The sequence below is a fragment of the Myotis myotis genome, unplaced genomic scaffold (assembly GCF_014108235.1).
Source record: "Myotis myotis isolate mMyoMyo1 unplaced genomic scaffold, mMyoMyo1.p scaffold_m19_p_18, whole genome shotgun sequence".
Lineage (NCBI taxonomy): Eukaryota > Metazoa > Chordata > Mammalia > Chiroptera > Vespertilionidae > Myotis > Myotis myotis.
In genome coordinates, this window is record NW_023416322.1 from 1632466 (window position 1) to 1703831 (window position 71366).

A 71366-nucleotide genomic window follows, 5' to 3' on the forward strand; every position below is an offset into this window, starting at 1 on the left:
CCGCCCCCCCCCACCCCCCCCCCGTCTCCTCTCCTGGTTCCCAAAGCCCATAGAGCAGTGGTTCTCAACCTTCTGGCCCTTTAAATACAGTTCCTCATGTTGTGACCCAACCATAAAATTATTTTCGTTGCTACTACATAACTGTAATGTTGCTACTGTTATGAATTGTCATGTAAATATCTGATATGCAGAATGGTCTTAGATGACCCCTGTGAAAGGGTCGTTTGACCCCCAAAGGGGTCGTGACCCACAGGTTGAGAACCACTGCCATAGAACCTCACAACCACACAGACCGAACTGTAGAGGAGACACTGGTCATGGTTGGCACAAACTAAACTGTGTGTGAGTGGAACCTTCTTTCTCCCAGGGACCTGCCAGGCTCTGCCCCAGGTGGCCTGTGCCATTCCCGGCAACGCCGCCCTCAGCCTCTCACCGGCCTCTCTCCTTGTTCTCACTCGCAATCCCTAGGACGCTGCCGTGGAGGACACGTGAGCCCTGGGTTGCACAGCTTGTGGGCACATCATTGATGCTAAGCCTCCACGGAGCTCTGCTCATTCGGGAGGCATTTAACAGACAGCTCTCCCCAGCCCCAGCCCCGCGGCCCAGCCGCCCTGGGAGAACCCCGCCTCCGTGCTGCAGACGTTCTCTGTGAGCACAGGGACACCAAGTGATCCTGTCCCCGAAGCTCTGTCCTGGCTTCGCTGGTGGGAGTTGGGTCCTGTAGACGTGCCAGCTCTTCAAAATGCCACGTCAGGGCAGAGGCCACTTCCATGACCTGCTCGGCCAGCTGCACGAAGCGAGGCTGGTCCTGTGACTTCTGCATTAACGCCACTCCTGACTTCAGGGTACAACAGAAGGGGCGTTGTGGGAACGCAAAACCCTTCCTACAGTCCCTATCTACCTCTGCAGCCTTATTAGGTTGCCCCCAGCTTCCTACACACATGCACGCACATATGTGCACATGTGTGCACAAACACATGCACATGCACACACAGATACACATGCACACAGAGATACACATGCACACAGACATGTGCACACATGCACACAGACGTGTACACACACAAGACTGTGCCTTCTGCCTGGAATGGTCTCTCTCTCCACTGCTGACCTCTCACATCCTCTGTGACTCAGCTCCATTGTCACAACTCCAGGAACCTCCCTTGATGCCCCCACTGTCCCTGAGGCTGCGGTGGTCCCCCGCCCCCCGTGCTCCTCAGCACCCTGACAGACCTGAAGTTCCAGGGGGCCCCACTCCAAACAAGTTCCACTTCTATGTATTCTTCAATCTCTAAAGGTTCCCCTGAGAACTGACATGCAGACAGTTTCTATAAATCACCTATTATTTTACACACACATAAGCAGGGTCAATGTGAAGAAATGATGAATCTAGTTATTAAGAAAAACTTTCAAATGGATTTATATCAATTATTTTACATGCATATTATTATATGTCATGCAATGCTAATTATATATAGCTGTAAAGATATAAAATATATAAGTCATATGTAAGATCTACAATGATAAATGTTATTATGCATGCATATTATTACACATGCATTTTAACCCTAAACTTTAAATGTTTAGATTACAGCACAACAGAGACCCCTGAGAGCTCTGATTGGAGCCGCTGGACGGTGGTTTGTTTTGGACCATCTGTGAGCAGCTCATGGGCCAAAGCACACCTGGCCCTCAGGCCCTAACCTACCTCCGTGTTCTCAGCCCCTGTAACTCCCCACGTGGCCCCAGCAACGCTGCCAACAGTGAGCACGTGGATCCTTTCATAATTCTGTCCTAAGCGTGTCTCATGTCTGAGGCAGTGTGGCTGGGCCCTGGAGCGGACGTGGACCCAGTGAGAAAGGCCTCGGTCGGGCTGAGGCTGGGAAGGTGCCTGAGACTCGCCACGTGCCCTGGACGGTGGAGCTCTTCTCCATAACACAGAGGCCGACTCCGCGGGGAGAGAAGGCATCTGTCAGAGCACCCAGCCAGGGAGGCTCAGTCGGAGCTACAGAGCCAATTGGGAAAGAAGAGAAGAGTTCAGCCTGCACGGGCAGTGCCTATGGGAGGACCCTCACCAGGAGTCCCAGCACTCCCACCCTCACGGCCGCGCCATGGTCCCCGCCACCCGCATGCACAGGCCTCCCTGTTGGGCCGTGGTCTGAGCAGTGCTACTGTCATGTTTGCTTTGTTTGTGTGGCCCGGAGCTTTCAGTGACTCCCCAGGGATGAGCACTTCCTACGCAGACACATGCACTCAGACCAGCCGCCTGGTCTGCAGCTGGATGGAGCCACCCGGCTCCTCACACGTGGGACCGATTCCAGCCGGGGCAGCGTGGCTCAGGCGCACGCTCTAATGCCAGCCTGCCCAGGTGGAGGGAGTGGCTTCGGGTGGTGAACGGCCAGAGTGCCCCTTCTCCATTTCTTCCCAGCACCTCGGTTTCCAATCCTCTGACCTGCTGACCATGAGCTCGGCTACCTTTTCAGGGTGAAGGCGCGGAGTGGAGGGTTCCCGACGGTGGCCCGGATGCTTCTCGCTCCATCCTTGTCTGCTCTCCTGGGACAGCTGCTAACCGGGCCTTTTATTTTCCGAAGGCGCTAGAGATCTATGTCCTTGGTGATTTAAAAGAAAAATGACATTTAAAAAGTATTTCTTGAGATTAAAAAAATACACCCTTTTGCAGGGTCTCCGGAGGGTGTGGCATTGTGCAGGGCGCTGCAGGGTCATGTGTGAGCACCTCTGGGCAGGTGTCTGAATCCCGGGGGAGGGGTGCTCTGGCCGAACCCCCAGGTGTGATAACAGAGCCTTCATCTAGTAAACGTGCCGCACATTTGTACAGCTCACACACACGCCCTACTTGTCCCACTCGGGTGAAACAATAACCGTGTAAATTAAGCAAGGAATATATGATCTCCATCTTATCACTGAGGCAACAGAGGCTGAGATGCTCATTCATGCTCCAAAGTTAGCGAGAGGCAGAGCAGCCCTGGAGTCCATGGCCTGCCCCTCAGGTCATCCCGGGTTCTCACTGGCTCCCGGGCCTGCCCCTCAGATCATCCCAGGTTCTCACTGGCTCCAGTCTGGAAGGACCTGCCGGACAGGCAGACATTCCCCAGAGGGTCTCTGCCCTCTGGCACCTACTGCTCCCTATCCATGAACTTCCAGGCTCTCTATTTGCCTGGTTTGTGGGACTCAGTGGGACCCATCCCCTCAACTCTCCGTTGCATCAGATGGGGGCAGGTACATGTGTGCACAGAGCACCCCCACTCTCTGCCTCCCTCGTAAATCACAGAGCCTTTGAGAAGGCGGCACCTCTGGGCAAGCTTGCAAACGTTGAGCCGTGAGTAATAATTTACACCGCAGAGTAATTTCAGACTGAAAGGGAAAAGATTTCTCAGCCCTCCCTACGCGGAAGGGAATGTCAGTCATATAATTTTATGCCAGCAGCACCGGGGTCACATGAAGGGGGAGACATTCTCTCGGTGACCTGAACTTCTGTGTTGTCATTAAAACATGTCTAGCCAAGGTCTGGTTCCGTTTGAAGCCCATTCGAGGGGACATGTCATGCTTGGTCTTGGCAGGACCTGCTGCCAGGGTAGAGAGTGTGTGTTCAGAGAAGTCTTCACGGCGGAGGTGTGAAATTTACAGTCAACAGAAGGCAATTTTCTGATTGCAACTTGGCCGGGACTCTGCGGTGGATGCAGTGGGAACACCACGGGACCTGTAAAATCCATCATGACAGAGTCGGGCTTTAGTTCTCTCTCCAAGCAGAGCAGGGCAGCAAGAAGCAGAACTAGACCAAAACCACGAGGGAGCTGTGCAAATTAATTCCGTGCCTCTGACCCCTCCTGCAAGCCCGTCCCCAGGACTCGCCCGCAGCCTTCCTTCATCAAGTCTTGACAAGCAGCTTTGCCAGTAGGATCCTTCCTCCTGTCCTCCTGCAGGCTCCGTATGCCCCGGCCCCGAGGACTCTGAGACTTTGTCATGTGAGCTCTCGTGGGACCACGCATCCACTGAAGTCGAGCATTTGCAGGAAACCCATGTTTGTGGTAGGAAGAGTTGAAAGAATTTCTCAGCGTCTTCTCACCATGCCCATTTTTCATGCCTTGAATCCAGCCGTATAGAACCCTCAGCTATGCCTGTAGCCAGCACCACCGCCCGGGCAGACCCGCCCTGCCTCCGTGCCGGCGCCAGCTCGCCTGTCTGGTGAGCAGCTTCAGTGGAGTGACCTGGCGTCGACATTGTCATCAAACCCGGGCGATTTGAATGTGCAAAGTGAGGACCTGGCCACACCGTGGCCCCACGTCAGTGCACAGAGGACGCTCCAAAGCCCCTGAGGCTCTTCAGATGCAGGATCAGGCTCAGCTCAGGTGGGGCCGGAGGGCCGACACCTCTAGCAGCTCCTCAGTGATACTGGTCCCGGGTCACATTGTATGCATCAGACTTCTAACCTATCCCTTCAAAACGCTCAAAGGAGGCCTCTTCTGGGGAGACTCCCCTGGTGTCCCGGGCGGAGACAAGCCCCGGGCGCCTGTGTTCTCAGACAGGAGTCACTGCCCCGCCCACGCGCTCCAATTGCTCTGAGCAGGACGCCTCAAAGCCCTTTGATTATTGAAATAGAAACGCTACTGGGGAGAGTAAATGCACTGGTGGCTTACCCGGGGTTTGTCAACATGGACGGTGTGGATGAGGCCTCGAAGGAGAGGGACTCACAGCAGGCACCTTCGGATGCCAATGGCAGGTGCTCGCTGCCACCCCTGAGAAGGGCAGCGGACCCCTCAGAGTTGGGGTTCAGGGTCTCGAGGAGGGGGGCTCGGGGTGAGGCAGCAGCTGCTCAGGGGCCGAGGGGGGCTGAGCGGTGCCGACAGAGCGCAGGAGGAGGAGATGCTGGTCCGAGGCGGCCTCTGCAGGTGACCCCGGCGCCCTGCTGCCAGCCAGGCTCCCTCAGCCTAGCCGCGGTCAGGGACGCCCTGTTCACTGGCAGGCTATTAATTTTGCAATTATCACAGCAAGATGATAGTGTGGCTCGGAAACCTGGAATTTGCATGGGTCATACAGGCAGGTTTCTCTCCCTTCTCCTCCGCCACCTCCCCTTTCCATTTTATTACCGTTTCTCTCTCTTACCTCTTCCTTTCCTGTCTGCGGCTCTCTCACCCTCCATCAGGCTCTTGTTGCAAGGAAGCAAGGTGGTCCCTGGGGCAGAGAACCGGGTCGGAAGAAGTGAGGCACCAGCCGCTCCCTCGGGAAGGCCCAGCACCCTGAGGTAGAGCGTCGTGTTCTGTCCCTGGAGCCACAGTCCCACCTCTTTTCCTGCGGAAACATGAGATGCTGCTTCTGAGGTGCGACTGCTAATCCAGAGTGTGGCTGACACGTCTTCCCCATCGGCTCCTCTCCCCGCACTGCGTGGGGAACGTGGCAGGCGTGGGCCTGGCCCCGGCAGTGAGGCGGCCATGGGACCAGGCGGGTGCAGGCAGAACTGGGCGTGTGCATTGGCCTCCACCTTCAGACCCTCTGCCGGGCGCAGCCGCACAGGCCTGACTGCGATGGAGCCCGAAGGCAGAGGGCAGGACGTGTGGACACGGTTTGCTCTCCGCCTGATGGGACACTGTCCAGGCTGTAATCCATTAGTGTCTCTCTTTCTTTCCTTCCCTCTCATTGCTCACGAGGGACCAGAAATTGCTGATCAGTAGACACAGAAACCTACTAAGATGCAGCAGTAAAAGAGAGGTGTTTTCCATCCTCCGATGGAGCATGGAGGTCAGTGCCTCTGCAGCCTCAGTCTGCTACTTCCTGTACCCTTGGCTGAGGATGAAAGGTGGCTGAGAGAGAGCTGGCCTCGGCCTTCCCTCCGTGCCGTGGCCAGGGAAGACGGGGCCTCCCCAACTTGGCTACAGGAGAATAACCCACACTGACCCAACACCCCACGGCAGGGCCCTGAGGCAGGGCCCCGAGGCTGATCAAGTCCTCAACGCAGGGATCCCACATTCAGTGTGCTGGTCACACAGCGGTCCGTTTGGTAACAGATGTCTCCTTCAAGGACAGAGCATCCAGTCTTCTTTGTGTTGTATTTTTATCTCATGATTACATGCATGAAAGTGGGGACGGTGAGAGGAGGAAGGGCTTAGGATAGGAGAAGCAATAGGGGGCCTTGCAGACAGAGTCAGGGGTGAGCCTGGGACAAGCTGCAGCTGCCCGTTGCTCCCCTGGTTGCAAGCCCTGAGGGGTCGCTTAGAGCTTAGGAGGCCCACACCTGAGAGGGCGGAGAGTGAAGGAAAGGCAGCCACAGTTCATTTCAATCCGCCGTGGACAAGGGGTGTGAGTTTGGACATCACTGACCCCTCCCTGCCTTGTTTCCATGTCCTTCAGTGGCCATAACCTTCTCCGGGTGTTATGAATACTAAACAGATGGAGACTACAAGTGTCAGGTCACAATCTTCACCAAAGCGACTGACCTTTGTTCTGTCCTAATTGTCATTGTCCTGCAGGGCGGGCCCGGGGTCCCGGCGCAGGCATCGCTGTCCACAGAGGGAAACGGCATAGTGTGGCCTTTACAAGCTTGTCAAAGAGAACGGGCTTTCCACACACCAACCCCAGCCCTGTGTGGCATCATCATTAGATATTTTAGTGCCAGGAAACGCCTTTCAGAGGAACAGGACACTCTCTCTTTCCAGAGCTGGGAATTCACAGAAACTTCTTGCTCCACCCAGAGCAGTGGCATTGCATGGAGGGTGCAATTTCTGCCTGAAACAGACACCCGGTCTCTAGGACAAGGTATACGCTGTACCTATGAGGCCAGCGACCTGGGAACAGAAGGAAAGAGGCGTCCCCAGGATAACAAAAAATGAAAATGCATCATTAACACCAATGGCCCAAATCTGAATGCTGTATCACAACATAGGTTCCCGCCTTCCTCATCAAGGCTTCGTGGGGCCCAGCAGTCGTGTACCGCCTTTTAGCAATGCCGTCGAGAACAGGATGCCCAGGGCGGCAAGAGCAGGAAGGAGGAGGCATCTCGGCCTGTCCCTGCCATGGCCTGGATTGCTGGGCCAGGACCGTTGGCCCCTAAGAGGCGTGGGTTCGGGAGCACGCGGAAGTAAGGCAGGACTGCATACAGCAATTAGGCCTCGCATTACACTCTCACATATTTATTCCCATTTACACAGAGATTCCCCTAAACAGACTCCCACCCAGCTGAGGGCATTGAGGAGCACCAGTCACCAGCGAGCATCCCTCTGGCTGTCGGACAGCACTTCCCTTCCATGGGAAGCATGACCAGCGTGGCCCCGGCCAGCTTTCGGGAGCTGCCCTGGAAATGCACCGGTTACCGACCAGGTAAGTTTTGGAAAACTGATGTCATTTCCCAGCATCTCTCCAAAGTCTCCTTGCGTAGAGAACACCCTTTCAGAGGAGGAACCCGCAGGAGCCCCAGCCAGGCTTTAGTACTGATGGGAGGCGGATGGAGTACCACCCGAAGCTCAACTCTGTGGACATACCTGCGTCCCGGAGAAATCTTACTGTAGACCTGCCACAGTCACAGACGTGTGTCTCCCGCCCCTTCTGAAACATGTCCAGAGGCCAGGGGATTAAAAGGATTAATTTTGGATTAAACACAACCTACAGCCTGGAATTGGCCAGCAATGATTACAAAGCAAGGCCGTTGCTGTATGTCCCCCGGCAGCAGGCGCAGGTACAGGCGCAGGCCCACACCCACTGGCCCCGAAATGTACCTGGGAAGTGCATTACAGAGAATCTACATAAATCCAATTGCATTTGCATCCCGGAGAGCACTCACTACCCTCCCAAGTCTGGCTCAGAAATGTCCTCCAACAAGTAAGTGTGCCCGCACTGCCTCACTCGAGGCGCTCTCGCTGCGCCCCGTCTGCTGGGAGACAAAGGAGGCGAGTCCCGCTCGGCGTTTCTCTCTCTTACTCCTTTTCACACCTGTTTTCTCGCTGTCGCTCTCATTTTACTTTTCCCCTTTTAATCGTTCTCTGCCTCGAGTTACAGCGCGGGCTTCTGCGGGTTTCACAGCCTATAGCGTCCGTGAGGTGCTTCTTCGGCAGTAAGCCCGCCCTGCCGCTACCACCGCTTAGTAACGTGCCCATCAAAGCCACCACCTACCTGCCCAGCAGTTTCCCGAAACCTCAGCTCAAACCTCAGCCCCGAGCCTATACCAATGTCTTCTAGAGAGTGAAAAAGTACGTCCTCACCGGGTGCTTGAAGGAGGCATCGAGTAAGGACACCATTTCTGTGGCTGCCCCACCCGCCAGAGCAGGGCCTCCCACTCGGTTCAGCTCCAGCAGCCCTGGGGCAGCGAGCAAGCCTGCCTCCCGCCCCCCACCAGAGAGAGGAGGGACCTGCAGGTCAGGCGGGCGGGCGAAGGTCCTGGTGTCACACGGCCCGTTGACTGGAAAGGTCGTGGGAGCACCGAGTTTAGCGGCTGCATCTCCAACTGAGCCACCCGGCCAGGGCTCATGCCTGCCATCTTACCGCAGGTGAGGACCCTCCATCCAGGAGGCTACATCCTTTCCTCCTGTGTCCAGTGGGGCCTCGTGACCCAGCCGTCGCCAGTAGAGCGTGACGGGGAGTGATGTGTGCGGCTCCAGGCCTGGAGTGGGAAACAGCAGGTGTGGCTCTGCACCTCGCTGTCCATTCTTTCTGTTGCACGTGGCAGACCCCAAGGCCTGCGGATATGGTGGAGCCACAAGGTGGAAAGAGCCTGGGCCTCCGAGTCACCTGGCAGTTTCTCCTCCAAACATAAGCATTGAACGACTGTAGTCATGCACAGTCACAAGTAACCTGTTATTATTTCAGAATGTATCTGCTACTTAAATAACACCTTAAATAATTCACTGCGCACTATACATGACACACTAAGACTACCTAGTGACTTACAAGAGAACATAGTGGTAATCGTACTGACATCCAACTTTTCAAATTACTTTCTAAGCTTTACATCATTTTAAGAACAGCTCCCCATGAAGTTGCATACTTTCTATTACTATCAGTATAAATAGTTGTCAACCAGCTGGCATAAAACCTAACGGCAGGAAGTGTGGAGTCTCCGGTGGGCATTATTGAAAACAGTAAGTGGAAACGGTGACGTTGAAGGGCCCCTGTGTCAAGCTGTCAACACCAGAACAAGAGTTGACTGTGTCCTCCCGGCTTCACGGCTGAGGTTGCTGGGACTCGTTGCCATGGCGGCTTCCAGAGGCTGCCTGATGCTTCCATGGGGCTGCTGTCTTTTCAGCTGACCTCGGGGCAGGACAGGAGGCTGGGACCCCCTGGAGAACTACCCTACAGTGCTCCCCACGGGATGGTGTCCCTCACTGCCGACTCGCCAAAGAGACAGAAAAGGCAGGAAAGAGCTGGTATTTTCAACCCATGACAAAGACAAGAACAATGTAATAGGAAGACAGAAAATAATTCATATGGGCACCCCCAAATTCAACTTCACATGACCTCACTGGTGTCCAGGCACAGAAGAAAACAAAGGAATGATGGGATTAGACAGTGCCAACCCAAAGTATCAGACCCCCCCTCCCCCGTTATCTGGGTAATTTTCATGAGAGTTTGATTTGGGCCTGACTCACTGATATTCGTCTTCTCTCCCCACCTTCTTTGGCTCCATAGACACGACCACAACCGCGAAGGCACTTTTGAACGGTGAGGTGGGGAGCAGGGGTATTGCACCTCCTGGGTCAGGCCCTGGTGGGAGACTCTTCCTGCCAATTTAAATCAGACTCAGGGAGCTGGTCACCTCGCAGCAGGAGCTGACCTCGACCTCCTTCAGAATATATGTCTCAGCTGATATTTATCTCAAGCTTGAACACGGTGAGTTACTAGTTTATTTTGGGGTCTTCGGTGGCCTGTGTGACTCTCGGTAAAGAGCACAGAAGGTGTCCTGTCGGTCTTCAACCACATTGATCTTCTCCCAAATGTGAAGGCTGAACCTTCCAGACCCTAGCATGTTCCTCATGCAGCGTGATTGTGAGGTCACAGACGCTCTGCGGGTTAATTTCACTTAAACTAAGTCACTCGAGAAAAGTGTGCAAGTCTCAGGCCCCCTGAAATAAAGGGAAGAGCTGTGTGTGCGGATCCAGCGTGGAGGGCCAGAGAAAAACCTATGCCTCCGAGTCCGTAAGTAGCTCTTTCCCGTAAAAGATAAGTCCTCGCTGGTGGGCTTTGGGAATGAGGCTGAGTTAGAATTTCAGACAGGCCCACAGCCGAGCCCCGCTCTTCCGCTGATGGGGGTTATCTGCCCTCCCGGGAACTCATCCTTCCCCACAGTGTTAGTCACTACTCCCTACTCCCTACGGTTTCAGGAGAACAAAATTAAATAACGCATCTAAAATGCGGTGTTTGCTGAACAGGTTCCCAGCACTCACCACGGCATCCTGAAACACCAGGTACCATTGTGCTCGGATGCAGGTAACCCTGTGGCCTCTACAACTTCCCACAAGCCTTGACTGTGACTGCGTCTTAAGAACGAAAGTCCCGCTGACTCCCCACCTGTAGACCCCATCACCTCTCCATCCCGCTTATCCCATTGGCTGTGAGCTCACCCAGGCGACTTCAGCTTGCAAGTAAGAAGTCCAGCTCTTAAACTGATTTTAAGATAATTCCTCACCGGGAAAATTCAAGTCGGGACGATGCTCGGGCACTATGCCAAGATCGCAGGAAGCCTGTGATTCGGCTGCAACAGAAAAGAAGGCCTTATAGCCTTATAGCCTTATAGCCCACAAGAGTGCTTGGCTCGGGCCCAAGGCGTTCCCAGCATTCCGAGGGAGTTGGCGATTGCTTCTCAGTCTGCGGAAGGGGTGCCGTGTGCAGGGGTGCGGCTCTGCCAGACACGGAAATGCTTGGCCGCCAGGTGACTTCACTGTGGAATAAGTCACTTTCTGGTCTGCTTTTGACAAACCAACATGCCCCTATGCTGTGCGACCACCCGGAAAGCCCAGGCCCATGCAAGGTGCCCTCAGGCCCAGTTGTCACCCCGCCTCCTGCAGGCTGCGTGTCCCGGCCGTCAGGGGCTGTTGTATTTAAGGGGCGTTGTCGGGACAGCTGGAGACCAGCTCTGTAAGGGTCACTGCAGCCACTGCCCCTCCCACGTCCCTCTTGCACATCCCGGACTGCGTGCGACACTGATCTCCGAGGCCGGTCTCCGCCCACGACCCCGCGGTGCTTCCTGCGCGGTCAGCCACTGCGACTCTCGGCGGTAAAATTCAAGCTCCAACTGGTTCTTGGCTGGAATGCTTGTCCCACGTGGGTTTTGTGACTCTTGACTTTTTCCTGTTGCCCCCCTGGAGGTTGGGAGATGGGCGACAGGTCAGGCCCGCCGGCTGATGGGGCAGTGAGAGGACGAGCATGGCCATCGGGCAATTCCTGCCTCTTCTTTGGGGGGGTGGGCGAGTCCTCTGCTCTGAGTGATTGATGAGCCAGTGCTGGCTCCTCGGCCTGGGGCGTCGTCATCCATGGTCGAGCCTGACATTTTACACTTTAAGGAAGCCCCCCTCCCCCCCTCCCCCCCCCCCCCGCCCCAGGCCAGGAGCGACCAGACAGCTCTCCTTATGAAAAGGCGATGTCACCAAAAGAGCAAGTCAACAAATATGCACTCCAGGAACAACCAGCATCAGAGGGGAGGAGGCAGCCAGGCTGCGGGCCGAGCGGGGAGAAGACTGAGGGCGCAGAGGGGCTCTATGCGCCTGGCACGGGCTCAGTGGGAGGTAGCCTGCGCGCTCTCAGAGATCAGCCACACCCGAGATCTGCACTCGCCCTCGGCAAACATGGAGGCCGGGCTTGGTGTTCGTGTCTGTATGGTGAGCGTTGCTGGGCCCAATCAGTGGGGCTGTCACGACCAGAGAAAACAGTTCTGGGCTGTGCGGACTTAATTTGCCACTTTTTGGTGGCTGAGGAACAACCACAGCATGAGATCAGCTGGAGCCCAAGGTGCTGGCACAATCCACAAGGCAGAGCCACAGGGGGCACGGGGGGCGCAGGGGGCCAGGGGGCCAGGGCAGCAGGAGGCTGTCTCTGCTCCCTGAGTGGCCCCTGAGCACAGCGGGGTCTTTCACCTGCATCCCCAGGCACTGATGGTGCTGTCGAGGTCACACCATGCCCGCTGCTGGGTCAGTAGCCCCGAGGGTCCCGAGGAGCAGTCAGCATGGCAGTGCCCATGAAGGACGCCTGTCGTCTGCTCTCTCCACTGCTTCTTTGTTGGAACGAAACGTAGAGCCGCCCCAGAGGTGCCGATCCCACAGTTTCCCTCCTCGGTCTGCCTGCAGTGGAGGCCTGGCTCCTCCAACACGCCATGGAAGAGGCTAGAAAGGCGATCGCCTTCCGTGCTTAAGAGAGTGGACGTGCAGAGCAGGCCCCCTGAGCGCAGGCTTGGCGAAGGAGGATGTGGCCGGAGCACCCCGCGGTGGGCAGACCCCTGGTGCCGGAGGACGCCTCTGTGGCTCTCGGGCCGCTGCTGACACAGGGGTTCTGCTCCACTTTATGGAGTGTGAGGGCCGCACACTTCATCGCGGGCAGCGGGTCAGTGCCCCTGGCTCAGTAAGTCTCTGGTGGGAGATAACTTTGTTAATGAGCAGCATGCAGCTGAGAGAGGTCGTCTTTTTAACGTAGCATCCAGCCTGCGTCCCGGTGATGGATCTGGGAGGAGGCGATCCCATTAACCTCTGTGCTGTGCTGATGAAGTCATGTGCCCTGATGGTCGGATCCGGGAGCCGCGGCCGCCGCGACCTCGCTGATGACGCTCTCCCGTGGCGTCCGGCTGGCCCAGCCGCCGGGATCGGCCTCAGGCAGCACGGAGTGGCGCCCAGTCTGGTCACTTAGCTGGGCAGGTGACCTTGGGCAGCCTTCGCCTCCACATCCTTTCCTCCTTACCGAATGCAGTGCGTGGGGCTGGCGTGGGGTTTACCCATCCTTACAATTACCCAGGATGACTTTTAGATAAAGAAAGAAGAATCTCTGTGAGAGAGCATCCCTTTTCTTATTTCATATGAAGGAAAAGAGCGTGTCTGTGTGGGAGCGGGAACTTGTAATCTCTCCCTTCCTTCCTGCCTCCTGGAGTTGGTACCTGAAGTGGATAAGAGAGAGAACATGGGAGCGCAGACAAAGATGAGTTGATCTGATTTCACTTTGCACACGACACGGAAGGGCTGCTCCTTGAACTGGTCAAGCCATTAGGCGTGGGTGTGACCGAACAAAACCAGAGGTGACATGCTGGGTGGGGGGTCGCTCTCCTCTGCGTCTGCAGCCTAATCCAGGGGACACGGAGTGGTGGCGAAGGGGTCCAGGTGAGTGAGGAGACAAAACGGAAGCGCAGTGGGGTCCCCTGGGAGGCACGCTGCAGACGGGGTGACGCCCACGGCGGACTGGGCAGCAGAGGTGGAGCCAGGAGGACAGACCAGGGCTGGGGTCGGGTGCTATCCTGGACCACAGATACGGAGAGGGGCTCCGTCTGCCTGAGCCCGCCCCGCGGAGTCCCGGGGAATGCTCAAAGGACGGAGGATAGGACGAAGCCACGTTCAAAGACGTTAAAGGTCACGCTGCCCACAGAACAAAGGGGGTGGCAAGGAGAAGTGAGGGCAATTAGCAGAGCGCCGCTCCTTCGTGACACGCCCGTAAATTGTCTCAAAGCCGCTGTGCATGGGAACGCTGCGGGCGCCGGTCGGGCCTTTCTGTAATTACGGAGGGTGGTGCCGCTGCCGCCGTCCCGGTCCAGAACTGATTAACCCTCCCAGTTTGCTCATGTGGGGTCGTGTGAACTACATTTAACCCGTCTTCCAAGGTTCGTCCCCACCCGTCACCTCATCGCAGGTTCTCTGGCTCGTCTAGGTCTCCTGACAACCCGCTTCCTCCTTGGAGTTCGTGCGATCTGAAACACACAATTTAGCATTTTTTCTGAACGGCCTCTTGTTATTTCTTCTCCCAGTTAGAGCGGGTGGGAGCCTGTTACACTTCGTTGATTACCCCATTGGAGCCCGAGCACAATTCTGAAAACAGAATTAATAAATGCTCAGGGCCAGTGAGTCCTGCAAGCTGCCTGCAGCCCTCTCACCGCCCCTCTGCTGAGGAAACATGCTAAGATCCAACTCTACCTTTTCGTTTTTCCTCTTTGTTTGATCCGTGAGCAAATCTTGCTGAGAAGGGGGTCTGATCATGTGACAACATTCAGGAACAACTGTGTCCTTGCACCAGGGAAATGCTTCCCCCTGGGCTCTGAGGCGAGCAGGGGAGCAGGGGAGCCTGCAGAACAGCCTGGGGAGCCTGCGTGCCTCCCTTCACGCGCAGAGCAGGGGTCTGAGAGGAGGCCCAGAGCATCGACATGCCGGGGAAGAGTCGCTTGCTCAGGGTGCTCCTGGGAGTTCCCACCACAGCCTGGCTTGTCCCAGAAACCTCCTGGCCCTCCCCCTTCTGGCCCTCCCCCTCCTGGTCCTCCTTCCCCTCCTGGTCCTCCTCCCCCTCCTGGTCCTCCTCCCCCTCCTGGCCTTCCCCCTCCTGGTCCTCCTCCCCCTCCTGGCCCTCCTCCCCCTCCTGGTCCTCCTCCCCCTCCTGGTCCTCCTCCCCCTCCTGGTCCTCCCCCTCCTGGTCCTCCTCCTCTTGGTCCTCTCCCTCTTAGTTCTTCTCCTCCTCCTGGTCTTCTCCCTCCTAGTTCTTCTCCTCCTCTTGGTCCTCTCCCTCCTAGTTCTCCCCCTCCTCCTCCTCCCCTTCCTCCTCCTCCTGGTCCTCTTCCTCCTGATTCTACTCCTCCACCTCCTGCTCCTCCACTGCTGGCTCTGTAACATGCGCTGGAGGGAAAGGAAATAGAGAACGCCTGGTACCCGGGGGCTGGCTCCATGTGCTCTGGGCAGCAGCTGGCAAGTCCCCCGAAGTGATACCTTCCCGCTTCTGCCCATCGATCACTGGCTGTGTTCAGGTCCTATCTAAGGTCAGGAACTAAGATGTCCACAGTGAAGGTCAGGAAGCGGGGAGCACAGACACTGGCCCACAGGGAAGCCCAGGAAAGAGTTGGTCAGGAGAGACAGGGCGGAGCGCCTCGCTTCTAGGTCATAGCTGCTCCTGCACAGAGACCCCACAGAGCAGAGGGTCAACCGACACTGGCCGGCAGCTCTGACACGAAAACCCTTGGAACGGGGGGCTTAGAAACTGACGGGCCAGGCGTCCGACAAGCACCGGTCACAGGCTAACAGGCATGAAGAGACGAAGGGAAGGCACTTCCGGTGCTGCTGTAAGGGAGGAGCAGGAGCCCTGCAGAGCATGGCTGTGAGATGCAGCCGAGGGCTGCACTGTGCCAGCCGAGAGTCTACGTGGGGCTTCCGGCCCACTTCCTGCGGGGTGCTTGTGGAGGACGGAAACTAAACGCAGCCACTCCTTGTTTCTTGAACATTGCCCATCTGAACAGCTCGGTCTCCACAAAGTTTCTCACAGAAAGAAATGTCTGGTTGTCGACCCAGACTTTGGTTTTTGACCTAAGAACCCTTTCGTGCTGACACCTCAGCAGGACAAAAAGCGGGGGCCACAAAGAGGAGAGGATGCTTTGTTGCTAGAAAGTCAATGATAAAGATGCCGCATGCTGACCTGAAAGACACCCTGGACCGCGTGCTGGGAGTGGTTCCTTTAAGGCTAGAAAGGGTGGTTCAATAAATTTAAGAAAAAAAGTGTTTGTTTATAGATTGAACCTTCCATTAGACATGTACTGTATATAAGGAAGGTGGCCCTAGCAGGTTTGCCTCAGTGGATAGAGTGTCAGCCTGCGGATTAAAGGGTCCCAGGTTCAATTCCTGTCAAGGGCACATGCTCAGGTTGCAGGCTTGATCCCCAGTAGGGGCCATGCAGGAGGCAGCCAATCAATGATTCCCTCTCATCATTGCTGTTTCTATCTCTTTCTCCCTTCCTATCTGAAATCAATAAAACTATATATATTTTTTTTAAAAAAAGAAAGGTTAACAGAGAATCATTTGGGGGTTTGGAACAGATTAATTCATTTTACATTATTTCTAATGGAGAAAAATGATTTGGTTTTTGAACAAATTATTTCTCAAACAGCCTTCCAGGAAAATTGCATTCGAGAACCGGGGTTCCAGTGTAAAGACGGCATCCTCTCTAAGGACTTTGGGAAGGACAGGGGTGGGAGTCAGAGGCCCGAGGCAGCTCCCCTGCATCCCGTTTCCTTCTCCATCAGCGCTCCCGGGGTCACACTGCCAGCTGGGTCGGCATCTGGGGCAGCCTCAGGAGCACTTCCTCTAAATAGTTTAGCTGCAGGCGCCCAGAAGGTGGGAGACCGGAGTCACACCTGGGGAGGTCTACAAATCAAGTGTGCCACCTCAGACACGGAAGCTGGGGAGAAGCTCAGGTTCCCACGCTTGGATGGAAACATGGCACCACGCACACCTGCAGCACACACACCTGCAGCACACGCACCTGCAGCACACGCACCTGCAGCACACACACCTGCAGCACACGCACCTGCACAGCACACGCACCTGCAGCACACACACCTACAGCACATACACCTACCTGCACAGCACACACACCTGCAGCACATGCACCTGCAGCACACAAACCTGCACAGCACACACACCTGCAGCACACACACCTGCACAGCACACACCTGAAGCACACACACCTGCACAGCACGCACCTGCACAGCACACACACCTGCACAGCACACACTTGCAGCACACATAAGAGAGGCCACAGTTTTACCGAAGACTTCTTTGGTGCTGGGATCCACTGGACTCTAAGGCAGACGCCTACATGCAGTCTCTCTAGTGGCCAGAGCTAGTCCCCAAAGTGGCCCGGGGTTCCCGTGTGGCAGCACAGGGCGTGAGTGTGGCTCGCCGGGCTCTGTCCAGAACACCCAAAGCAGAGAGGTCACGGCGGTCGGGATGCCACTGAACAAAAGGGCGTGGGGGCTGTGGGTGTCACTGCAGAGTGGCCTGGCCACACTCAGGCTCACAGGGTCCCAGGGGCTGCCATCAGCAGGAGGCACGCGGGGCCATCCCAGAGGAAGGCGACGAGGAGCTGAGGGAGGTGGGTGATTGCGTGGCGTTGATTGATGACATGGCCGAGTACAGCAGACATGGGGAGGCGCCATGGACCATGTAAAAGCAGGACCCGGGTGGCTGTTACAACAAGCCTGATAGCGGGGCCGAGGCACGTCAGCCAGCCCAGCACATGAGGTGACACGCGTGGGACACAGACGAGGCAGCAAGCAGCCACACTGTGGACGGTGGCCTGCTCTGCTTTTCAAGGGTCAGGGTGAGGAGTTGTTAGACAAAGATCACTGGACAGTACTAATTGCTGGATGTTTCTGATCACTCGGCTCAAATGCCGTTCACTAACCCAGGCGACGGCCCCGAGGTGGCAGGGCAGAGAATAAGGCTGCGCTCCTTAACCTGCGGGGGCTCCATGGAGTTGAGGCTGAAAAGTGCGTTGCGACTCCCTTCTCCTGCCTGCAGGGAGCGGCCTCCCCTCTCCCACGGGAGGCTACCTGCTGCCCATGCATGCTCTCCAGCAGGGTGTGTCCACGGGGAGCTCCAGCAGGGTGTGCCCACGGAGGCTCCAGCAGGGTGTGTCCACGGGGGGCTCCAGCAGGGTGTGCCCACGGGGGGCTCCAGCAGGGTGTGCCCACGGGGGGCTCCAGCAGGGTGTGCCCACGGGGAGCTCCAGCAGGGTGTGCCCACGGGGGCTCCAGCAGGGTGTGTCCACGGGGGGCTCCAGCAGGGTGTGCCCACGGGGGCGTCTCCAGCAGGGTGTGCCCACATGGGGTGTCCAGCAGGGTGTGCCCACGGGGGCTCCAGCAGGGTGTGCCCACGGGGGTGTCTCCAGCAGGGTATGCCCACAGGGGGTCTCCAGCAGGGTGTGCCCACGGGGGGTCTCCAGCAGGGTGTGCCCACGGGGGGGCTCCAGCAATGTGTGCCCACGGGGGAGCTCCAGCAGGGTGTGTCCACGGGGGGCTCCAGCAGGGTGTGTTCACGGGGGTCTCCAGCAGGGTGTGCCCACGGAGGGTGTCCAGCAGGGTGTTCCCACGAGGGGCTCCAGGAGGGTGTGCCCAGGTGTGGTGTTCAGCAGGTGTGTCCGGCAGCATAGGCCACCAGCTCTGACAGTGTCCTTTCCAGGCAGGTGCCCCGCACAGGTGCTCGCCGCTGCCTGCTGACAGGCTGTTTCCTAACAAGTCCAACTTTAGAGCCAGAATGGGGTCCACAGCCCAGCAGCCGAGAACTCATCTCCGCTTCAGCTGCACCAGCCGGTGCCAGGCAGCATGTGGCCGTGGTCTGCGGTGCGAGCCTCGGCTCTCCTGGGGAGAGGGTGTTCTCAGATTCCCATTCTCCTCTCCCGCCCTCAGGTGCCTCTCGCCCTCGGGCACCACCCGCGCCCTCGTGAGCGCACCTGGGTCCGTGCATCCCTGCCGGCTGCCCTCCAGGCTCCTGTGCCTGCTCAGTGAGCATTCGCGTCCTGCGTACGGTTGGCAGCCACCCGGGCTTGTTTGCCGATTGAGCCTCCAGCACCCGTGTCCAGTTCCCCTGCAGAGCATGTGTCCTTATTCACGGTCCATCTTCCACCCAAGACAGGACACATACAACGTGGGTCGCACAGTATTAGTCCACGTCGCCGTGGCTGCCAGCGTCACTGGGTCATGTGAAAGCAGGACAGTGTCCTGGTTAACTAACTCCTGGGCTTAGGGAACTCATCAGATGCAACCACATTTAAACTTCAGTCTGCCTCTTCCTAGCTGGGCGGTCTCCTCTCCGAACCTCAGTCTACTTATCTGAAACTGGACAGAAGTCACCTCTGGGGACAGTAATGAGCATGATGACATCACAGTGGGACAGGTCTGACACTCAACAAACAGCCACTAGCATCGCGTGGCTCCGTGCTCCTCACTTTCCCCACCGCCTCTGCTCAGACATTCAGGCTCCCGGCTCGCTGCTTCCGCATTTCGTCGCTGGCTGTTCTGGCCGCCACGGTGATGCCGTGGTTTCCAGGGCCTGGTCTCGCTTTGGGCAATGGCAAGGAGGTCAGTTACAAAGGCTTGTGAGAGCGACCAGGGCCAGGTGGCAAGTCCTCTGAAGGGAATTTTTAGGCTTTGCGCTCAATGTGAAAATTTACTACAGGTGACAAGTCAATCAAAACCCAGCATCTCCAAGAAGACAAGCGCATGGCCACAGCAGAAACACACGCGGGAGCGAGGCGCGCTCCGGGCTCCTCCGTGGCTAGTCTCGGCCGGGAGCTTAGGCGGTGCTCTCAGTGCACGGCTGTTATTTCTACCCAAATGACTCTCCGCTTCATAACCATGAATATCTATAACTTACAGAGTAAAGGCATTTCTATTTAGTGAGAAGGTTAGGCGGACATCTAGGTCTTAAGGTCGATACACACCATTTTCTAAGACTTAAAAAGTTTTAAAGACTCAAATTAGGACAGAGTGTGTTTTTATTCCCTACTTTCTAACAGTCTCCGGTTACTGGGAACCAAAGAAACATGTACTTAATTATCGAACGAATTCCCAGGCCCCCGTTCGTGCCCAGTCCGCCGGGCGCCTGGGCCGCCTGCCCTACAGAGAGGCTCCTCGGGGAGAGGAGTGGGCATGATGAGGAGGAACGAGGCTGGGAGGACGCGGAGCGCTGGAGCGGCCCTGGGTGTCAGTCCTCTGGAACGTCCAGGCCCCCAGCCTCCCCTCTCTCCAAACGAGGAGACAGGACGACATGCTCTCCACGGTCCCACGAGCTCTGACATTCTCTGGCCCAACTCCAGGCTTCATGTCACATCCAATAACCTTGCAAAAGTCCTTTCCCTCCTTCATTCTCAGCCTTCATCTCCCACAGCCCTCCTGCCAGTGACCTTCACACACAGGTCACCTTGACCTTCACACACAACAGACACAATGACCTTAACACAGGTCACTGTGACCTTCACACAGCAGACACAATGACCTTCACACAGGTCACAAATGACTTTCACAAAAAAGGTCACAGTGCCCTTCACGCACAGCAGACATGGTGACCTTCACACAGCAGACATGGTGACCTTCACACAGCAGACATGGTGACCTTCACACAGCAGATATGGTGACCTTCACACAGCAGACATGGTGACCTTCACACATAGCAGATATGGTGACCTTCATGCACAGGTCACAGTGACCTTCACACGCAGGTCACGGGAAAGGACACGCCTTCTGTGCTCGCTCCCTGAATCCGTTCCTGCCACCTGGTGGGGAGATGTCGTGTGAAATGCAGAGCTGTGCCTGGCAGGCCCCACAATCCTGGGACCAGACCTCAGCGTGTTTTGCCCGGTTATAGCTCTTGGTGAAACCAAAACCGCCACAGTTCTTGTGTCTCAAACAGCATTTTCTGGGGATCATGGTCAGGTTCTAGTTTCAGAAAAGAAGAATCCATTCCCCTGCCTCCAGAAATGATTGGTTTGGGCCTTTTTATGCAAAGATACAGAGGCCTCGTAGAAATGACTACCTGTGCCACCCAACCTCACGGGGTTGGGGGGGGGGGCAGGGGCTGGCACCCAGGGCGACTCCCTCTCCAGGGCCTGACGCTTCCCTCCGCTCCTGCGCCTCAGGATGCACAGAGTGCTGGCTGTCTCACACGCTTGACTTCCATTTGCTTTCCTCCCAACTCCCTCTCACATCTCGCAGCACCGGCCTTCACCTGCTGGCCCCGCATAATGGCCTTCCCGTCGGCTCCCTCATGGCAACGCCTGCGGGACACTCTCATGGGACTGCTCCTGTCTCTAAAGCCAGGTGCACGGCTGGCCACAGCGCACTGAGCAGCCCAGAACCGAGCTTCCTCTCCTGGACCCTCGATTGGACCTGGTTTGAAGAGAGGTGCTGCCTTTCAGAGCGGCTGTGGGTGACGCCAGCCCCTGGGAGTGGGGTCCTGACAGTGGGCGTGGGAGCCTCACCACTCAGTCCGAGTTTGCACCTGGACTCCCAGGGTCAGAGCCAAGCATGTGTGCTCGCGTCCTTATATCTTCTCCTCCTGAAAAAAGAAAAAAGACTAGACGGAGGTTCCACCTCACAGCCACGGTGTGGGTGCCACCTGTGTGGTCCGGCAGACACATATGCAGCACGTGTTACCTCCACCTGTGCATTCATTCCGTTTGCTGCACCTCGTTTACCATTGAGCTGTTTAATAAACGTTGCTACCTGTTACATAGCATCACGTTCTTATTATCGTTACAGATAATAATGCTCTTAGAGCTCTCACACCTCCTGTTTTACTGTCCAGGAGACTCGGCTGAGACTCGGACGCCTGCTTCCTGAGAAGTGTGGTCTCCCCCCCCCCCCCCCCCCACGGCAAGGGCTTCCCCCCACGGCACGGGCTTCCCCACGGCACGGGCTTCCCCCCCCCCATGGCATGGGCTTCCCCCCACACAGCACGGGCTTCCCCCCCCCCACGGCACGGGCTTCCCCCCCCCCACGGCCCGGGCTCCCCCCCCCCCCCACGGCACAGGCTTCCCCCCCCCCCACGGCACGGGCTTCCCCCCCCCCCACGGCACGGGCTTCAGCCTCTCCTGGGCTGAAGGAGCACCAGGTGGATGGGTGTCCGCACCCGGGGTCCCGGAAGGCTGCCCGGTGCAGCATCCAGGCCCTGGGGGGGGAGTGGGGCGGTCAGGCAGCGTCCGGAGGTGCTCCGAGGACCCTCCCTCGAGCATGAGACTCGGCCCAAGTTTTACTGCAGCTTTTCTGGTTTTGTTTTTTTCTTTAATGTTGTTTTGTTTTAATCTGAAAATTTACAGACAGTCTTGATGAATTAAAATAAAATATAAAATATTTATTATCTCTTTTGAGAAGAAAAAACTATCCAGACAACATCAGCTATTTCGCCTGTTAAAAATGCGGAACTCACACGCGGTTCTGGGAGCCTCCACGCTCCACCCAGCGCGAAACCTCTTCTGCCCTGACTTCATGATGCAATTCATGCTTCCAATGGCCTCACCGGGGAATCCCCGTCCTCAGGAGCCCAAGGACGATGGAATCAGGCTTGTTCTCGTCACATGAGAGCAAAGACACCTTCTATGACTGCTCTGAGTGTGAGTTTTATAAGCTCATAAGAGACGTGAATTCTCCCTGTTTGACCAGCCGCTGCCCATGGCATAGGCAGTGTGTCCAGTGGAGTCGCCAGCTTTCCACTCCACCTCCCAGTGTTCCTAATGAGAAGCAGTTACATCTCCATATAATTTAAAGATTTAACACTTTACCAGGAAGGCAGAAGACTTGTACACTGAAAGCTTCAAACAGGACTGAGGGACGTTGAAGAAAGACCTAAATGAAGTGGGAAGACCTGTGTTCCCGGAGAGGAAGACGTACTATTGCCAAGTGGTTAACCCACCAAAATGACTTACAGATCCAGCGCCGGCCCCACAGTGCCACAGCCGCCTTCGCAGGAAGGAAAAGCCACTCTTCGGACAATCCCTGCGGAGCCGCGAGGGCCTCAGCAGCTTACGCAGCACTGAGAGCGAACGGTAAAGCTGGAGGCGCACACTTCCCGGTTCGGAATCCGCAAGACCAGGTGCTGGCCTGTGAGAATGCAGACACCCAGCCAGTGGGGCTGAGTCCAGGTTCAAACACGTGCGTCCATGTACAGTCGCCGGGACCACAGGCTTTCCACGCCCCGAAGGATGCAGTTGCCGCCCTGCTGCCTGCCCCGCCAAAAATTAGCACAACATGGACCAGGGCCGAATAAAACCACCCGACTCTGGAGTAAACAAAGGGGTAATCTTGTGGCCTTGGACTTGGCCATGAACCCCGAGGAATGACCCCTAAAGGGTAAGCAACAACGAAATAGACGAACTGGACTTCATCAAATCTAAAAGCCTTGGCGCCTCGCCTGGCTGGTGTGGCTCAGTTGGCTGAGTGCCGCCGGTGCACTGAGGCGTCGTGGCGTGATCCTGCTCAGTCCGGGCACACGCCTGGGCTGCAGGCTTGATCCCCTGTAGGAGGCGTGCAGGAGGCAGCCGATCCAGGTTTCTCCCTCTATCCCTCTCCCTTCCTCTCTCTCTAAAATCAATAAAAACATTTAAAAAATAAATAGAAGTTATTTTTAAAAAGTTACTATTACCACAAAGCTAGTTAACCAAGAAGCCCACTGCCGCTGTGTAACTGGGTTCCTTCTGAACTGGTCCCCGGACGTTATCGGTCTGTTTAATCTAAGCTTGCTTTACACAGAACGGTGAAATGGTCCCTCTACACTCACCTAGAGTTTTTATATTATGCCAGAATTCCTCCTAACACTCTTCTAGGGTTCCCGTCCCGGCTGAGGGTCAGCGACCTCCTAGTGGCGTGACCTTGACCGCCAGGCGCTCTGGTTCCTCAGTTACTTGTAGCTGCTCTGAGGGATGCCAGCCAGCTCTCCCTGCTCACTGCAGAGGTCATGGAAGCGTGGCCCCGGCGCTCCTCCCACGCTCCTGCTCCGGTCGCCCCTATTCTTCCAGCAGAAGCAGCAGAGAGAGCGACATGCGTGCGGAGTCCGTTCCCTTGCTCCCGGGACCCTCGGTGATTACCGTGCGGCACTCAGGTTGCTCTCCTGGTTTGCATCAGGCCTAATGTCTTCACAAACTGCACGCAGCCGGATGGCGCTTCACTCTGCTGGGGATTGAAATACATCGACACTCACTACTTTCACGCAGCCTGCTTCCTGGCACAGGCGGGCGAGGACAAAACCTCACTCTAAGCCAGGCAACATCCAAACACAGTGTAGCCAGGGCACTAAAACAACCTTTCTTTGTCTTATTAGAAAATAGAGTTCTTAAATATACAAAGTAGAAAATATCAGAAAATACGAAGAAGTAAATGAAAACCATCAAAAGCCCAGTCCCAGAGGGCAGCCAGGCGGAGGAGGTAAAAGGATGTTTATATACAGTTCTCCTTACACACAGATACACAAGCAGCTGGATCGTAAAGGGCTTATCTCATCATAAATATATGTTAATTATACAAAATTTAAAAAATATGATACAACTAGAGGATGCAAAGATTATTTTTATTGTCGTCACTGTGACATAATAATTGCGATGTGTTTCCTACGTATGCTTCCCAATTTTTTCTGCCAATTAATGACTTTTTCTGATTATAGAAGACACAGACGTTAATTATCTAAAGTTGGAAAACATGGAAACTTATCAAGAAACCCTCCCACTGGTGTGTGCCCTCCCGGAGGTGCAGGCAGAGCCACAGCAACGGCGAAGGCTAATCAGAGCGTTTCTCCGCAGTTCGCTCCGCCATAGCACATGACTCTGTGCTCACACCACCAACCACCCAGCTAAGGCATGGATTTCAAGCCCGGTGCACGAAAATAGATCAAAACTACATAACTTAATAAAAGAAGAGTATATAAACATGAGAAATAATGGGCAAAAATAAATATAAGAAAATATTAATAAATTTGCAGTCATAGTTAGAGATTATAATAAACTCCTTTTAGTAACGGATTTAGAAAGCAGACCAAAAATCACTAAAGGAAAAAATTATTTGAAAATACAATTAACAAACAACCTAAGGGACATTAATAGAATCCCATACTCAACACCTGCATGGGACACATTGTTTTCAAGTGTAAACTAAACTTTTACCAAAATTGGCCGTATGCTGAGCTAGGAAGCAAGTCTCAAAAAATCCCAAAGTGTTGAAGTCACACACAGCATGCTGTCTGACCACAGTGGAATTAAACTAGAAATAAAAAAAAAAGAAAAGAAAACCTGAACCCCCCCACCCCCCACATTTGTAAACTAGGCAATATATTCCTACTTAACCCAGAGGTCAAAATAGAAATTCTCAAGGAAATTAAAGAGTACTAGTATTTTGAGCTGATTGAAAATAAAAACATAAATCAAATTTTATGAGATGAAGTTTGAGCTAAGCTTAGAAGGAAGTTTAATCAGCCCCTACTGAGTGCATGTGTAAAGGGGCAATGCCTGCTGTAAGGATCAGTCTCAAGGAGTGAGGAGAAAAAAGAGCAAATTAAACAAAAGCTTAAAGAAGAGAACACAAGTCAATGAAATAGAAACAAAAAGAGCACGTGGGAGGAAAATCAAAAGGATCAAAGTAAATTTTTTACAATAGACGAATAAAATTGATAAAATAGTTTATTAAAAAATCAAACTTTTGAAAAAAATCAAAATAAGCCCACACATTATCAAAATAAAGGAGAAAAAGCATATGATTGCCTCAGCAGTTGGAGCAATGCATGTAGTAAAACAATACCTATATATAATTTATAAACTCTGCCACCCAGGAAAGGGCAGGAGACTTCATCATACAAGATACATGTGCAAAGACTCTGACAGCAAAGATCTGCCTCCTGCTGGGATATGAAGAGCATCTCAGACAAGGCTGGCCACAGAGGAGCTGGCGCAAGGTGCTCTCCATCCTGGATCATCAGAGAAACCACAGTGAGGTTCCACTACTCACCCTGGGATAGCACAGGAGGGCAGCACCCATGTCGGCTGCAGGTAGAGTGTCTGGAGGTCTCACACACGTTTGGTGATGACACAGCGGCACACAGCTTCTTCAGAGCACGTGCAGCAACCCCCGCTGAAGTTGAGTAGATCCCTACCCAGAGGCATGGAAAGGCTGCAAGAGCCATGCGTGTGGCAGGTTCCTGACCCCCAGCAGAGGCAGCCGACCGCTCATGAGTGACAGGCAGTCAGACATTGTGGGATTCTCATGAAACGGATAGGATACAATAATGGAAACAAGCAGTGTGAGCAGTCTCCCAAGTATGTTGAGCCAAAGCCACCAGACACAGAAGAAGGCGTGCTGTGAGATCTCATCACATACATCTCCGCACAGGCAGAGCTAGTCCACAGTGTCAGAGGGAACACCGCACCCCCAGCCGGTTGGAGCATCATCCCACGCACCAAAAGGTTGTGGTTCAATTCCCCATCAGGGCACATACCTAGGTTACGGGTTCACTCCCTGTTTGGGGCAAGAAAGGGAGGCAACCCATTGATGCTCCTCTCTCACATTTCTCTCCTCTCCCTTTTCTTCTCTCTGAAATTAAATATATATAAAACATCAATGTCACTGGGAGAGGGTGTATGACTGAAGGGACACGGGCTGGGCTTCTGAGGTGCTAACCTGTACGTCCTGACCTGAGTACAATCACTTTGTGAAAAATCACTGAGTTCTGTACTTAGAATTTGTGTAAAAACATAAGTGCATGTATTTACACATTCCCAATATCTATACTTATGTGCATGTACATGTATGTTAGTGGATAGATAAGCATGTACCCATGTGCATATGTGTATATATGTATGTTCAGACCCAAATAAAAGGGATCCCATAGAGCAAATGACAGGTAGACCCCTCATTTGGGAGGCTTTAATGCTTTACATAGTGAAGTCAATATCCTACCAGCTTGTGGATGGAACCCAGCCCTGGCCCATGACCAACATGGTTAAACAATCTTATTACTCGTTTCCGATGATCTTGTTCGTAGTCAGACTATTTAAAGGCACAGTCCCAGCAGCCATGGCCAGGTTGGACAGTGAGACAAGCCTTGTCGCCGTCCCAGCTGCAGCGTAAAAGGAAATCATAGCCTGGGATTTTAACTCTGTGCTAATCTCAGGTTGACCAGAGAGCGCTCGGGGCTGAAGGCTGTAGATGCCTCTGACGTCTCGGTGGGCAGGCACCTATTTCTGCCCCAGAACAGGCCGGCTGTGCCCTGGAGCCACAGCAACCTGCCAGGCCGGACATGCCTGAGCTTCAAGCGTGGCTCAGGCCCACCTGTTTGTAAAAGGTGTGTTAGGACGACCGGAGGGAACTAGTAACCACGAGAGTCAGTGTTGGTCAGTGTATCCGGGAATAAAATGTTCTCTGATAGAAATGAGGGCAACGGAGCTCTCGCAGGGGCGGGCGGACCTGTGGGCATTTGGGATGGAGACCCTCGAGGAAGACCGTTATCACCCCTATCTTCCCGGATCTATCCAGACTCTCTTTTTGAATTTGTGTAGCAAACATCTCATCTCAGAAGCAAATGTTTCATGAAAATTCTTGTTTTATTTGTTTTAATCTTCATGGTGTTTTAGAGAGAAAGGGGGAGGAGAGAGAGAGAGAGAGAGAGAGAGAGAGAGAGAGAGAGAGAGACATTGATGTGAAAGAGAAACATCAATCCTTCTGCATGTGCCCCGACCAGGACGGAATCTGCAACCTTTTTGCTGTATGGGATGATGCTCCAACCAACTGAGCACCTGGCAGGGCTTCCTGAAAAGTCTTGTTTGCCTTACTACACTATCTTCATGCTATAACCTAAAACTGTGACCATAATTGGAGATTCACCTTTTCTTAACAATAAATTGTTTCCTAGACAGAAAAAAAAAATCATCAGCAAGTGTTTATATACTGTGCTTAATAATTACCCACCTTATCCTATATAATAAAAGCCTCATATGCAAATTGTGCAACCGGAAGTTCGACCACTTGCTATGATGTGCGTTGACCACCAAGGGGCGGTGTGGAACATAGGGAGCGCTGGCAATGGTGTTGGCAGTGGGCAGCAGTGGAGGTGCTGCCAGCCCCAATGGCCCTGATGAGAGCAGGACTGCGGCAGGATGGCAGAGCAGGTGAGCAGGCGGCGCCAGGCCAAGGCAGGTGTGAGCGGGGGCCTGATTGCCCCACAGGTGGCAACCAGCATGCCCCATCTCCCTCCCTGGCCAGCAGGCCCCAATCGGCCTGCCGCCTGCCTGCTGTGGTGGTGGCATGGCGATGAGGGAAGGAGGAGGGGGAGAGGCAGGGAACCAGGCAATGGCGGGGCACTGATGATGGCAGTGTCACATCTGGCATCTGTTCCTTCCAAGCCAGGCCAGGCAATCATTGCCTCCTCTCCCTGATCACCGGCCAGGCCTAGGGAACCCACCTGTGCATGAATTTCGTGCACTGGGCCTCTAGTATTCATATGAACTACATTTCTAATATTTCAAACAATGTCTACTTTCCCTACACTTTTGTTTTCACATTTATGACGCATTTACATGCTTGACCACATCCTCAGCCTTCTCCCTCTGTGATACCATGTGAGGTTGGAAGGGCTCATTTACGCAGCAATTGGAGAAACAGCTGCAGCAGTTCCCACAGTCGTAGGTTCCTGTGTTTTTGAAATTGGGGGAGGGGCACACTTTGACTCCTAAGAGTCCCACGTGTATTCTTTCCGTGGAAACCTGATTTTTTATGAAAGATCCATGGCTGTGCGGTCTGTCTTCTCTGAGTGCTGATCGAAGGCTCGTGACCTGGAACATGGTGAGCACCTGGACCCGGGCTAAGCCCCAGGAACTTGTCCCAGTACTTTGAAATGAGAGAGTTCTTCTAAAATCATCGCTCAGCGACTTTTCGGAAGCGCCTCCCTAGCCCTGAGCGTGGTGGCAGCCACGGAAGTTGTTTTCCGTATTCTGCAGACACGAGCAGACCGTGGAGTCTGAGATGAGGCCCTTCTCTTTTCAACCCTCACAGGTTAATTTCTTGCAAAGACCTTGAGCGTGACTCCAAGTGAAACTCGCCTGCAAGGTTCCTGTGCTGTTTGTAGTGTGTCTTCTACCACCTGAACTCGCTAAACACAGATTGGAACCCTCTGTATACAACTGTGCTAATCGCTCGAGTCGCCATCGAAGTGCTTGCAAAAAAAGGTCAGAGGGACCTTGAGCGTGGGCACCTGCAAGTCAGCAAAGGGCCTCCGGGATGGTGAGGGGAAATGGAAGGAAACGGAGAGGTCTCAGTCGGAGAGGCAGAGGTTCCGCCTGCATCTGCGGGAATCAGTTCTTTTATCTCGACGCCTCACGAGCGCCTCCCTTCTCTGCATACCAGCCTCGGGGCCTGGGCCCAGCTGTCAGGGTGAGAGTTCAGCCAATTCAGAGCCATCGACTTATTGGAAAGTTTACCTCTGTTTAAATTCTCATGGAGGGTGTCGTCAGGCCCACAGGATGAGGACAACTGGGAGCTCAGCGCTATTTGGAAAGGATCGGGGTGACCTGGGCCCGCGCCTGCCCCACGCTCGCACGGGCGCCAGGAGAACAGAAGGGACTGGAGTTGCTCACTTCCTGCTGGAGCAGCCGCAGCTAATATCCCGCGGGTCTCCTTAAATCAGCCCAGCTGCGTCCATTGTCAGGCCGCTCGCAGGGAGCCTTTGGGCAAGATGGGCTCGGCTCCGCATACCAGGGAGGTTCATATTTTAAGTGTGAAACCCCGGCCAGGAGTCCAGCAGCTCCAACCTCACCGGCGTCCCCTGCAGCTGAGCCGAAAGCCCCGCACGTCGCACAGGCTCAGCCGCCAGCAGCTCGGGCTGACCTGGAAGGACGGAAGCTAAACACAGACGCAGAACCCAGGGCTCGGAGAGGGAATCGCTCAGGCTCCTCTCCTCGGCCCGGCCCAACCACCCAAGGGTCCTGCTGCCCAGGGCTCCCAGCCTCCGTCCTGCACGTCTCCTCGTGTCCAGCTTCACAGCTGCTCACTGACCTCCTGGCCCAACTGCTTCCCGGCAGGGCTGACAGAGCAACCGGCCAGCGCGGTCTGTGAGTCTGTGTGCACACAGCGATGTCCTTTAGGGCACAAGGTCCTGTGCCAGGGCAGGCGGCATCCGAGACAGCGCTGCCAACATGGCCTCCTGCAGGCAGGAGCAGGACGCTGTCCGGAGGCCTGCAGCATGCTCCGGGGGCAGAGGGTAGACGGGGCCTGGACTTGGGGTGGGGTGGTGAGCACACAGCACAACATACAGATGATGCATTATAGAATTGTACCCCCAAATATAATTTTGTTAACCAATGTCACCCCCCAAAAATGAATTCCACATGGCCCCCAACACTGGCTCGTCGGCGTCCGCCTGCCTGGCGCTGAGGCCTCTGGGAGCCGTGACGCCCACAGGCCTGGGAACTGCTGATATTTCCACACAATGACCATTGTGATCCCGCTGTCACTTCTCTCTAAATACTAGAGGTCCCGTCCCGAGGACCACGACTCATAGCCTTTCTAATGCACCCTTTCGCTATATAGAGCACTGTCTACTGATGGATTTCCATCAGCATGGGTGTCAGGGCCCTGCACACGCATGCACCAGGAGCTCTGTCCTCTGACGGCCGAGGACAGGCGCTGGGCACCGGCACCCACAGGAACCTCGACCGTGTGAATGAGGAAGAGTTCAGACTCCTGGTCCTCACGGGGCCTCGTCCAGATGCAGCAACAAGGACGAAGGGTGGTTTTGAGCGATACAACAGCCAGAAACAGGAGACCAGGCCTGGGCCTAGTGAGGGCAGCTGGTGGGGAAGGGGGGTGGGGCTAACAACTTCCTACTGGGAAGCAGCCGTGTTCAGGAAGAGAGCTTCATTCTGACCAGGAAGGTGAGGCAGGTCTGCTGGGAGATTAGGGGGGGTGCAGTACCCCTGCGGCACTCCCCAAGGCAGCAGCTCCAGACAGAGGCCGGGCATTTAGCAGCAGGTCACAGCCAGAGGAGACACCCAGACCGTCAGGGGAGCGAACAGCTGGTGCGGATGCGCTAAGCAGCCCTGTTTCAGGGGCAGATGCAGACGCAGAGCAGAGGCAGCCGTCCAGCTGAGCAAAGGCCCCGCTCCCGGGGCTCCGCCCGGTGGAGGCACGGCTCTCTCGGAGAGGGCACCTGGGCAGGTGGCAGCAATGAGGCAGGGACCGTTCAGGAGAATGAGGTCAGGCAGTGCCAAGAGACACCAACACCTAAGGCACAGATAACAAGCAGCAGGACACAGCGAAGGTCAGACCAAGCCTGAGTCCTCGCTCTGAGCTCCTGCCATGTGACCTGGCATCTCTCTTCGAGGGTTACAGCAAAGCTTGCATTAGACCAGTGGTTCTCAACCTGCTGGCCCTTTAAATACAGTTCCTCATGTTGTGACCCAACCATAAAATTATTTTCGTTGCTACTTCATAACTGTCATGTTGCTACTGTTATGAACCGTCATGTAAATATCTGATATGCAGGATGGTCTTAGGTGACCCCTGTGAAAGGGTCGTTCCACCGCCAAAGGGGTCGCGACCCACAGGTTGAGAACCACTGCTTTAGACGATGCAGAGAAAAGGCTCAATGTGGTCCTGACAGCAAGCGGTAGACAAATGTCAGCCCATTGCTGTGGCTCCCCGATGCAGAAGCGGGGCGGGGGGGGGGTCATTGCATTAATCTTGGAGACTGACTCAGTGAGACCATGAGGGCAATAGGCACCAGCACCAGGAACCGCTTGGGGAAAGAGACCCACGGTTAAGAAAAGCTGATGGCAGGAGAGTTCAGACTGCAGTAAAGTTCACACATGCGCACACACACACATGCGCACACATGCATTATGCACACATGCACACACATACACACGCGCACACGTGCGCACAGCGGAGTTTCCTGAGGCCCTTGCTGGGTGGGATGAGGAAGGGGTGGGTGTTTTCAGACCTGATGCCTTCCTCCCTGCTGAGTGCGCAGGAGCAGCATGAACCAGGACAACCCACCTAGACATTCAGACCAGCGCTGAGCGTCGGGAGTGCAGGCGTCATTACAGATGGAGGTGGGGGAGACTCAGATTTGATCCCATTCCCCCGTCTTCCCAATGCTCCCATTTCTACCTCAGACCCAGGTCCACAGATCGTCCGTCACTTACGCCCTCCAGGGTATATTGGGCCAGAGACCAGTTCCCTTCTTGTCAAGGCACCCAAATGCCATCTTCCTCATGTCAGGCTTCAAGAATTCCTTCCACCTGACTCAGGATCACCCCTGCGACCTGTGCCAGGCAACCCCGGGGCCATCTTTACAAAAACAGCAGTTTCCAACAAGAAAAAGAAACACCCAAAGTCATTTAACTTTTACTTTCTGTTTAGATGGACCTATATAAAACCTCCTTCCTCAGGACAACGTGGTCCCGCTGACCACCTGCCCCTGCGTGTGCCCGCGCCTCCCTGAAGGGCGTGCACTCTGAGCCACTGTGGGGGCCTGCCACCCTGGCCTGCCTCACACCAGCTACCCTGGGCCTCACACTTGCTCCCCTAGGCCTCACACTTGCTCCCCCGGGTCTCACACCCGCTCCCATGGGCCTCACACACGCTCCTATGGGCCTCACACCCGCTCCCATGGGCCTCACACCCACTCCCCCCGGGCCTCACACCCACTCCCCTGGGTCTCAGGCCAGCTCCCATGAGCCTCACACCCACTCCCCCGGGCCTCACACCCACTCCCCTGGGTGTCATGCCAGCTCCCATGGGCCTCACACCCGCTCCCATGTGCCTCACCCCCACTCCCCATGGGCCTCACACCCACTCCCCCGAGTCTCACACGCCCCCGCCCCCATCTCACACCCACTCCCCTGGGTCTCACACCAGCTCCATGGGCCTCACCCCCGCTCCCCCGGGCCTCACACCCGCTCCCATGGGCCTCACCCCCGCTCCCCCGGGCCTCACACCCGCTCCCATGGGCCTCACCCCCGCTCCCCCGGGCCTCACCCCCACTCCCCCGGGCCTCACCCCCACTCCCATGGGCCTCACCCCCACTCCCCCGGGCCTCACCCCCACTCCCATGGGCCTCACCCCCGCTCCCCCGGGCCTCACCCCCGCTCCCATGGGCCTCACCCCCGCTCCCCCGGGCCTCACACCCGCTCCCATGGGCCTCACCCCCGCTCCCATGGGCCTCACCTCACACCCACTCCCCCGGGCCTCACACCCGCTCCCATGGGCCTCACCCCCGCTCCCATGGGCCTCACACCCACTCCCATGGGCCTCACCCCCGCTCCCCCGGGCCTCACACCCGCTCCCATGGGCCTCACACCCACTCCCATGGGCCTCACCCCCGCTCCCCCGGGCCTCATCCCGCTCCCATGGGCCTCACACCCGCTCCCCCGGGCCTCACACCCGCTCCCCCGGGTCTCACATCCGCTCCCATGGGCCTCACCCCCTCTCCCATGGGCCTCACCCCCACTCCCCTGGGCCTCACACCCGCTCCCCCGGGCCTCACCCCCACTCCCATGGGCCTCACACCCGCTCCCCCGGGCCTCACCCCCACTCCCATGGGCCTCACCCCCACTCCCCCGGGCCTCACACCCGCTCCCCCAGGCAGGGGGCCTCGCCACCATGGCCTCCCTCTCCCTCCTCTGCACAGCTGCTCCTTGCTTATGTTTTAACTTTGGGAGAGATTTTACTTCTCTCCTCCTCCTTCATCTTATGAAGCAGGTAGATTTCAGTGTGACAGCCACACACAAGTGTCTCCACATCCTCGCACTTGTTCTCTTATTGCAACGCCCGAGAAGTGAGAGAGGACCGGGAGCTGTGGACGCTGTGAGAGGGCAGTGAATTGGTAGAGGGGAGAGGGCGGCTAATGTTTGTTCAGATTCACAAGCCAGGGATGCACTGCTCTTCACCATGCGGATGAAATACAAATAAGTAGCCCTGGCTGATGCCCAGTGGTTAGCGCATTGGTCCAAGTAGTGAAGGGTCACGGGTTCAATTCCTGGTTAAGGGCATGTACCTGGGTTGCAGGTTCTTCACTCAGGTCAGGCCATGTGTGGGAGGCAAACAATCGATGTGTCTCACATCAATGTTTCTCTCCCCCTTCCTTCCACTCTCTCTAAAATCAATGAAAAAATATTCTTGGGTGAAGATTAACACACACACACACACACACACACACATGCAAGCGTGGAATGTGGAGACATTCTTTAAAACGGGAGGAAACAGTTGTTTGAACTTCTGGGATCCTGTCAAACTGACCATCTCCAAGCACTGCCCAGCCATGTGGGAGTCCGGCTGCCCCTGGCTGCCCCTGGCTGCCCCCGGGCCCCCTTTCAGGGCCAGGAGAGCCCTGCAATGCAGACGAGTGAAGTGACAGTGATGAAGAGTGAGCCATGAGCCCTGGCGGTGGGCTGGGTTGGTTGGGCATCATCTCGTGCACCAAGGGGCTGCTGGTTCAATTCCCTGCAGGGCACTTACCTGGGTGCAGACTGGGTCCCTGCCAGGTAGGGGGCGTGCAGGAGGCAACCGATCTATGTGTTGCTCTCACGTCACTTTTTCTCTCTCTCTTTTCCCTTCCTCTCTCTCTAAACATCAATTAATTTTTAAGTGTATCATTAAATGAGAAATCTGACCAACTGGCTTGCATTTTAGCTGAATAATAAACAATGTAACCAGGCAGCAGGAGAAGAGGAGCCACAGTCAGAGAAATGCTGCTCAAGGCTGCCTGGTAAGGCGGGTCCCCTCTGGGCAGGCGGGTCCCCTCTGGGTCTGGGCAGGTGGGTCCCATCTGGGCAGGCGGGTCTCCTCTGGGCAGGCGGGTCTCCTCTGGGCAGGCGGGTCCCCTCTGGGTCTGGGCAGGTGGGTCCCCTCTGGGCAGGTGGGTTCCCTCTGGGCCTGGGCAGGTCCCCTCTGGGCAGGTGGGTCCCCTCTGGGCAGGCAGGTCGCCTCTAAAGGAACCTGCCGCTCCACCTCAGGCATGAATGGCCCTGTTCATTATACAAAAGGACGGTAAAGTGGCCGTCACTGCTGCGCTGGAGGAAAGGGAACCCTTGTGCTGTGGAAAACACTGTCGTTGAGGTAGCGTCTGGGAGAAAGTCTTTATGCTTTCTAGAAGGGTTAGGGGTCAAGTGGGGTCCTGGCCACTCCTTCCTGAAGTCCAGCATCACTAGGCCCTCTCGCTCCCCTGGGGGGAAGGGGGTGCAGAAAAGCTGCTCTGGAGCTCGAGGCATTAGTGGTGCTCAGATGGATTCCACCCCAGGGAGGGGGACCTGAGGGGAGTGAGCATGAGGGAGGGCGGGGCCTGCCCAGCTGCTGCCTACGCCCCTGGGGGAGCAATGCAGGCCCTGTAAGCAGGAGACCCCTCAGACACCTTGCCAAGAGGAAGGCCTCGCCTCTCCCGTCTCCCTCCCGAGGAACAGGGCGTCCCCACAACTGGGTGTCCCTCACTCCCAAACCTGCCTGAGGCCAACGTGAGGGGCTGGTCCCACAGCCACCCTGAGGCATGGCAAAGGGGCAGAAGCGAAATCCGGGATGAGTGACAGGTGAGATTTGCCGATTCTTGTCACTGACCAGGTCACTGAAATAGAGGAAACTGCACACGGATGATGGGAACAGCCCAAAGGACACCCCTTGCCCACCACAGCACACCTTCACCAATGCATTATCCTTCTGCCGCACCCACGACCACAGCGTCCGCAAGGGGCTGGTCCCGGCCCGTCCATCGAAGAGGCGCTGTGTCGCTGAGGGGCCCTGCGGTGGGAAAGGCTTCCCCCGGAGTGCGGAGTGCAGAGTGCGGAGAGCAGTGGGAGCGGCCAGGTGTCCTGCCGACCTGACCAGAGGGCAGTGCTCGGCCGCGTGTTAGGATGGGCGGCAGGCACCTGCTCCAGGAGCCACGGAGCACGTCTCCCGCCCAGGCCCACGGAGCGACTGCGGAAGACAATGGCGAGCAACAATGGCGAGCGTGAGCATCTCTTAAATGCTTGCTACATGCTAGGAGTTTCCCAGAAACCTTTCGGATGAAAAGGTAAGGATGAAAGAGGCTGGGACTTGCCTGTGGTGCCACCTAGATCCTAGAAGGTGGGGAGCAGGCTCTGACCAACAAACAGAAGCAGGGCTGTCGGGCGACCAGGAGTGTGGCCACCTGCACACAGCAGGAGCACGGGGCTGGGGCGGGACCTGCCCCCTCTCCCTCCCCTCTGCTCACCGAGGCAGGAGCCAGGCCTGCCGGCTCCCTGGCCCCACCCCCAGGAGACCTAACCAGACAGACTCCCACAATGAAATAGTGAATTCTAACAGAGAGGTTGTTTTTTTAAGTTGCAATATCCCATCACCAGGTCATTTATGTAAGAACCTCGCATTCACCACCATGAGGAATTCACAAGAAGACATAAGACAGTGCATGGGTCTACTGAGGCTCCCAGACCTTCAGCCAAGATGCCCAATAAGCTTATATTACCTACTAGAGGCCTGGTGCACAAAAATCCGTGCACTCAGGGGGGTCCCTCAGCCCGGCCTGCACCCTCTCACAATCCGGGACCCCGGGTAGGGTCCCGAGGCCTGGCCTGAGATCAGGGCCTATTGGGGCTTTCCTTTCCGTGGCTGCAGGCAGCTGGCCCTGCCCCCACTGCCACTGCTTGCCATTGTGCAGCACTGTCACCCCCTCCCCTGCCACTGGTCGCCTCCCTCTGCAGGCGACAGGCATGGGGTGCGATGACTTGGCTGGCCTGGGCCTCCCTCTGCAGGGCAATCACTGCCGGCTGCACACCCGCCACAGCATCGCCAACTGGTGGCCTGGGCCTCTCTCTCTTTTTCTTTCTTTTTTTTTTTTTTTAAGTAAGAGTATTGTTTACTGAGCGATACAGAACGGAGTACCATGAAGGGCTCACCAGGATGGGAATGCACCACGCCCGCCCCTGCCACCCCAGCACCCAGAGACCACAGTACTTAGAAGATACACACAACGGCCATAACTGCTGAATATCTGTTCGTAACAAGCAAACCATAGCACATTCATACTGTGTCACATCGAGTGATTATAGAAATCCATTTATATATTGCTTGTATAAAGTCTTTTTTTTGTAACAAATATTTTTTTAAAAAGGTATAAAAAACACATGCAGTTGAAAGCCCTGCCAGGACAGCCAGTCTGTAAACATCCAGTGAGCATGTGCTTTGGAAGGGCGCCCACACCTCGTGCCCACAGCAGCTCCAGCAGGGCCGGCGAGGTGCGCCCCGGCTGCCACTCTAGGCAGGACTGAGCGGGACCACGGTGGGTGGGTACAGCAGGGCCTGGCGCTGTGCCCTTCTCCGGCCTTCTCCAGGATCAGGGGCAAGGGTAGGGGCAGGGCTGGGGGCAGGCAGATTTCAGTTTCACTCTGAGTTCCATCCTCAGCCTAATTTTGGTTGCAACTCATGGCTTTTCCTGGCTACCAGGAGGTCCTGTGGGTGGGTGGGTGCCCTGGAGGAGAGGCCGGAGAAGTGCCCACAGCTGTCTGGTTGGGTGTCTCTCTGGCCCAGAGCCTCTGTCCTGCCTCCTGCAAGCCTGGCCCCAGGCAGAACAGCCCCCCTCAGGACTACTGTGGACTCAGTGCTTGGTCCTGGGTCTCATCAGCCTGGGTTTCTTCCCCTGGTGTGGCTGATCTGAGTTTCACAAAAAAGCCCGGCCGATGCTGGCTGTGCTGAGCCTCATGAAGAGTTCTGCATGCAGCAAGGAAGAGCCCTCTGGGACCCTCCTCCTCCTCCCTCTCCTCATCTCCTCCTCCTCCCCTTCCTCCTCCCAGCCGTGGTCACTTCTCCTCCAGCTGCGCCAGCAGTGGTTGCCTTCTGAGTCGGGGTCTTAACGCTACGGGTCCTGATGAGGCAGGTGGGGCGATGCCGGCTGACCAGCAGGATGAGCTGCTGCCGCTCCTGCTTCAGCGCCTCCATCCGGGTTTCGACTCTGCATTCATGAGCTGCAGCCACTCAGGTTCCCCTGCAGGAGTCCCGTCCACTTCTTGTTCCGGCACGGGGCTGCCACCACTTTGTTCTTTTCCCGGCGCCTTTTCCTCCGCTCCTCTTCCTCATGTAGCTCACTTTCCACAGGTTGAGGCCTCTTGCCCAGTTTCACCTCCAGGAAGTGCAAAGGGGCAATCATGGCCCCAGTGTTGTGGATGTCAGCATATTTCAGCTCCTCTGTAGTCAGGGCCGAGCTGGGGAGTCCGGTCAGGGGGCCGAGCCCTGGCAGAGAGCCCGCAGTCATGGAAGGGTCCGAATCTGCCCAGGCATCAGAGCAGGAGGAGTGGCAGTCCAGCCCTGCAGAAACCGCAGGAGAGGCTGCGACCCCGGGGCCTGGGCCAGGCTGCAGGCGCCATGCCTGCTCAGGAGCGGCCATGGCACCAGCCCCGCCCTGCAGTGTCCACTGCCGCCAGTGCCTCCCTTCACAGCCACCCAGCATCCCTCCCGCAGGCTGTGGCCTCGGTCTCCCTCTTTGAGGCGATTGGTCGGGCTCTGCCTGCCTCATCACCCCTAACCACTTGCTTTCTTACCTGATCGCCCCCAGCCTACCTGATCACCCCTAACTGCTTGCTGGGGGGCAGGGCCAGTCCGGTGAGGGGCCATGGTGGTTCTGGTCTCTAGTCATTCTGGTCATTAGGGTTTCTGGGCTTTTATTATATAGGATGGGAGCTGAAACAAAAACAGAGATTTAAGAGTACTAGACCAGTGGTCGGCAAACCCATTAGTCAACAGAGCCAAATATCAACAGTACAACGATTGAAATTTCTTTTGAGAGCCAAATTTTTTAAACTTAAACTATATAGGTAGGTACATTGTTATTAACTTAACTAGGGTACTCCTAAGGCTTAGGAAGAGCCACGCTCAAGGGGCCAAAGAGCCGCATATGGCTCGCGAGCCACAGTCTGCCGACCATGGTACTAGATAAACGTCAGGCAGGTCAAGGGTTAGTGTAAAGTGTTACTCTACGGGCACCCCCTGGCATCCAATCAGGTTTGCACTCCTGGCTTGTTTTTACCTCAAAGCAGATCATTAAGTTAGGCCTAGGTAATGTCTTTATTGGTATATTGTTTTAAGTCCAATTAATCCAAGCAACAACAATGACAATGCCTTCCATTCATAGGACATCTTTTCTGTTGTCGGAGCCCCGGTTGCCTACCCGGTAATTAGCATCCCATGTGCGCACATGGTCACAGACCCCTCTGGGGAGGGAGAGGGTCGGACATCAGTCTCCCCAAGTCCTAGCCTGCTCCTCTCTTTTAGATGGAGGCCCCAGAGCATGAATGGCTCCCCCGGGATTCTGGGGAGAGAGAGAGCTCCTGGCGTCCATCTGCTGACGACAGAGCCTCTGGGCCTCTGGTCATGGGAATATGGATCCTCGCCCGAGAGTCCGCCCAGCAGCGCGGGTGCAACACAGCCACAGGGAAGAGTCCAGGCTGAGGGTCAGGAAGCCTGGCCCTGAGCCCCAACTTCACCACAGCTCCAACCCCAGCATCTCTGCTTCTGCGAACAGGGGGGAGGGGGGAGCTGCTTCCCATCCCAAACGGTGGAGTCGCTGCATGGGAAATGGGGGAGGGGACTGTATAGCGCCAAGCGCTGCTAGAACAGGTGGGACCAGGTGTCCGTGTCTCCGAGAGAAAGTCCGTTCCGGATGCTGGGCTTGGACCCACTTGCGGCTCTGCAGGTGAGCCCTGGACGCAGCTGTGAGGAGACCGCCCTGGCCACACACGCCGGGTCAGTCGGGACAGCCATGGGCCCCGGGGCACGGAGGGGCAACATGACCGTCAACGCCATCGCTCAGGGTTCTAGGCTGGCCCGGGCTGGCTCATCACAGGGCGATGATCCCAGAACATTCTAGCAAATTAAAACAAGTGCCCATTTGTAGAAGGGACTTCAGTTTGAATCTGAGATGAGATTCCCCATTCCCGTGGCCACACCGCAACCGCCCAGGCCGAGGCAGTGCCTGTGGCTGGAGGTGCTGAGCCCACGGGGGCCGCGGCTCTTCTGTCCCCACTATGAGGACGGTTCTAATCCTGGCTGATGTCCCTCTGACCACCAGAGGAGGTCACGAGAGAGGTGTCCCGGCAGAAGCGTGGGGACGCAGACTGGTCCCATCACAGCGCACCCAGGCCACGGCCCGCTGCTGAGGGAGGCGTGAACTCCTCCCCGATGGCTCCAGACGTGACCGCTCGTCGCGGGGTCCCTTCGACCTCCGTGTGGCGCTAACCACCCTTAAGGTGGAAAGGTGGGATTTCAGCGATTTCAGCAGGGGAATCACCTCGGGTGTTTGCCTGAGAGCCCTCGGAAAGAGCTGGCCCCCCACCCTTCCTCCCAGAAGCCGGGGCCCGGCAGACAGCGGGTGATGCTAGGCACTTTCTGTCAGACGCCAACACTGGAATGTTATTAAAATCCGTTGTATTGCATCAACAACGAGCTGCTCGATAACAGCATGAACTCAGTGAGGCCGTTTCCACCCAGCCAGCTCAGAGGAATGTTTCACTCATGGCAGATTCCCAGCCATTAAGGTGCTTAATGTGGCCCCCAAGTTCTCGGACCCCCACTTCCCAATCACACCGGCTGACTGTCTCGGAGCCTCAGTCGTCCCCGCGCTGTCTTATGTCTTCTTTGGAATTCCTCATGGGGGTGAATGTGAGGTCCTTATGTAAATGACCTGGCGAGCCTGGTACTGAAGGCCGCGGAGTGTGAGGCTGACAGGTGACCTCCGTCCGGCCTGCAAGCTGGGCGCAGCCCTGTGCCCTCGGTCCCCGCTCTTTATCGAAGAGCCTTCCGCCTGGAGGAGGCAGCTGGCACCTCCTGGGACCTCACATCCTCAAAGGGCCTCCGGAGGTCTTTCCTCGTTCACCTGACAGCGAGCGAGGGCAGGGATATCGGCCAGGGCGTCGGCCGTGGTGGTGTTTGGAGAACTAACCAAACTTGAGAGCCAGAGTGTCTTAGAGATCTCCTAATGCATCTCTAATTTTAAAGACTCTAACTTTACAGCCAGAAGTTGATTAAATAACTTGTCCGCCATCACCTTCAGGGGCAGCAGCAAGACCAGGACACGGGCCTCCTCCAGGCCTGAGCCCGTCCGCTGCTGCTGCGACGAGGCAAAGCCCAGCCGCTACTTCTCTTGAAAATACAGCCTTTTCACGTCAACTCGTTGCCATCACTCGCCTGTTCTTTCTTCACCCCGAGCTATTTATGTGGTTAGAAAAATGTCTGAAAGCACGAAAAAACCAGTATTTCTTGCGACATTCAAACCCTCTCCTGTTCTGATGGCCTGGAATTCCACAGTCAGCTTTTCTTGGCGCTGTTTCTATTGCAACCAGAAAGTAAGTGTGGGAGAAAGTTATCTGAGAATTTAAGAGCCGCAGGAAAAATAAAAATTTCAGTTTCAACCCCATTCTGGAGCCCATGCCCATTCCGTAATGAGAGCTTCATCGCTGCAGCCAGTGGGAGCCAGACTCCCAGGCGAACCTTAGCCAGCGCCGCGGGCAGAGGCCCCGCCAGCACCGCGGGCAGTGCTCCCTCCCGGGCCCTCCCTCCTCTGAGACGTCCAGGCGCCTCACAGCCACTGGAAGCTGCGGGGTCTCTCCGAGCACATGGGACCCGGACCCTGAGGACCCAGCCCTCAGGTCAGCTGGGCGGTCCTGGGTGTGGCTTCTTGGTCGAGTAATTGGACCCTTTGGTCCTTTGATTTAAGATACAAATGTTTATTGTAGACCTGCCAGTGCGCTCAGTGGTTAGAGCATCTGCCAGCGCACCGAAGGGTCGTGGGTTCGATTCCCAGTCACGAGCACGTAGCTGGGTTGCAGGTTCAATCCCTGAGCCTGATTGAGGCACCTGGTGGGAGGCCACTAATCAAAGTGTCTCTCTCTCATGGATGTTTCTCTCTTTCTCTCACTCTCTCTCTCTCTCTCTTCCTCCCCCCTCCCTTCTACTCTCTTTTAAAAAAAGATACAATTTTATTACTATCATATAAGGTTTTAACAAAATATAATAAATGTACAAAAGTACTTGATAACTAGTAAAATAATGCAAAAATATGTCAGTTATTAAATGGAGACACTGTCCTTAGAGATACACAAGTGCTTTACAAAGACACCCGTGGTCTGTCTTTTAAAAACTGAAGCAGGCCCGCAGGGCCCCCGGAAGCTCCTCAGACTCCGCGGGAAGAACGCAGGGAGCGTCTGCCTCTGTGACCCGAGAAGCTCGAGAACTTCAGGGTTCAAGCTGAGAATCAGCCTCAAACCTCACACGACGGTTCCAGGGTTCTCTGGTAAACCGGGCGACGGGTTTCTTGGATTATATGTTGTCTTGTCTCCAGAAAATCACGTGGTCCCTGGTTTAATGCGTTATAATCTCCAGGTTAGTTCCACTCCCTGTAGCAGAGGGCGGGCCACTACTTTTTCACCTTCAACCACAAGTCAGGTAACGCACTCACGGGCTATTTAATAGAATCACATAATCGTCAACCGAGTAGTTTCTGTACCGACCAGCATCTTCCCTCTGTGTGACCTAACCACAGGCACATGCCTAAGAAGTCCTGATTTTTTTACGTCTGATAGCACCCACCCCCGCCCCCCCTCATCCCAAGGCAAGTAACACATCCTAGTCCCCTTGCATGTGGCCCATGGGCCCTCCAGTTTGCAGAAGATAACTGTCCTGCTGATTAATTTATGGACGGTATTTACATGTGCTGTTTTGTGAATTAAAATATTCCAACGAGGACCACACTCTGGGAGTGACCCACACTGTAAAGATAGGAGGATGCGACGGATATGTTCACAGGGGCCATTAGGGCGTCCCTCCTAGTGGCTGGGCGCCGCGTGGTGCAGACAGGTATGCAGTGGTCAGTGGTGAGGACAGGACTGGGAGCCACCTGCGCTGTGGGCAGGAACGAGGCGGGGGATGCCTCTGGAAGAACACTCGCTTCGCCGAGCTGGAACAAGGGTAGATGTCACTGTTGGCCCATAAATCAGAGCCCGTGTGGACGTCATCAGAAAACACGTCCATTGGGAGGTGTGCACATGGGTCCTCACGCTGCCTCTGTGGGGAACTGGACAGCCCAGTACTAAGGGATCCAAATCCAATCCATTCCTGGGCCTTTCCCGCCTCACCCAAGCTTGCCTCTCAGGACGATCCCCAACAACTTGCTTCACCAAACCCAGCGCTGCCGTCAGGATTTATGCATTATCAAGCACACGTTACATTCTCCCGATTCAAAGCCCCACACCCCTACAGGCCCCCAGCCCCACCTACTGCATCCCTCCGAGCTCTGGCTGCCTCCCTACAGGCCCCAGCCCCACCTACTGAGATCCCTCCGAGCTGTGGCTGCCTCCCTACAGGCCCCAGCCCCACCTACTGAGATCCCTCCGAGCTCTGGCTGCCTCCCTACAGGCCCCAGCCCCACCTACTGCATCCCTCCGAGCTCTGGCTGCCTCCCTACAGACCCCCAGCCCCACCTACTGAGATCCCTCCGAGCTGTGGCTGCCTCCCTACAGTCCCCCAGCCCCAATTACTGAGATCCCTCCGAGCTCTGGCTGCCTCCCTACAGGCCCCCTGCTCCCACTACTCTGGTCCACGTTCCTGAGCTGTGGCTGCCCTGCCCTCCTGACTTGGCGCCACTGCCACGAAGCGCTACGGCCTCTGCACGGCCAGTAGCTGGGCAGTGGGTCTTGCACTCAGATGCTTGGTGTGTGTTCAGTGGCCTGGCTTCTCTCCCGAGTTATTATTGAACTCCACGGTTTCCACGCTGGCCTCCCTGGGCACAGAGAGGGGGCCTGGTGTTCCCTCATCTCCCTGGAGAAACTTGGCGTTTGTGTTCCCCTGAGCCCTGGGTTCCCGGGAGCCAGACTACAGCTCCATCCCCAGCTCAGACAGATGACTCCAAGTCACCGAATCCGCATCCTGGTGTTCACTGTCCTGGGAAGTCTTGGCCGTAGTTTTATATTTATTTTTCCCATAGGAGTTACTTAGCTCCTTTTGAGAAAAACAAACAAACAGAAAACAGAAGTAGTGGGTGAGCCTGGGCACAGAGCTGAAGAGATAACACCTGCCCTGACCAAGTCTACGAAGTTCACCTGGGTGACTCCCCACCTCCACAGCCTGCAGGGCCACCTGTGTCCTCCCACACCTCCACAGCCTGCAGGGTCACCTGTGTCCCCCCACACCTCCACCCCCTACAGGGTCACCTGTGTCCCCCCACACCTCCACAGCCTGCAGGGCCACCTGTGTCCTCCCACACCTCCACAGCCTGCAGGGCCACCTGTGTCCTCCCACACCTCCACAGCCTGCAGGGCCACCTGTGTCCTCCCACACCTCCACAGCCTGCAGGGTCACCTGTGTCCTCCCACACCTCCACAGCCTGCAGGGGCACCTGTGTCCTCCCACACCTCCACAGCCACGGTCACCTGTGTCCTCCCACACCTCCACAGCCTGCAGGGGCACCTGTGTCCTCCCACACCTCCACCCCCTACAGGGTCACCTGTGTCCTCCCACACCTCCACAGCCTGCAGGGTCACCTGTGTCCTCCCACACCTCCACCCCCTACAGGGTCACCTGTGTCCTCCCACACCTCCACCCCCTACAGGGTCACCTGTGTCCTCCCACACCTCCACAGCCTACAGGGTCACCTGGGTGGCTCCACACCTCCATCAGCCTCTTGGAGCCTCAGACTTCTTAGCTGGGAATTAAAGCATTTGGGGTAGGTTACCTTCAGGGTCTCCACCCTCAGCTCCCTCCCAGCAACCCTCGCTTCCAATGCTTCTAGCCTAGAATTCAGAAAGTGCTCACTTAATGTCAGCAGAATGAATTCTTCTATCACTGGGAAAATCAGATACATTTAACATGTGTATCTGATTCTCCACATTGTTTTCGAGTTCTAGTCTGTGGTGAGAATCATCGACTTTAATAATTCAAGGCGCCAGTCAGACCAAGAAACAGAGCCCAGAGCTTCCGGAGGAGCAGTATCCGGGATCGGGAGTCTCCCTGCCAAGGTTCCTGCCGCACTGCCCCCCCGCCCCCGCCCCCGGACCCGCAGCACAGCCTCCAGAGCAGGGAGGTGCGGCTGTGTCGTTTCTATTCTGCTCGTTTCTACTTTGGAAGGGAATGGTGGACGCTGTCTCACGGAGGAGGAAACGCACCGTGACTCCATCATCAGATCATATTTATTATTAATCCCGGAGGGTGCGGGCTGCATAAAGAGGCGCCTGCCACCACCTGCTAGCGACATTTCTGTGCACCAGAACCTGGTCTCCTTGCTGCTGACACCAGAGGTGAGAAAGGGCAGTGACAAAAACATTAAGGGATGAAAAATAGGCTCTGCCAAAGGTCACGGGAGTTGTGAAAGGTCAGGGAGGGGGAAGCAAGGGGTTGCTTGGTTACTGTTCGGAGCCCAGGGACGGCTTTTGGTGCATCCCTGTGAGCAGGCAGCCCCGAAGGCAGCTGCCAGCCCTGAAGGCAGCGGCGCAGCCGACAGGAGGCGTGCGTTTAGGTGAGGTGGGGCAGTGCTGATCTCCTGAAAGCCATGGGCCAGCGGGGGGAACTGCAGACATTCAATCCCTGGGCACGTAAGGAGGACAGAGATCCAGTCCTCTGAGGGAGGAACACAGGCCAAGCCTGCTTGAAGCAGGACCATGGGCTCTTGGTCCTGAGCTCACAATTATCCTACAGTGATGGCCTCAATGTCATATTCAAGGATTCCCTTAACGTGAAGACATCACCCTGCAGTGAAAATCAGGGAAGACTTCATGGAGGAGGAGGCATTTGGATTCAGCCCTGAGTTGGAGGTGTGGAGATGGTGACAAGTGGAAATACAGGAGAAGGCGATTCTAGGCAAATGCAGCAAAGGCACGGAGACATTGTGTAAACGGGGTAAGTGATAACGTATCGTATTAATGATGCAGACCTGGGGGTATGTCCACGGTTAGAATCCTAGCTGTTCTCCTCACCAGTCACAGGGCCCAGGAGGGCCTGCTTGGCTTCCAACCTCCATTTCCTCACCTACCTTCATTAATGAGAGAGAGGTAAAACACTCTCACAGAGCTGTTGTCAGAATTAAAGGGACCCACATGGAAGACTCAGCATGTGCCTGGTACCTAGTAGGTGCCTAACAAATGTTGTGGTAACAACAACAATGGCAGGGATTATTAATATAAAAAAGAAAGTGATTCAGTTTAAGTGCAGGACGGAATGTGTCTAAATTCACAAGTATCCTACAGTGATGGCCTCAATGTCATATTCCTGGCCACAGGGCATGCGCCTGCCAATGGCATTCTCCTATTTCTGAGCATCAGCCAAGAGGCAGACCTCCAGGAGGCCCCGCAGTCGCTGCACCGTCTGCCCCAGCTCTGGGGACGGGCCCTAGGCACAGAGGCCAAGAACCGGAGGGTCTGTGTGGCTCAGGAGGGCGAGTCCAGCACAGTCCCTGGCACAGAGCAGCAGCTCAGCAAATGTGCAAGTTTGTCACCTGCTCCTCCTTCCCAGCTGCCTCCAGGGGTCGGCGACTGAAGAGGGAAAGCAGCCCCAGGTCCTAAGGCCTGCAGGCGGGTGCTCGGAACGCACTGCTCCAGCTGTCCTCAGCCAGCGAGCCACCACGGCACCACCTGCAGCCTCGCCGCCTTAGCAAAGCACAGAGCTACACTCAATGAAGCTAAAGTGACCCATGGGAGGCGTGAGTCCCGCAACCTTTTCAGCCTCCCCACCCCCCAATTGCCCAGCATGGGTTTGTCCCAAATACAAGATGCCAGTGCAGGGCAAGTGAGCCACAGCAATCGTCTGCCCAGTGGCGTGAAAGACCCCACCCCAGAGTAAGAAGTCCCTCTGCCCTTTCAGAAGCCTGCGTCTAAGTATGCCTGCGACGTTGGAGAAAGCACCCAGATGGACCGCGTGGGTGCGTTGGGTCGGCCGCGCCTTAGTGCTTTGGCCCCTAAGCCAGTCAACGCTCTGCGTTCTCATTCAGTGACAGGGGATGGCAGTGCCTCCTGCGAGCACTGACATGAAGATGTTTGTTTACTATTCATTCATTCATTCATTCATTCTCTCACTCTCTTTTCTGTCCAATTCAAGAAAGAAAAGAAACGATGTGACAGTTGTAAGATGTAAGCCAAGGTGCTGCTTTATCCTCCAGGGTCTCCTAGAAAACAATGATTGTCTGTGATATTAACAGCCTCGAGGAAGTGAGGTGGTCCGAGAAAGCCTAGCACTCAGTAAGTAACAGCTCACTGACCCATAATAGGGCGTAATTCTCCATCCTTTAAACATACTTAAATCATGTATTTATTATGATCTCCGTATCCTCTTTCAATCCCGTGATTATTTTTTTAAGTTTTTAAAACTGATTTTTAGAGAGAGGGAGGGAGAGGGAAAGAGAGAAACACAGATGTGAGAGTGCCCTGACTGGGAATCGAACAGCCACCTTTTGTGCACGGCCAGCACTCAACCAACTGAGCCACACTGGCCGGGACTTGTGAGTACTTTCACTGCTGTGAAAATCTTCAGGATCTCAAGATTTCTGTAGGTCCTCTCCTTTAACAATCAATAAGCAACACCACTTGCTGGAGGGCACTGAGGGAGCTCGCGTGGCTGTTTCTTAACCACCAGAATATCATCCAGAAATAACATGGAAGAGAACCTGAAAACAGGTAGACTTTGAGAGGCAGATACAAAGTCACCAATGAGGCTGAACTGGAGGGGTCGGAGCCCAGGCAGTAACTTCCAATCAGTTAACGGTAGTCAGCTCCACTCTTGTGTGGTCTACCCGAGAGCACACACACACACACACACACGCACACACATAAACACAAGCACACATGCACACACAGGCATGCACACATAGAGAAACACACAGACATGCACATGCAGACACACAGAGACATGAAGACACAGGCACATAAACACACATGCACACACATGCACACAGGCATGCAGACACACACACAAACACACAGCAGAGTGAAGCACAATTTAGTGAACATGGAATAAGGAAAAAAATCAACTCCCTTTTCTGTTTGTGACTCAAGTGATCTTATGGAAGTGACTGCATCCTGACACCACACTTCCCGCAAATTCTATAAAGTGAGGCCTGCGATGCCCAGCCCGGCCCCGGGGTTGCTGTGAAATCGGGTGTATTCACGCATGTGAAGAGACCCTGGGACACGCACACGCCTTTTCCTGTCTTCCTATGGCTCTACGACAGCTACTCAGAGGCTCACCTCGAGGTCTCAGGCGACACCCTCTGCGTGACGGTTGTCTCTGTGGGAGAGACGGGTTCAGGAAGCCATGAGAAAGCACCCACCCAGCCTGGGTGGGAGCTGCTGGATGTGGACACTGCCCCTCAGACTTGCTCCCTCGTCCCCGGACGGCTGGCCTTGGGCCTGTTAGTGGTGGATTTTCCACGTACCCTGTTGAGTCATCTGACATTTCAGCAGAATCTCACCTGCCTGGGAGTCTGCGCACCAGGCTCTGCTTCCCAGCCAGCACAGTGCCTTCCTTAAATGTGGGTATTCGGAAAGCTCCCCTAATCGTGCCTTTGTCCAAATGTCTACACGCAAATAGTTGATTGCAAACCCAAAATGTCACACACCCTCCCTCACATTTCCCCTAAGCCCAAAAATCTGATTGTCACGGGGAAATTCCACCTACATTTACCCAAACACAAGTCTGGTACCTAGATGCCCTGTGTCTGCAAAGACTGCTGGGGGGAGGGGGCGCAGACCCCCCAGGGACAGCGGCTGCAGGCCCGGCACCGAAGCGCGCCCTGCACAGCTGCAGAGAAGCTCACGGCCTCAGCCCCTCGTGGAGCGGCTGGAAGGGCGGGAACGCCAACTGCCAGGACAACCGCCCGGCCGAGCGTGTGCCATGTGCCGAGAAGCTCAGGGTCTCCCCCTCTCAGCTCCGTGGCCGTGGCAGGTCTCCCTCCTTCCTTCCAGGGGGAGGGGAGTTTGTGGGAGGGGTGGGAATGGGGCGTCGCTGACTGCAGCGGTGAATGTGATTAGATCCGTGTCTCCCTGCCTGGATCTCGGGCCGCGGAAGGGGCACATGCCCGCTGTGCCCAGATTCCACACCGAGTGCCAACACAAACCCCCTCTGCTAGCAAGTCCCTTTCCTCAGCAGCGTTTCTCTAATGAGCGCACAGCGTGTCCCATAAAGTGCCCTGAATTATTTAAGAGGCATCACTGTCACCCGGGCACTGAGACGCGAGCGCCTGCGTGTGCCGACGGCTGGGGCGCAGGAGCGCCTCTGGCCCTGGGAGGGGAGCTGACAACAAGGTGTATTTGTCTGTCAGATCAGAAGGGCTGCTTTTGTGTGTGTGTGTGCATGCATGTATGTGTTCGTGATCCATGTGTGTGCTGTGTAATATGTGTGGCATGTGTGTGATGTGTTGTGTGTGATGTATGCATGTGTGTAATCCATGTGTATGTGTGTGCATGTGTGCATGTGTTGGTGATCCATGTGTGTAATGTGTGTGACATATGTGTGGTGTGTTGTGTGTGCTGTGTGTAATATGTGTGTGGCATGTATGCGTGTGGTGTTTGTGATGTATGTGGTGTTTGTGATGCGTGTGGTGTGAGTGCATGTGTGTATGTGTGTGGTGTTTATTGTGTGATGTGTGTGGTATGTGTGGTGTGTGTGATATTTTGTGATGTGTATGTATGTGTAATGTATAGATGTGTGGGGGGGTATGTGTGTGATCTGTATGTGATATATGTGTGGATGTGTGTGATGTGGATATGTGTGTGATTCATGTGGATGTGTGTAATATGTGTGTGTGTGTGATATCTGTGTGATATGTGGAGGTGGTATGTGTGTGATATGTGTGTATGTGTGTGATGTGTGTTGTGTGTACGTGTGTGATGTGTGTATGTGATGTATGTGTGTATGTGTGTGATGTGTGTTGTGTGTATGTGTGTGATGTGTGTATGTGATATATGTGTGTATGTGTGTGATGTGGATGTGTGTGGATGTGTGTGATATGTGTGTGTGATGTGGATGTGTTTGGATATGTGTGTGATTCGTGTGGATGTGTGTGTGATATGTGGATGAGGGTGTGTGTGATGTGCGTGTGTGAGGGTATGCGGATGTGTTATATGTGTGATATGTGTGTGAGGGTGTGTGATGTGTGTGTGGGGGGTGTGTGTGGATGTGTTATGTGTGTGATATGTGTTTGTGTGATATGTGTGTGAGGGTGTGAGATGTGTGTGTGTGTGTGAGGGTGTGTGGATGTGTGTGTATGAGGGTGTGTGGATGTGTTATGTGTGTGATATGTGTGTGTGTGATATGTGTGTGAGGGGGTGTGTGTGTGTGTGTGTGAAGAGGAAATGATGAGGACTGCTTCCTCAGGTGAAATGATAAAGCAGAGAGCCACTCTCTCCTCCAGCCTTGGCGTGAGCTGTTACCGTGATGTGATCAGCGATAAACAACCACGGGAAGAAAGAGAATATTTCACAGTAATTAGAGGTGTTTCTCTCTCTCTTTCCCCCTTTCCTTAGTGACATGTGCTCCGGCCTCTAATTCAACGTGCTGGCCTGCAGGTGAAGGCAAAGAACAGCAAACACAGGAGCGGGTGACATTTCAGAGGTGAGGAGAGGGCGGGCGGGCGGCATGGAGGGAAGACGTGGGAGCTGGGAGCAGGGGCGGGCGGAGAGGGGGGAGCGGGAGGCAGGGTGTGAGGCAGGCAGGCGCCAGGCCAACGGGAGAGCTTGCAGGTAAAAATAAAGCAGGAAAGGCCAGGTGGGATCTGCAAACCGCTCTCATCAACACTGCGACGCCCTCCTGTCACGGGACTGTCAAACAGGCTCCGCGCGTAATGAAAGGAAAAATATTTTATTCAGATTTATTAATTTGAAAATGAAGCCCGCCTGTCGAGAGGGGGACAGTTCTTCTCAATCTGTCATCGTTGAGCCACGCGCTCCTGGCACGGGGATTCATTTGTCTTGTCGGCTCTGACAGTTGGATTCTCCCCGAGCTCTTCCCAGTGGATCGCCCTGGGATTTTAAACCGGATGAAACACATTCCGACAAGGAACAGCCTCTTTATTAATGCAAATTACATGAGGAGGAGAGGAGAGGAGCGGGGAGAGAGACGCCGGCGCGCTGCGGCGCTCCCATCCCTGTAGCAGTCATTTGTTATTTACACTTATACACATTTTTCAGTTTTAATAAAAGGAGACCCGGATTCTCGGTGACATTTATGGACAGTTTGTTTCAAAAAAAATGATGCCATCGCTATAATTGTATGCAAAGCCACTGCGCCAGGCGCCCCTCTGCTGTGCGCACTCGTCGGGGGAGCCGGGCCGCTGGTCCTGGGCACAGGGGTGCAGGCGCCAGGGCTGCCCGCTGTGAACCCAACGACCCTCCGAGGGGCTGCCCTCTGTCTCCATGCAGAGCCCAGGGCTGAGCGCAGCGCCGGAGCTTTTGGGGCAGAGAGACCCGCCCCTCACCACGGGCACACCTGGCACAGTGCCTACCTGAGGGCTCACGGAAAGGTTCTAACTTCAATGTCTTTTAAAGTCAGAAGAGACCCTGGTGGGCATGTAACGCAAAGGCAGCCTGGACTGCATGTGTCTGTCTGTCCAGTGGGCAGAACCCAGCGCATTTCCTGTTTTTCATGGAGGACAGGACTCCCCACGGCCAGAGGCTCCTGCAGCCACTGCCAGGCCTCACAGTCCCCGCGACGCGCTCCGGGGTCTGGGGGTACGTGACTCCCGGTGTTTCCGCTGCATGGAGTCTTCCTTGGGGGAGGCCAGCAATGGGGACACTTCCAGGTGGTCCCAGCGTCCTGCAGGGCCGGCTGGTCGCCTCCTCTGTGCCAGAGGGGCAGTAAGCCAGCCCTGGGGGGTCTCAGCCCCTGGCAGGGACATGGCCCCGGAGATGTCACCTCCACGGGAAGCTTGGACACGTCCAGCGAGAGGGCAGCGGGCCAGGAGTGGCTGCGGGCTCTCAGCTGTCCCCACTGTGGGCACAGCACGCCCAGCCCTGGCCCCTCCTTCAGTAAAGGGGTCCCCTAAGCAACTGCAGTCACTTTTCGGGGTCTCAGTGTCCCCGTGGGTGAAATGTGAGGTTAGCCGCGAGCAGATTCTCCAAGTGCTGCCACCAGAAGCCTCCGCCCCGGGGCTTTTCGGCAGAGCCCAGACCTGCTGTGCCGGCGTCTCGGGAGGGACGCGGGGGCAATGATGCTCCGATGCCCCCGGGGCCACAGACGCGGGGCGGGCACAGCGGCCGCTGCAGCCCCGGGTCCTGGCCCGAGAGCAGTGCTGCCATCGCTCGCGTCCACAGCCCGTGCAGTGCAGCCACCGCTAGGAACGCGTGGCCTCTGCTGGCCCTGTGGGCTCGCCCTTCCTCCTCCTTCCAGTTCAGGTTCTTTATTGAAAGCGTCTGGAAGAGGAGGAGCTGGAAGCGAGCGGTGAGGCGGCCCAGGGCCTCCAGGGTCTCATCTCTCCGAGCGCGGGTACGGGGCACCTGTTCTGGGTCTGAGACCCGGGCCCGGGCCTGAGCCTGAGCCGCCGGCACCAGGGGCGCGGCCTCACGCAGGTGAGCCCCTTCGCCCTCCTGGAAAGTGTCTTCCAATTAAGCGGCAGGAAAGGACAAGACAAGTGACCGAGGGCACTGAGCTCTTTGGTGACGTGTGAGGACGCCGCTCATGGAAGCGGGGACGGGGCCTCCCGCACTCGCCACGCCCACGTGCAGAGCAAGTGCGGGCCGTCCGCGGTCAGCGCCCGGTACACGTGCTGTTTCATGAAGTCCCCGCGGCGATGGGTTAATATTTAATAGCGCTTGTCAGCAAGACGCCGCACACGCTGGTCCTGCCTCTCTGATGCTTGTTAGCGGTTGTGCCTTCCTGGTGGTTCTTTCATGTGAGGCTACCCTCTTCCTTTCAGCATCGCCGCCAGGTCCGTCTGCCCTTCCCGGCCCTTGTGCTCCCCGGGGCGGGGGAGGCGCTTCCTGAGTCCTCTTCTCTCCCGGGGCCGAGGGCGGGAGAAAACGGAGGGTTGTGTGTTTGCAGCTGTTCTCCCTCGTAGCACGGCTGTCGAAGACGTGCCCCCAAAGCCGTGGCGGCATTGCTGCTCTTCCCACAGTTATCGACATAGTCACATGTGTACACACTTCTGTACACACACGGATACACCCTCATGTACACACTACTGCACACACAAGACTTGTAAAATGATACATGGTCAAGTGACATATATTAAAAAGTGTAATTTTGTTTTGACTTCCTACTTTTGAAGTTATTAGACACTTTTAGATGAAATATCATACTGGGATGTCCAAGAGCACAGGAGCAGCAGGCCCAGCGTGTGCGCCCCACGCCCGTGGTTGGGAATGCCAGGGGAGCCATGATGTGGAAAGAGCACTGGCCGGGAGCCGGCAGTCCTTTGTGACAGGCGCCCTGGGCCACCTCACTTCCTCGCTTACACAGGGAAGCGCAGGTGCCCCTCGCTGGCATTCCCTCAAGTGCTCACTGGTTGCGCTGGTCCCCCCCACCCGCACCCCCCCCCTGCACTGAGCGTCTGCTCCGAGAGGTCAGGGGCCTTGCGAGCTGGTCAAGGCCCACCCCCCTCCCCCCGTCTCCCTCCTGCCAGGTGTGGGCACACTCTGAGGGAGAGAAGATGCATGGCCCGATGGAGGAGTGAATGTTTCCACATGAGCCACCCGCAGGCACAGAGAGAAGGAGGAGCTTTGGTCCCAGGCCCATGGTGAGCTGCATGAGTGACAGGAGGACCCAGGCAGCACAGCCAGCACGGGGGCAGCCGTCCGGATGGGCCAGAGGCTGGAAGTGTTTATCCCTGTGCCGGCCAATATCAGGTGCACAATAAACGCCACCTTTACGCGACCACAGCCTCAAGTACACTGTGCACTTCAACGCACTGTCAGGGCTAACACGTCTCCGTGTCCCCGCAGCCCTGGGATGAGGAAGGACAGGCACCAAGAGCGTCATGAGCATGTGCTTGGCTGCCTGCGTCATGAGGTCCAGCGCCAGGCACAACGGAACACTCCCCTTCTGCAAGCCCCCAACCCACAGGCACTATTCACCAAGGAGTGAGATGGCCAAGGAACTGGCCAGTGGTTGTGTTGGCCAGACATCAGTCAAGAATGAGAAACAAAAGTCCTTAGAACTCTAAGGAACAAAAATCCTGCTTGCTGCGTCCCCCTGGGCAGGCGGCGTGGCTCCGGGGGCACACAGCTCTGTCCCTCCAGTTCAGGCCGCTCCCGGGAACTCAGCAGCACGCTGGGGGCTCAGCACGGCTGAGCAGCACGTGTCTGCTCCTCCCTCTGTGTGACCCCGTACTGGTTGTGCATCTGCCCGAGGCCGCCTGTGCTGTCATCTGTCACCTCCTCCACACCCAGACTTCGCTGTCCTCCCCAGGCTAACTGATCTGCTTCAAGACAAGAAAACAAACCCATCTCCCAGGAATCTGCAGGAGCGTTTCTGCAGAGAGAGGCCCACTGAGCCCGACCCAGGCTGCGGCCATTTTTGTTAAATAGTAATAGTAACCCAAAATGTGCTGACAGCAGCCGTTGCCTTACTGCGGGGGGAAAGACCAGTCTTGTGACATTGCCTGGCAACTGTGGGCAAGTCTCCTGGAATATGAAGGGACCCAGTGAGTTAGGGGAGGGCAGGGAGGGCAGGGGAGGGCAGGGGAGGGTAGGGGGGTCAGGGGATGGAAGGGGGGTCAGGGTAGGATAGGGGAGGTCAAGGGAGGGGAGGGAAGGGAAAAGAAGGGAGGGAAGGGCACGGGGCAGTGGAGGCAGGGGAGGGCAGGTGCCAGAATCCCGGGCGGGGGGCCACTGCGGGCCCACAAAGCCTCTGCTGGTCTCACTGTCCTCGTTTCGAATGGCTCTGGTACTCCCCTGATAAAATTAGAGATTTGTGACTAGAAACGTGAATACACCAGATGTAACCTTTCTTGTGTTTAGTTTCTTATTCTTATTAAAAAGAAGCAACAGAAATCATAGGTGCACACATCTCTAAGCACCTTTCTGACCTTTGTAATATTTATTTTTAAGCTTAAGGTCTATAAATACACTGAGAAACAGAATGTCACGGGCCACTCAGGAGGCTAGCAAGCCCGTGAAGAGTTTTAGAGATGGCAAAGAAAAAACCTCCCCAAATAAATTAATCTACGTGAACACCGAGGCTCAACAGCAGGACAGAGGCTGGCAGGCTCACAGGTGTGCAGCAGGAATGAGCATTAATTCTTCCAGGCCTCCGGGAGAATGGACCAAGCGTCAGATACCAGACCGGGACCTGTCGGAGATGGAGACACAGCATCACTGTCCCAGCACTGGAAGGGCCACAGTTCAGGGGGGAAAAGAGCAGGGCCTATAGTCCTGGGGGAGCAGGGCCTATAGTCCTGGGGGAGCAGGGCCTATACTCCTGGGGGAGCAGGGCCTATACTCCTGGGGAGCAGGGCCTATACTCCTGGGGGAGCAGGGCCTATAGTCCTGAGGGGAAGGAGCAGGGCCTATAGTCCTGGAGGGGAGCAGGCCTATAGTCCTGAGGGGAAGGAGCAGGGCCTATAGTCCTGGGGGGGAGCAGGCCTATAGTCCTGAGGGGAAGGAGCAGGGCCTATAGTCCTGGGGAGGAGCAGGCCTATAGTCCTGAGGGGAAGGAGCAGGGCCTATAGTCCTGAGGGGAAGGAGCAGGGCCTATAGTCCTGGGGCAGGACTCCTCACCGGGTCTTATAGGAAAGCACAGAAACTTGTTTGGAAAATCTGGATCAAGAAAATTCCAGAAAATGGAATTTGGCTGAAAGCAGCCCTCCTTGTTTATTGGAATTCTGACTGAGGGGAGTTGGCCAGAGGTGGCTGCCCCTAATTGTTCTTGGACCTTTCCAAACAAGTCTGTGTATGTGCGGACCCTCAGGTGTTTACCAGAATCTTTATGCTTAATCTTTGGGTGTCCTTAAAGGACACTGCAGACACATGTGTCCTCCCAAGATTACTTACCCTACTGATTGTATCTAAAAGATAAACTTTATCTCAAACTGCTATTATAATAAAAGCCTGAAGAGGCAGGCACTCGAGGCTGCCTGGTTCCTTTAGCCAGGCAGTCCCTTAGCTCTCTCTTTCACAGCAATCCTGGGTCAGAGCAATCACTCATCCATTGCTCAGGGTCTGCTGGTCAGCCCCAGCAAAGTGGTTCCCCGTGTGAGGACCGAGGAACACAATGAGACTCCGTGGAAACCTCAGAAATGAAGAGGAATAAAACAAAAGTAACTGTGCAGTAAGTCCTTGGATCCCGCTAGGGATTCCCAAGTTCTAGGGTATGTGTTTCAGCTAAGGTTTCAAAATAGGACAGCAACTGTTCACCAAGTAACAGTTACTTAAACAGTTATTGAAAGCAAATGGTGCCTCTGTTATAGAAGAACAATTAAAGAGACTCTTACAAACTGTGATAATTTATAGTCCTCGGTTCCCTGATGCTGGAACATTAGACCTTGATTTCTGTGAACAAGTAGGTAGGAATTTAGAGAGAAATCAGGCCCAAGGAAAGCCAGTGCCCTTGTCACCTCTAACTATGTGGACTCTTGTTTGAGCTGCACTATGCCCACTTCATATTGAGGATCAAAAGCCTACAGAACTGCAGGACTTACCACCGCCCCTCCTCCTGAAGCAGAGCCTGTAATACCTAAAGCCCCCGATCCTCCACCTCCGGTGTGGGAGAGTTCATCAACTAGATCCTCTATTATGGGATCCTGTGTCAGGCAAGCCATGTTAGAAGGAGAGCTTTAGGCTTGCCCAGTTATTTAAGATCAGCAAGGTACTAGAATTCATGAACCTCTCTCCTTTAATACCTTTAAAGAAATAAGGAAAAGTGTTAGAGAAAATGGGGCTAACAGTCCATTTACAAAGGATTCCTTAATGCCTTGTCTGAGAATTACCATTTGACACCTTGGGACTGGCAGATTTTGGCCAAAACAACTCTGGATGCCAGCCAATATTTGCTATGGAGAGCAGAATATGATGAGATCTGTGAACAACAGGCTGTTTGTGGGTGTTCACTGGGACCCCACCTGGGAGCTCTCTGGGCCACATTCTGTCTCTAAGACATCTATACTAATAAAAGGGTAATATGCTAATTAGACCAAATGGACCAGACGTCTTCCGGATGTCCTTCCAGACAAAGCCATGGTGGTGGGGGCCAAGGCAGAGGCGGTTAGGGGCAATCAGGCTGGCAGGGGAGAGCAGTTAGGGGTGATCAGGCAGGCAGGCAGAAGAAGTTAGGGGCAATCAGGCAGGCAGGCAGTGGTGGTTGGGGCAGTCAGGCAGGCAGGGGAGTAGTTAGGGGCATCAGGCAGGCATGCAGAGTGGTTAAGGGCATTCAGGCAGGCAGGCAGAGTGGTTATGGGTGATCAGACAGGCAGAGGAGCAGTTAGGGGTGATCAAGCAGGCAGGAAGGGGGTTAGGGTGATCAGACAGGCAGGCAGGTGAGCAGTTAGGAGCCAGTGGTCCTGGGTTGTGAGAGGGATGTCTGACTGTCGGTTTAGGCCCTATCCCTGCCTAAAGAAAGGGCATATTTCACTTTGCTAGGGGCCCCAGCTACTTGTGGCAGGCTGAACCCATGGCAGGGATTGCAACAACTTCCCAGCAGCTGCCGAGAATTCTTAATCTTGGGGATCCTTCCTGCTCCCCCTCCAAGGCATCAGCCATTGGAAACTCATAGCTAGTGAAAGTTCTTGTCTGTCTGTAATGTAACTTGGTTACTGATTGATTTTCTTTGCTTGCTTTCTTATCTTTGGGGGACTTAGTTTACACTTCGCCATTTTAGGAACATAGGGAATACTCTGTCTCTAATGTTTGGGCTTTGTGCCATTCAGAACCCATTTGCTGTGCTGGGTTTGTGTGAGATAAGATTCTAAGGCTAGTTTCCCAGTCCTACTTTTGTGAGTACTCATTCATTTACTGTAGGTTTTTTCTGTTTTTAAGATCTCTTATTATATGCAAGATTTCATATTGTTAGTCTACACAATATCCTATCTAATAAAAGAGAAACATGGTAATTAGCATACATTCACTACCCTTCCCATTGGCTAATCAGCGAGATATGCAAATTAACTGCCAGCCAAGATGGCGGCCGGCAGCCAGGCAGCTTGAAGCTAACATGAGGCTTGCTTGCTTCAGTGACGGAGAAAACCAATGTTCCCTGCCTGCCTTGCTGGCCTCTGAGCTTGCAGTTTGAAACATTGTTACAAGTATAGAAGCTAAACAAAACCCCAGAAACATGCTTTCAGCCAGCCAGGATCTCAGAGCTGGAGTTGATACAGTGTTTCGATTATAGAACCCAACAAACCAAATACCTGCTTTCAGCAGCAGAGGCCTCAGAGCTGGAGCCAGAGCTAAAGCTGGCCCAGAATAAAAAAAAAGGAGCAGTTGGGAGCTTCAGTCACCCGCCAGCCTGAAAACAGCCCTCAGCCCCTCCCCAGACTGGCCAGGCACCCCAGTGGGGACCCCCACCCTGAAGGGTGTGTGACCAGCTGCAAACAGCCATCATCCCCTCACCCATGCTGGCCAGGCACCCCAGTGGGGAACCCCACCCTGATCCAGGACACCCTTCAGGGCAAACCAGCCAGCCCCCACCCATGCACCAGGCCTCTATCCTATATAGTAAAAGGGTAATATGCCTCCCAGCACCGGGATCAGTGGAGCCGAGAAGCCTCCCGGCACCGGGATCAGTGTGACAGGGGGCAGCGCCCAAACCCTCTGATCGCCATGTGGCTCTGTGTGTGACAGGGGGCGGGGCCACAACCTCCCTATCCGCCCTGCTCTGTTCCTGACAGAGGAAGGTGCCCCACCCCCCTGATAAGCCCTGCTCTGTGTGTGACAGGGTAGAGACATAACCTCCCCATCCGCCCTGCCCTGAGTGTGAGAGTGGCGGCGCCCCAACCCCCTGATTGGCCCTGCTCTGTGGGTGATAGAGGTTGGCGCCCCAACCCCCCCTCCATGGGCCCTGCTCTGTGTGTGACGGGGTAGAGCCATAACCTCCCCATCGGCCCTGCCCTGAGTGTGACAGTGGCGGTGCCCCAACCCCCTGATCGGCCCTGCTCTGTGGGTGATAGAGGGTGGCGCCCCAACCCCCTGATCCACCCTGCTCTGTGCATGACAGGGAGGAGCTCCCCAACCCCCTGATGGGTCCTGCTCTGTGCGTGACAGGGGGTGGCACCGCAACCTCCCCATCGACCCTGCCTTGAGTATGACAGGGGGCGGCGCCCCAACTCCCCAATCAGCCCTGCTCTGAGCTCGACCAGGGGCTGCACCTAGGGATTGGGCCTGCTCTCTGCCACCCGGGAGCAGGCCTAAGCCAGCAGGTCGTTATCTCCCAAGGGGTCCCAGACTGCAAGAGGGCATAGGCCGGGCTGAGGGACCCCCCTCCCTGCCGAGTGCACAAATTTTTGTGCACCGGGCCTCTAGTGTGTGTATATATATATATATATATATATATATATATATATATATGAAATAAGACCTTCTAAACCCACCAAGTCTTTTTCCTGGGAGGACCAGATATGCAGAAGTGCCCTGAAGCAGGCTGAGAAATAGCAGTGGAGGGCCATTCCCATTAAAAAAAAAAAAATAGTACTTTCACATTAAAGTTACTAAAGGCCAGTGAATTATCCCTGTTACAAAATTTGCCAAGAAAATGCCTTGGGTAATAATAATTGGCTTTAAAACCTCAAAGTTGTTAAGAGAAAATAAACATACCTAAAACTAAGGGTATATGATAAAACTTTTTCAGTGGTAATTATATATGCCTAAACATAGTTTTTCAAAGTCTTTGGTAACTTAAAATTTTGGATTTTGGTGGATTAAATAATAAAAATTATTAAATATCTATGTATTTTGAAATAGCAGGATACTGAAATATTAATTAATCTGTTTTCCTCCCATGGAAAACCTAGAGGATGGATTTTAATCTGTTAATGAATGTCTTGTATTTTATTTGAAATATCTCTTGAAATGTGAATGTATTGCTAATCTGAGGAGTGTTAATTACTTTCATACCACCTAAAAAGTAAGGTTTCTAAAGATTAAGAATTCTAACCAATTATAAAGAAATTATAGTTTTGGTGTAATAGAAGGCATGAGACATGGAGATGCATTTTGAATGAAAAAGAAAGTGGGTTCTAGAGCTGTTTTTTTTCTGAAAGTTGTAAGGTTCTGAAGAAAGGTTTGTGAAAGTTGTAGAAGGTTTGTGAAAGTTGTAGAATTTTGTAAAGAGAAATGTTGAAAGGAAATTGTATAAATGACAAGTCCAGTAAGCCAGGACAAGCAGAATAGGAAAACTGAAATAGTAAAACAGCAGTTTGCAGCCATCTAGTAAATCATAGGATACAAGACTTACATGTAGTTACAAGATAAAATGGGCCTGCTTATAGCAGCCTTAGCTTCACCAACTTTTGTAGGACTTGGTCCATCCAGCATTCAATGGGAAGCCCTTACAATCCAAGGGCAGGCCATCATTGAATGTGTCCATGCTACCCTGAAGGGTATGCTTCCCTAAACCAAGGACACTTAAGAGTAAATGATTTGCATTTTGCCTCCCTAAACAGAGGGTAAATAGCTTATGTCAATGTACTCAGGGAGATAAGCAGAAATTCAATTAGTGTCATTTGCTGACCACATCCAGGGACAAATGAAGTTAGAGAATAAACCTTATTTTGGTTAGTCCTTTTATACATTGTTAAAAGGGAAAAGATCTGTCCTTGTTTTTCTACCCAGGAAGCAAAAGTTTTATAAATTATTAAAATGGTTATATGTCATATTAATCAGGTATTTAAAAAAGAGGCTACCTTTTAATCTTGGGAACTGAAGTTTGCTATCCTATGTTTGTGCCTAATACATTTTGATATATGATCTTTTGGTAAAATAAGTTTGACAATCTTTCCAGGGTTTGAATTTTAAGAAACTTTTTCTTGACCTAGAATTGACTTTAGATCATTCTAATAAGCTCTGGAATGCTTCAAGTATTTGTTTTCTCTCTCATGAAGGAAAATTTTCTGCTTAAGGTACATGGGAAGCTTTGTGAATAATAATAACTATATTATGCTTTCATTTATAGCCCTAATTGTTATTCTGGAATATTGTGTTTTGCAGAAAGGACAAGATTCCATGTCATTTGCATTACTCTATAAAGTATCAGGATTTATAGAAGTCCTAGCAGGAAAAATCAGGAGAAACAAAAATTTTATTATGGAACTGAATGAATGGAAAATAATTAAATCGTTTTTGTAACTTTTGTTGAAAGTATAGCTGATTCTTAAACTTGTTGTTTTACAGATATAAGGAAGCATTTTTAAAGCAATTTGGTAAATTATATATTTTTTTTTACTACCTGCCCCTCCAGAATTTGGCAATTCTTTATTTTTTTTTAAAATATATTTTATTGATTTTTTACAGAGAGGAAGGGAGAGAGATAGAGAGTCAGAAACATCGATGAGAGAGAAACATCGACCAGCCGCCTCCTGCACATCTCCCACCGGGGATGTGCCCACAACCCAAGTACATGCCCTTGACCGGAATCGAACCTGGCACCTTTCGGTCCGCAGGCCGATGCTCTATCCACTGAGCCAAACCGGTTTCGGCTTGGCAATTCTTAATAAGTGACAACACGTTTCTTTGCCTGAATTTAGTAAGACCTGTTTCCAATTGTAGCTACAAGGTAAACACTGATAATGAGCTGCTTATAGCAGCCTTGGCTTCACCAACTTTTGTAGAACTTGGTCCATCCAGCATTCAATGGGAAGCCCTTACAATCCATAAGGGCAGGCCATCATTGAATGTGCCCATGCTACCCTGAAGGGTATGCTGGTAAAACAAAAAAGGGGGAATATGGGACTCAAGGACCCAGCTATACTATTACCTAAAGCACTCTTTACTCTTAATTTTTTTAATCTGAATGATCATTTTCAATCCTCTGTAGAGCGACAGTTTACCTCAATAACCCACCTCGGAAACCACAAGTTTTGAGGTGAGATGTGGACACCAATAGCTGGATGGGACCCAATGAATTGTTAACATAGGGGAGAGGATATGTGTGTTTTTCTACTGCCACAGGGCAGCTGTGGACTCCAGCTCGCCAGATTAAACCCTACCATGGCATGACCTGGGACCAATTCTCTCCCAGAAATGAAGAATTGAGGCCTGGGGACTCTGCAACCCCAAATGATGAACCTTCCCCAGACCTGGACACCCCCTGGAATAACCTGGGGGATGATGAAGCTGACGGCAGAAGCTGAGCAATTATTGGAGCATATCACACTTCACACACTCCAAATAGATAACCGTTGCTTTTTTGTTTATCTTGTAGTCTGTAAAATTGGAACTTGAGCAGGGAACACTCTTCGTAGAACCCAACATTCTCAGGCAAAAGTTCACTACAGCCCTCTGTCTTCTACATTCAGCAAAACAAAAATGGAGGAAATGTAGGGAAGTATGGGAGACTTGGTTGGAAAGTTTGGAAGGAGGAAATTCTGAAAAAGGAAGTTGGCTAAAGGCAGCCCTCCCTGTTTATTGGAATTCCGACTGAGGGGAGTTGGCCAGAGGTGGCTGCCCCTAATTGTTCCTGGACCTTTCCAAACAAGTCTGTGTATATGCAGACCCTCGGGTGTTTACTGGATTCTTTATGTTTAATCTTTAGGTGTCCTTGCTTAAAGGACACTGAAGACACATGTGTCCTCCCAAGATTACTTACCCTACTGATTGTATCTAAAAGATAAACTTTATCTCAAACTGCTGTTACAATAAAAGCCTGAAGAGGCAGGCACTCGAGGCTGCCTGGTTCCTTCAGCCAGGCAGTCCCTTAGCTCTCTCTTTCACAGCAATCCTGGGTCAGAGCAATCACTCATCCGTCACTCAGGGTCTGCTGGTCAGCCCCGACAGGGCCTCTGAAGTCAAACTGCACCCCAGGGCCTTTGTACCTGCCATTCTCTGCCACCCTGAGGCCTGCATGGTTGGCTGCTGCCATTCCGTAGGCCTGGGTCAGCCTCCCTGTCTGCAGCAGGCCCACCCGGGAGTCTCCCCAGACCTTCCTCTGTCCCCACTACAGTGGGGTTCAATGCATCCCCTCGACGGGGTCGCATACTGTTCTGTAAAGGGCAGAGCCTCAACCACAGCTGCCCCACTTGGCCATGGCTGCTGCACTCGGCCACGGCTGCCCCACTCGGCCACGGCTGCCGCACTCGGCCACGGCTGCCGCACTCGGCCTCGGCTGCCGCACTCGGCCACAGCTGCATGGAGGAAGCCATTGAACAGGAAGATGAGTGAGCATCCATGGGTTTCAATCAAACTTTATCCATAGATACTGACACCGGAGTTCAACATAATCCTGATGTCTCGTGAGCTATCTTCTTCTGGGCTTTTTTTCAACCATTAAATGAGTGTAAACCATACTTAGCGTGCAGGTGGATGCAGTCCCCATGGTCCCACGGTCTTGCACAGTGTAAGCTGCTCGAGGGAAGAGACGCCTGCGCCGGCGTCGCCACATCACGGCCTCTGCCCCGGCCTCCGCACAGTGGCGCTCTTTAATCACATTTTAGTGAATGAATAATCTGGAGGTACGTTGTCGTAATCGTACCCATGATGATTAAAAACCAAGCAAAGTGGACTTTGAGTAGCAGCAGCTGAAAGTTGGGCTTTGCCCTGTGCCTTACACACACTTCCATGGACCGGGGCTCAGTGGGCTCTCCGGGAGCCTGTGGAACAAGGAGGCGACACGGTTACACATGGGGTTTCAGAGGCTACGCATAAAGTGTTCACAGTAACTCAGCGAATCGGTGCGGGGTCAGAATAACACCCCGTGATCAGGCCCCCCGGTCTCGTACCAGCAGCCAGCACTCCCTGCGCCCCTGGAAGTGGACGTTCTCGTGCACCCCAGACCCCCAGGCCAGCAGCTCAGGGGTGGCCGGAGGCTCTGATTCACAAGGACCTGCCATGGCTCCTGTTCGATTTCCCCCAGGCCTCCGTGCCATGGCCATGCCCATCTGCCAGGGCCACAGATCCCATTAGTGCGAGGGCAGGTGCGGCCTGGAATGTCGCAAGAACTCATCTGCTCCTCGCGCTCTCACTCCTAACGTTTGCTGGTTTGTATGATTAATTTGATCAATTTTCCTGACCTGCTCTGCCACTGAAATAAGGTGACAGCTACGGGGCCACTCCATCCCTCCTCTTGCCAAGCGAGATGCTGAGATGCGTGTCCTTGTTGGTGGAAGACGTGGGTAAATATCAAGTCACCAGCCCAAGCAGCATCACCCTGGTCACATGAGAAAGCAGGTATGGGACCCAAGCACAGGCTTCCACGGGGCTCAGAACACAGACTGTCCTGTCTGCCGCGTTCCTGGGGATCCTTCGAGGAGCCGGGCTCAGCGCCCACTTTCCCCATCCGCATTGGCCAATGGCTCCAATTTTCTGCTTCCAGGCTCACAGAATACTTGTCTCTGACCACTTTCTAATTTGTCCAGAAGGCGGAGGTGGTAGTAACAAAGGCGTGAACGTGTTCTGCAGACTATGGCCCACCCAGAAACACTCGCTGCTGTAATTAGAAGGACGGCCTGGCCTGGGCCTGCAGAAGGGAGAGCATTTTCCAGGAGCTCGGCCTCCTGACCCATCACCGTGACCTTCAGGAAGGAATTCAATCCCATTTTACAGGGAAAAGGAGGCTCAGGCCCGGGGTGCCTTCCTGAGCCTCACTACCCAGGTGAAGACCCACCTGCAGCCTCCGCCCGCACCCCAGACACGCAGAGCTGCCCCCTCCCTGTCAGCCCTCAGACCGGATTCTGTCCACGTGGAGCCTCATTCACCCTTGTGGGAAAATGACATAAACTTGCCTTCTTTCCATTTAATTTGAGGAAAAACCAAAAGGCACTTCAATCCAGAATCCAGGGCTCTATGGCCCTGAGCAGGTGGCTCTGTGACTCGGCGTCCTAATGTATAAAACACTCAGAATAGTAAGCACACATTTTTATTCTGAGGGTTAAATTAGCTTTAAAAAGTGATGTGCACCCGATGTGCCGGGACGAACCCCAGCACGTGCCGGTTGCTGACGTCTGATTCCCAGCATCTCAGTCTCTTCCCGCTACGACTGGAGGGCCCGTCAGCTGTTTGCTCCTTCACCTTACATTACTGTCAGGGCCACAGATCTCCCGCCGTGTGTGTGTGCGTTGCATGTGTGCGTGCATGCGTGTGTGTGTTGCATGTGTGCGTGCATGTGCATACACATGTGTGTGTTTCTGGGGGGACGATACGAAGCACACTGGTTACTGGAGCGTAGTGCTGGTCAGGCTCAGCCTGGAGGACGGGCCGGGGCGGCACAGGCTGTGCAACAGAAAGAGGCGCCCACCCGCACTTTACTGCAAGGGCGGCACTGAGGCTGCGGAGGCAGAAAGGAGGCGATGGAGCCAAACCCCTGCACCACCCTTCACCTAGGGCTCCTCAGAGGCTGTCGCCGCTGCTTCTGGGAGGAAACACTCTGTTCCTTTTTTGGATGGAAAATAAGGACCCACCGGAACACTGAAGACCTTTGCCCTGGGCCTGAGGCCAGCCCGGAACCCTGCCTCCCACGTCTGGATGTGGGGACGATGGAGAACAAACAGCCACTGGCCTGGCCCCGCATCCATGACCCTCTCCCGCCCTCCGTCCCTCTTCCACCAGCTTCTGTGTTTGGAGATAAAAGCAGAGTCACCTGGAAAGGCTCCCTATGGACGGCTGGAGGCGCGCAGTGGGCACCAGTCACCGAGGAGACTGCGTCTCAGGCGAGCCGGGCAGCAGCCCCGGCGCCGGGTCCTCGCGCCCCTCGCGCTGGGCATGGCATGTGCAGGCCAGGAATGGCCGCAGTGGTCACAGCAGTACCTCGGTGTCAGTGTTCACCTTGGACTTGCTGGTGGGTGTGGAGACTGTCACCACGTGGCTCCCCTCCGCACCTGGTGCCCCTGCTGCATACAACCCCGCGGGGAGCTCTCCTGCCTCCGCTGTCCCTAGTCGCTGGGGAAGGGGGGCATGAGGGAGGAGACCTGCAGTGTGGTGGGCGCACACCCGTGACACACGCCTGGAGGGAGGCTGCTGGGAGCGCGAGAGCCGGGTGTTCTGCGCAGGAGCGTGTCCTCTGACAACAGCCTCGGGAGCCAGGCATCCCAAGTGCTGATTGGAGGTGCGGTTATCCCGTGACGGGGGCTCAACCCAGGCCCCAGAGCGAAGCCACAGATGAAGTGAAGGTCGTTACAGTAGCTGCTCTGCCCCGCGAGCACCGCGCCAGGGTCCATGGCAGATATACCCCGGGGCTCCGGCTCCGCAGGCAGGACGAGGCCCCCAATCGGGGCTGCACGCCGTCCCCACATGCTGTCCTGAGGGAGGGCCAGGCGCTCCCCTGGTCAGTCAGGGAACACTCACCTGCACTCAGATGTAAAGAAATCCACTGCCCTGGCCAGCGGTTCAGTGGTTAGAGCGTTGTCCCCTTGTATTCCCCTCCCTCTGCTCTGAAGGGTCTCGGGTTCGATCCCCAATCAAGGGCATGTACCTGGGTAGCAGGTTTGATCCTCAGCCCAGGCCAGGGTGCACGCAGGAAGCAACCAATGGAAGTATCTCTCTCACATCGATGTCTCTCTCTCTCTTTCTCTCTTTCTCCTCCATCTCTCCATCTCTCTCCCCTTTTCCTCCCTCTCTCCCTTCCATTGTCTCTTTAAAAACTAAGTAATGGGAAAATCCTGGGGTAGGATCACCACAGTCCCTGATGACAGGGTCTCAGTGCACCCGGAGCGGCATGGGACCCAGAGAAGCCCCGCCGACCGCCCGACAGTGAAGGCTGTGCCCACGTGGACTTCCCTCACCTGCTGACGGGCGATTCCTCTGGGGGAGGAATGGGGCTACTGGGCTGCACCCATGTTTGCCAGCTCCACTGCAGGGACAGAGCCTGCGAATCAGGAGCAGGGACTGCGGAGGCCGTGCATCTGCGAGGCAGCCAGGCCCTCGGGGGATGGAGGCCGTGGGATCCGAGGAGGGTGGACACCAGCTCCAGCACCCTCGCCTCAGCGCCTGGGCCTCGCGTTCTCCTCTGTGAAGTGGGGTAGTGCTGGGACCTGCCGCATGCGCCCACTGAGGACGAAGCTAAAGGAGGACCAGCAGCCTCTCGCCTGGGTCCTCCCATGGCGTCCGTCCCGAGTCTCGGCCTGTCTCGGCCAGGAGACCGTTTACTCCATGTCAGGAACACGCAGGAACGGTGGGCCTGTTCCCACCGCGGCTTCAGGGCGAAGCGGGAGGACACCACACGTGGGCCATTACGATTTACAGACCCAGCAACGGTTACATAGCAGAACCCGAGCTGCCACCGCCCGAGGCGGATGTCCAGCCTCTTTTCCTTTGGCCTCTGACCTGCCATGTGTCCCTGGGGAGGTGGCAGCCCCTTTTGCTCTGAAAGCTGATTTAATAAAACTCGTCAGGATTCAAACGAGATGATGCCACACGGAATTTCTGGTTGCCTGTACAGCGCCTGCACCTGCACCTGCGTGGGGTGCACCTGTGTGGGGTGCACCTGCGTGGGTGCAGCAGGCTTTGAGGTCGGCAGGCCCAGGTGCAATTCATCCCGCATTCACTGGTGCCGCCTCCTGGGCGTCACTTACCTCCCCTGGGCTGTGGACTGAGGGCGCTCACACCTGCCCCGTAGGTCGTGTGCAGAGGTCTGAGTGAACGCCCAGCAGCAGGCCTGGGACAGACTGTGGTAAACGTCTGTCCGCACCCTCACTGCTCCCTGGCTGGGCCTCTTTAAGACAATGGGGATGCCCCATCCTGCGAAAAGGGGAGAAAAAATGGAGACGGGTGTTAATGGCCCTTCACCTACGGGGGGAAGTGTTCAGGGAGAGGCACACCAAAGGGCAAAAGAGGGAGAAAAAAATCTCCGTCCGCCATGGGCGGGTGCTGCACACGCTGTGGCTGAGGCGTGGGCGGAGGGAGCGGGCAGGGGCGGGAGGGCAGGGCAGCTGGGCTCATTTTTCTGCGGAGCTGCTCCCGGTGCCCCCACCGCCCCTGCTCCCCGGCTCCCATCCCTCAGCCCAGCAATCTGCACGCTGCAGCCGCTTGGCTCAGTGGGGAGGCATAAATCTGCCCATTTCCAGCACCTTCTCAGACACAAAGCGGAAACCAAGGCTGACTGCGAGCTTCTCCAGCGGCCTCCAGGAAGGCGCCTGTTTGGTGGACGCGTGCCCTTCACCCTGTGCTCTACGGAAGGCTGGTCCCAACAGAGACTTCTTCCTTCGTCCAGACCACTCTCTGGTCCAAGGCTGACAGCGCGCGGTGCGCCCTCCTTCCTGAGGCCGACAATCAGCATGAGCTGCTCATTGGAGCGGGTGCTGGGGAGCAGGCCAGGCAGCGAGCTCCTGGCAGGTTCTGTGGCTTTGCTTCAGCAAAACGACACATAAGAAAACCAACTGGCCACAGGCTAATGGATAGAAACAAGAATTAGTCCATCTCATCAATGTCACAATAAAACAATGCTCTTTGGGGACCTACTGCATTTTGATTCGTGTTTCGTAAGCTGATTGGCCCATGAAACCTCTTTTCTGAACGCCTGTCCTGTTCCGTGGGCCTGGTCGCAGGCGGCCCTTCCGGCAGCGCTGCGGCAGCTGGGCCTCTGTCTCCCGTGAGTGTGAGCGCCGAGAAGGTGCGGATCTGGAAGGACACGCACTCAGGGCAGGTGTCCCGGGCCTGGGAGCCGCGGTGGCCGATGATTTACAGCCACAGGGAGGTCAACCTCATCTCATGGCCATGGTTGTCTCGGGACAACTTGTCAGCCCCGAGAACATCCCATAATGGATTGGCAGTGGATTGTGCAGCCCCTGCAAGGTGGACGCTGTATTTATTGAATAGACATTAAAAAGAACATTTCTCAATTTCTCAGCACTGAACTCGGGTCAATGGATCTTCTTGGCACCGACGTGCTGAGTCAACGCCTTGCTCAGAGCTTTTAAAGGCCGGGGTTAGACGAAAGGATTAGACTCCGTCTTGAATGTTTCCCTGGCAGAGCCACTGGGTCTTAAATCATTTATGTTGCCTTCCAGAGCTCCACTCGGCCTCTCCCTGCTGGCTTTAAAAGCAACACACACACGCTACACAGACACGCACACACACACGTTACACAGACACCACATAGGATAGACAGACAACACACATATGATACAAAGACAACACAGAGACAACACACACAAACAACACATGCATAAACAACACACACAGGCAAGCAACACACAGATAACACACATACAGACAACACACACATAGGCTAGATAGACAACACACATATGATACAAAGACAACACACACAAACAACACATGCATAAACAACACACACAGACAACACACACACAGACAACACACACAGACAGCAATATATAGCCATGCAGACAGCCCATGCAGACAACACACAGAGCGTCACAGCCTGCTCTGTAGACCTGACAGGGGAGAGGACTCCTGCCTCTGGGAGAAAAACCCTCGGCTCACCGTCTAGGCCGCTGCTGGGCATGGGCAATAATTATCGGAGGACAGGCCATGCCAGACGCTGAGTCCTCCCCGTCGAGGGGAGCCATGCAGTGAGGGCTGGGCCCCGCTCCTGCCACGCTGCTACCTTTGGCAAAGACGCCACTGACTAATGGCCTTCGTGGAAGGCCACCAGGTTGCCTCCACACCTCCCGCGGCATGGCTCCCTTCAGCATCTGCCTGAATACCCACCAGGAGTCAGTCATCGTCACCTGCCCCCGAGGGAAGTCTGTGCACACACACAGCCATCGCTCATGGGTGGCTTCTTGCAAAAGGCTTCACTCCGGTAGCCGCCTTGCGCCTGCACAATTAAATGCAGCCCCACAAAGGCACGCGCTCCTGCGGAGCTGTTATCTTCCAGGTACAAGGCGCCCGGCCTGGCGCTTCAAGCACCTAACAATTCAGGACGTGGTACCTGCGCCTATGAGATGGGCCAGTGGTTTGGAGCCCGGGAAGGGGGGTGGGTACTGTGTTTTGGGGAGATTGCAGGATTTGGGAAAGGCATCTGGTGTGAACTCGGCTCAAACACACATTAGCTTGTTAGCCTCACTACAAACAAAACCAAACATTGGTTTGTGACGATGACAGTTAAGAAATCTTTAAAATTTCTCCAAGAGTCACAATACTAGTTATAGTCTGTTTAGTGCCTAGAACCCTAACTCATCACGGAAGTCAAGATGCACAGAACAACCAAGGAGTGGCCGCGTGAGATGAACTTGCATAGCAGGAGGCCAGGGAGGGTGTTGAACACAAATGCCGGGCCCTTTCCTTCCTTTGGCTTCCCCCTCAGCCCCCGCCCCCTGAACGGCCCTGCCTCCCCGCGGCCCTAACGCCTCCTCCAGCACTGCCTCCTGCTCTCCTCTCACACCACATCCCTGGTCCAGTGTCAAGTGCTCTCCCGGGAGGGCTCCCCTGGCGCAGTCCCAGGGGGTGACCTGCTGTTCGTTCACTCAATTGCAATGTTATTACTTATTTCCTCAGGGGAGTGAGCAAGGAGGAAAAGCTGTAGCCTGTCATCTCTCACCTCCCAGGAAACACGCACACACATGAGCATGCATACATGTGAAAATATGCGTGCATGCGTGTACATGTGAACATACATGCACACATACACATACACGCACGTGTGAACACATGCACACCTGCCCACTCACGTGCACACACGCACATGCACCCGCTCTGTGCTGGCTGTGCTCTCTTTGAGGCGGGTGCCCATGACCACCTGCTTCCTCCCGTCCCCGTACCCATTGCTCTGGACGTCGGCTCGCTTCCCCCCATCACCGAGTTCATACCTCAGCCTCGGTCCACCCCCAGCCCCGGAGCCCTCCCCTGCAGGAGGGTTATGCGCATCAGCAGGGTGGCGCCTTGGCCTGGACGTGCCGCCTGGTTCCAGCACCCAGGGTGGTGCTGTGTGTCCCCCAGGGTGGTGCTGTGTGTCCCCAGGGTGGTGCTGTGTGTCCCCAGGGTGGTGCCGTGTCCCCCAGGGTGGTGTCATGTGTCCCCAGGGTGGTGCTGTGTGTCCCCCAGGGTGGTGTCATGTGTCCCCCAGGGTGGTGCTGTGTGTCCCCAGGGTGGCACTATGTGTCCCCAGGGTGGCACTATGTGTCCCCAGGGTGGCACTGTGTGTCCCCAGGGTGGCGCTGTGTGTCCCCAGGGTGGCGCTGTGTGTCCCCAGGGTGGTGCCGTGTGTCCCCAGGGCGGGACCATGAGCCTGGACGTGCACCTAACTCTGGCACCCAGGCTACTGTCTTGCTTCTGTGAGCAAGTCCTCACCTCCTTCCCAGTTTTGGAAGCCCCCCGGCCAGTGTGGTCGAAGCCCTTCCTCAATTCCAACCACCTCCTCATTCACCCAAGAAAGAGACCATGCAGTCATTCTCTCCAAGCCTTGCAGCCCCTGAGACCCACCCAAAGCTGCAGCACAAACACTGTCCCTCCCCCTCCCCACCCCCTCCCCACCCCAATCACCTCCGGCTCAGTGGTCCATAGCCAGCCCCTGCTGATCAGTAGTCCTGTGCCTCGGACTCCACCAGCTCCAGGGCCTGCTCCCCGTCCAACCCAACCTGCCCTCCCCGACCCCGAGCTCCTTCCTCCAGGTCCCCGTGATTTCTCCCCTGACCCCGAGACCCGCAGATCTTCCCGATGCCCATGGCACCCACACCACCTCCGTTCTGAGTCTCCCAGCCTCTGACAATGATGTCCTCGCCCCATGAAGACGACAGCAGGGGTCCCCTCACTCCCATGAGGAGGACAGGCTCACGCGTCCTCCCTCACATCCCTGCTGGGCATCAGGCCTGCCTGGCTGCATTCCCTGTCCCCAGGGTGCATGCACTTCAAGTGCATCCCCCAAGTCTCTGACCTCCAACCCAGAGTCCCCCCAAGTCTGACCTCAGCCCTGCAGCCATCGC

General features: G+C 55.1%; 1 pseudogene; it reads right to left on the reverse strand.

Moving 5' to 3' along the window:
* Positions 1–37239: 37239 nt before the first annotated feature.
* LOC118673217 lies at positions 37240–51305 on the reverse strand (annotated as a pseudogene).
* Between the last annotated feature and the right edge of the window lie 20061 nt (positions 51306–71366).